General features: G+C 42.2%; 1 protein-coding gene across 2 annotated transcripts; it reads right to left on the bottom strand.

Moving 5' to 3' along the window:
• Positions 1–23,747: 23,747 nt before the first annotated feature.
• On the bottom strand, positions 23,748–63,327 carry LOC132573571 (solute carrier family 22 member 15-like). Of its 2 annotated transcripts, none has more exons than XM_060241117.1 (12): positions 63,134–63,327; positions 54,292–54,438; positions 44,302–44,434; positions 42,767–42,931; positions 39,609–39,738; positions 36,201–36,422; positions 35,010–35,150; positions 34,457–34,545; positions 32,010–32,118; positions 27,184–27,256; positions 26,584–26,747; positions 23,748–25,357 (listed from the first exon to the last, which is right to left on the bottom strand). In XM_060241117.1, the coding sequence occupies exons 1-12, from the start codon at positions 63,215–63,217 to the stop codon at positions 25,354–25,356; spliced, it is 1,461 nt and encodes a 486-aa protein (XP_060097100.1). In that variant the 5' UTR covers positions 63,218–63,327; the 3' UTR covers positions 23,748–25,353. The 2 variants fall into 2 exon arrangements, with proteins under 2 accessions (XP_060097100.1, XP_060097099.1); XM_060241116.1 differs by having other exon boundaries at positions 26,589–26,747.
• Between the last annotated feature and the right edge of the window lie 8,762 nt (positions 63,328–72,089).

Genomic DNA, 72,089 nt, shown 5'->3' with positions numbered 1-72,089 from the left:
ATATTCTAAACTGACAGAATTACAATAACATAGGCACAAGCCTCAAACAATGCAGTTCTATGCAAAATTAATCCAGTCTAAACCCACTGAAATCAATAAACCAGAGAATGGATTAACTGTGCATAAGACTGCAGTCTAAATGTAGTTCATTCACCCTTTCTTGTACACGCAATCCAATCTCTTGTATTGCCCAGTGTGTACAAGTCAAGTGATTTTGATTAAGAGATTATCTTCTGCAGTATTTTTGTATCTATTGAGTGACAATATTATGAAACGACCCAGTTCAATCGATAATTTAAGCCTTATATCAACAGTATCCACCATGACAGATAAAAAATCCTGGGAGGAAAAAGAAATACTGCAGAAGTGAGCAGTGGCTTGGAAAAGTCATTTAAATGACTGGTAACTTGTTAGTCTCTTCCTAATGGAAGATGTCAAACCTTAAAAACACAGGGGTGGGGACAGGGACGCTGGATGTTAGGCTAAAGAGAAAGTTCCATGCAGGAATAACAAAATCTTGCAGAATTACGGGTCATCAAGAAGCAGCAAAATTACAGCCATTCAGCGTGTGCCTTATCCCTCACTGTCATCTGCTGGTCGATAGGAAAACTACACCTTGCTAGACTTTTTTCATTTCAGAGCCCACCACAGCAGTTTTTTGATAGCAACTGTCCCCGAATGCTAAGCAAAGAACCTCATTTTGGGGGGGGGGGGGGGGGGGGGTTGGATCCAACTGCAAACAGCAGGATTACCAAACAATAAAACCGCTAGAGATCTTCTGACCAGCAGTTCCCCCTCCCAAAAAAGAACAATCCACTGAGCAGTTCACCCACAAGAGCCTCTTTGAAACAAATGTTTTCCAGTGAAACACAGGAAGACCTCCCAGTAGATTGCATCCTTTCTTTTTGCTCATAATTCCCACTGGGTTTCTGCATTATTAGGTTTGGAAACCAAGGCCCCACGAGACTGTTCCAGAATATGCAATTTGAGGCTAGCAGCCAAAAAACATCCTTACATGTGTATTACCATCAACACTCACTTAAGAGTGCAAATGCTCCATTTCCAGACTGTCTTACATCTTGCCTAAGGCCAATGACACCATTACCAGTTCCACAGTAAACAATATTCTCAATTCCCTGCCAATTTTTTTATCCCATTATATGGTAAGCCACATTTTCTGGTGTTTTTCCTTTCCTTATTTAAACAACCCATCTAAAGGCCTACTCGTCTGCTATTTTCTACCAGTTTATTGAATGTGATTACTTTGGCCTGGGCTAGAAAATTGGCAATGAATGGAAATTTGGAAACGGCCAGCAAGTGCTATTGTGCTTCTTCGTGACCCGTAATGACAACTTTGTACCCATCTTCACATTACAAAGTCCTCGTGTTCGTTGAGTGGCAGCAAGAGACTTTGACTCAGAGGTTCAGTGGGAGTTTTGTCTCTCTCGAACTCCTTCTGCAACTGGGGCATACAGGCAGAAACACTCGCAGTCTTCCCCTCTGCACAATTCTCCTCTTTAAACCATCCCAAGGAGCCTCTACTGGTTTAGTCGCAAAACTTACATGCAGCCACATAAATAACAAGATTCGCAAATGGTGCCACCGGCAGCTCCATGGCAGGCTTTAAGGAGGAAAAGAACAGTGCGAAGAAGAAGGCAAATGTCACTGCGGGGCACAAAAGTCCCAATCAACATACTGAAGAAGCACACATGAAGCTGCCTTATATTGAATGGCACTCTTGGTTCATCAAAGTCAATACTGTCTACACAGACTGGCAGCAGCCCTTCAGGGTTTCAGGCAGCGGTCTTTCACATCACCTATTACCTGATGCTTTTAACTGAAAACACTGAAGATTGAATCTAGGACCTTCTGCACTCTTCCACTGAGCCAAAGCCTCTCCCCCATCTGTTTCAATGTCTGATTCAGAGTCCTTGCATAGTCGCACAACGAACATGAGGACTTTGCGATGGGAAGATTGGCCCTGAGATACTACAAGCAGCACGGAAGAAAGAGAAGTCAAGAGTTCCATTCAGACATAACACAAGACGAAGTATATTTTTTAAAAAACTAGAGAGTTTGTAAAACCAGGATTTCACTCGCAGATGATTATCCAGTTATGGTTCGACAAATTCCAGTCTCAGCGTTTCTGCCATTTGAATCAAATCCTGAGATGCAGTTGCAATCTTCATTGCAACACCAGCCAAAAGGCCACATTGCTTCCACATCCAGAGGGGGTGTTTGCATGGCGGTCATGTCACGGATGTGATTGTGCATGAAATCAGCATTGCAACAGAGTCCAGGTGGCTCAGGGCAATCTGTTTTCTCCTTTCTGCAACTGAAAATGCATTGAAGCCCACTCCACCACTATGTTGCCATGTGATCATTATTCTATGCCCACATCTTGTTTTGAGCTTCACATATAGTGCAGTATAGGAATAGTGATAGTCCATTCTCTTTTCATCTTCTGCCTGCCAGAATGCCCATGCCCCCGAGACTACATTTCGCTGGCTTGCTGTCTTCTGCCATTTTTCATCCTTCGTTTCCCTTTCCATGAACTGCTGCATGGAAAAGATTCCCCAACTACTTCAGCTTTCTTGCTTCCCAAGGCCTCAGAACAGGAAGGGAAGGGGGTTGCATCATTTGGCTCCTTCCTCTTCCCCAGGCAACAGCTTACACAGCCTGGCGGTGTACCTGACATCCCTCCTTGGCCTCTTGCAAGAGCCCTTTTTAAAGAGGCTGTCTAGCCCCATCCATCACCACCACCTGCTGATCCCCAGCTCCCCAGCCACACCTGGTCCATTTGACACTGTCCTGACCCTGCTCATCCCATCCTCACAGCAGTAAAGGGAACAGAGGGAAGAGTGCTCTTCCTGCCTCCATCTTTGAGAGCCAGTTTGGTGTAGTGGTTAAGTGCGTGGGATCTTATCTGGGAGAACTGGGTTTGATTCCCCACTCCTCCACTTGCAGCTGCTGGAATGAATGGCCTTAGGTCAGCCATCGCTCTGGCAGAGGTTGTCCTTGAAAGGGCAGCTTCTGTGGAGCTCTCTCAGCCCCATCCACCTCACAGGGTGTCTGTTGTAGGGGAAGATTGTAAGCCACTCTGAGACTCTGATTCAGAAAGAAGGGCTGGGTAGAAATCTATGGTCTTCTTCTTCAGATGGGAAAGGGATCTCTGTAGATGGAGGGGACAGGGAGTACTCCTAACACCTAGAATACTCTTTAAAGGCCTGGAAGCTCTTCTCCACGGCTAGCCTGCAATCATGCAGTTCCCATTTGTGCCTGCACAGAAGCCATGACAATGAACCAATAGTGTCAATATTCATTTAACTACCCAGCTTTTTCAGGCTAACCCTTTTCTCAAACCAAAACCACATACGTGCAGAATTTCATCCACCCTCCTCCACATCCAACAGGCATCCCCTCCCCCCCCCCCCATTTCATTCCACAGTTGCTATCCTTATTTCACATTCTAGCACTGGAGCTTGACTTGCACCATATCAGTGGCACAGTCACTCAGAGAGAAAGCACACATGCCCACACCCTGCACCCACACCACTACCTCTCGCTTTGTGGAGGGGCTGAAGAGTTTCGGCCTTTGGAACCTGCCTGACTGGCAAGGAGGACATGAGGGAGAGCCCATGGGCCAGGGAAATGCCTTCCGTTCTCCCTGGTATGGAGCAAGCCAGTATTCCGCCCATCACCTTTAAGGCAAACTTGGAGAGGAGACTCCTAGAGAGGTACTTGCACTTTCAGAGTGGGTTTGATTTTGAGCAGGTCTTATCAGGCATCTCTGTAGTCTGGGGAAGCAGCACACCAGGGTTAAGTCAAGATTTCCCCCACATACACTATACATAACAGTACTTAGTGCCAGCATGGCATCATGGTTAAAGTGTCACACTAGAATCTGGGAGACTCGGGTTTGAATTCCCACTCTGCCATGGAAACTTGCTGGGTGACCTTGGGCCAGTCACACACACTCAGCCTAAATCTATCTCAAAGGGTTGTTTTGAGGATAAAAAAGAGAGAATGATGTAAGTTGCTCTGGGTCCTCATTGGGGAGAAATTGGTCCATAAATAAAGCAAGTAAGTAAATAAAGTATAAAGGTAAAGGTAGTCCCCTGTGCAAGCACCAGTCGTTTTCAGTCAGCTTCAGGTGCTGGTTTAAGAAAGCCAAATCAACCACACCTTCACTGTTCTCCTGAATCAAGTGAGGAAACACTTACTGAAGGAGGTAATAGTGATTTGAGAAAAAGATTACCAGCTCCAGTTGATCAGAGATCTTTCTTGATCAAATTGATTATTCAACACATTTATCGCGAATGTACAGATGGTTGCACACGCACACAACCTAATGCCTCTACTGTTTTCGTGGATAGAGTTACAAAAGCTGAAATGCAAATGTTATGGCTGTGTGCTCTTATAAACAACAGCAGTGACAGAATCCAGGCCATCGGAACATAACCCAGAAAAACAACCACAGCTAGAGTTTAAAAATGGTCTGCTTTACCTCTGATACACACACAGGGCAGGGAAAATCTATCACTAGCATACTGATACTGCCACCTGAAATAGTTGTGGATTTTTAGAGATTTCCTGCCACCTAGAGCATAGAAATGGACACTGCATGGAATACATTCGTTAAAACATGCTATTTGGGTAGGCATCCTCTCTCAAGGAAGAGCCCCGTGGCGCAGAGTGTTCAAGCTGCAGTACTGCAGTCCTAAGCTCTGCTCACAACCTGAGTTTGATCCGCAGCAGTAGCTGGGTTTTCAGGTAGCCCGCTTGAGGTTGATTCAGCCTTCCATCCTTCAGAGGTCGGTAAAATGAGTACCCAGCTTGCTGGGGGGGGGGGGAATGTAGATGACTGGGGAAGGCAATGGCAAACCACCCCATAAAAAGTCTGCCATAAAAACGTTGTGAGAGCAACATCACCTCAGAGTCGGAAACGACTGGTGCTTGCACGGGGACCTTTCCTTTCTTTCCTCTCTCAAGGCAAACTGTACTTGATGTTCTAACCTTCACAGGAAAGATGGATATTGGACAAGAGGATAGCAGAACAGAACAACTCAGCTTTCCTTTTTTCTCCTATCTCTGGTTTGACATTACAGTGAATGTTATGTAAAGATGAAGAAGATATTGGATTTATAACCCGCCCTCCACTCCGAGAGTCTCAGAGCGGCTCACAATCTCCTTTACCTTCCTCCCCACAACAGACACCCTGTGAGGTGGGTGGGGCTGAGAGGGCTCTCACAGCAGCTGCCCTTTCAAGGACAACCTCTGCCAGAGCCATGGCTGACCCAAGGCCATTCCAGCAGGTGCAAGTGGAAGAGTGGGGAATCAAACCCGGTTCTCCCAGATAAGAGTCCGCACACTTAACCACTACACCAAACTGGCTCTCCACACCAAACTGGCTTGTTTTACACTGTAAAGTGTAAAACGATATTGCCTTGCCTGTTTTACACCTATGAAGCCACCCTGTGCCATGTGGAAAAGTTGGCAGCCACTGTCAAGCAGAAAAAGGTATTTCTCAGCCCCTGAAACCCAACTTCCTTTTAACTGGAAACGCCACAGACAAGTGCAGTCTTGGTGATTCAGGGCCCTGGATAAATATCAGTAATATCCCCCACATGCCCTTTATTCCTGCCATCACACACCTCAGTCTTACCTGTGAGCTGTGGTAGAAGCATGCAAAGTGAGAATGGCTGCCATGCCAGAAAGGAGCATTCATGTATCCATGCTGCCTCCCTCCTGCACAGCTGCAGCCAAGTGTAGCTAGCTAGACTATGCGGGCAAATGCAGTTCTCTGCTGGCAATGCGGCAGGACTGGGACATCAATGGAGAAGGGATGCTGCATCCTACCCACCTTCTCAGTTGCCTAGTTGGGGCTGACTGACTCGGTAGGCAGGTGGGTGGGTGCTGCACAGAGGCAGGTGCCCCTCTCCCTCTGCCCACCTTGAACCAGTGACTGCACACCAGGAACAGGACCACTGCACAGCACCTGCAGAGATGAGTCTGGTGGAAACCAGAGACAGGGCTCTTTCAGTGGTGGCTCCTCATCTGTGGAATGCCCTGCCCTTTGAGGTTCACCTGGTGCCTGCCTACCTTACTTTCCCTAGGCACCAGCTCAAAACATTTGTTTCCCAAGCTTTTAAACTGAGGGATCCCATACTTTTTAACAGTTTTAAGGCCTACTGCTAGCCTGAGGTCTGTCTGAGGAGGGCGGGATATAAATCCAATATCTTCTTTACAAGAATTGTTGTAGGCTGTTCAATATTTCTGACTGCTTTTACAGTTAGTTTTATTGACTTGTTTTTATGCTTTGGCTTGTTTTTAAAAGGCTTCCTGCTCTTATTTTATTGATTTAGTTGTGAGGTGCCCTGAGAAAGTTCCTGGAGCGATGGCATATACATTTTCCAAATAAATAAAATAAACAAAAATCATGGGAAATCACACAAATCTCTGATTTCTGTGGGGAAATGCTTAAATACTGAAATCAGTGGAACTTTTAAGTCTAGGTTGGGCAGAATCATGCCACACCACATCATGGAGAAATGTACATTTAAAAGAAGCTGAACATTTCAGCCACAATGTAAAGGAGGACAAAGTTTTCTAAAACCATTCTGAAGAATTCTATCAATATTAATGAAGTACTTTTATTACACTGAGAATTGAGCAGTGAATGTGATTTTAGTTTTCCTCTGCTAAACAACAGTGACAAATTGCTATTTAAATTAGCGGCTGCTGAATCAAATAGCAGTTAGTCAAATATATTTAACACTTGTTTAGTTTTCAGAGAGTGGTTTACTGGTTTCCAAAGCTTACAATTATCTGATTGCAATGTACAAACGTGTATAGCTCAGAACGCTCAGCTATATTATCGAGTCTCATTTTATCCAGATGCTTCTTTCCGCTCAGCCTGTTTTGTAGACATATGAACATGTTAATACAGGGGTATTTTTGTAGAAAAAGCCCAGCAGGAACTCATTTGCATATTAGACCGCACCCCCTGATTCCAAGCCAGCCAGAACTGCTCTAAAAAAGCTCTGAGTTAATATAAAAGAGCCCTGCTAGGTTAGACCAACAACCCACCTAATACAGCTTCCTGTTTCCCAGTTTTGCACATCAAAAACACTCAGAAGGATTCAGAGGCTCATGGTGTTTCCTGCCTGCAAGTGACACTTACTATACCACTTATAAAATGGAGTGACTTCTTTGTATCTTTCTTCTAGGATGACATCTCAATAGTGGCTGGCCCAGATCTACCAAAGTGATTAATAACCTAAACACTAGAGACATCCCAAAAAGAACAATTCATGACCTTCCAATTAAGCATGTGTTTAAATTAGGGCTACCTACAAGTTACATGCCATGTCCCTTAGATTCTATGCTTCTGCACTGTGAGACCTCATACCAACAAGAACATAGCACTGACCAAATAAGCATGCCTGTGGAGGGACATTACATAGGAAGGCATAGCCAGTTGACTCATCTGGCCCAGGTCTGCAACCTGCTGCTTTGCACCGCAACACAGATCAATAGTGACCAGCTTCATAAATTATTAATCAACATGTAAATTATCCATAAGATTTACAGATAAGCAAATGGAACTTCTTATATTGGCTCTTTGTTGACCTCTTGCTCTGAATTTTGACATAGTTTGGTTCTTTAATTACAATACGCATGAACCCCAAAGGCCAGAAGTATCTTCTCTGACAAGCAGCAGTTCTTTGGGATCTCAGGGGGCAGAGAAAGTTCTTTCCCAGTGCTCCTGCCCTCAGATCTCTTTAACTGAAGATGTAAAAATTGAACTTGGGATCTTTTACATGCAAGGCATGGGTTATAATTATGGGCTCTCTCTTATGCCCTATGTAACATTTCCCCTAAACATTCTAACTTAACACAATGAAGTTCCCAAGCCACTGTATGGCGATGATATATCACTTGTAGTCGAAGTACCAGGTTACAGTTCCAACTAATCTATGACAATTCTTTGTAAACATTTTTGTACATTAGACCCCATGTTGATTCCTACAAACAGGCATGAGTGCATGTGTTTTACATCAGATTATCACTACATTTTTTATACAAAACAAATACAACATCCTGCCCTTTTCTCCCTGATTGTTCTTGATTAGTTTCTTAAAGATTTTTAATCAACGTTTTGGCACACTGCAATAGCTAATACACTTCTGGAATTTAAATTCCAGAATGCGGTCTCATTTAAATGCGGTCTCATTTGGAGTACTGTGTGCAGTTCTGGTCGCCGCACCTCAAAAAGGATATTATAGCATTGGAGAAAGTTCAGAAAAGGGCAACTAGAATGATTAAAGGGCTGGAACACCTTCCTTATGAAGAAAGGTTGAAACGCTTAGGGCTCTTTAGCTTGGAGAAACGTCGACTGAGGGGTGACATGATAGAGGTTTACAAGATAATGCATGGGATGGAGAAAGTAGAGAAAGAAGTACTTTTCTCCCTTTCTCACAATACAAGAACTCGTGGGCATTCGATGAAATTGCTGAGCAGACAGGTTAAAACGGATAAAAGGAAGTACTTCTTCACCCAAAGGGTGATTAACATGTGGAATTCACTGCCACAGGAGGTGGTGGCGGCCACAAGCATGGCCACCTTCAAGAGGGGGTTAGATAAAAATATGGAGCAGAGGTCCATCAGTGGCTATTAGCCACAGTGTGTATGTGTGTGTGTATGTTGGACTGGATGGGCCATTGGCCTGATCTAACATGGCTTCTCTTATGTTCTTATGTTCTTAAATGAAAGCCAAGATGATAACTAAGATTCTGAAAGAATAATTCAATTCTGGGTTAGAAGGAACCCCAATTTTTTTGTCATGTGATACCATTCTGGAAACACCTTAACTGAAAGGTTATTCATATTCACAGTACATTATTTAATTAAGGCAGAAGGAAAACAAAAAAACTGTGAAGGGTGGCTCATTTCCTAAAGTTGACTCTAAACAGATTTCAAGTGTCACTTTTCAATTTCAGTATACATGACACTGCTTTGTCTAATGAAGAATATGAAAAGGTACACTTTGCGTTTCTTATGAAAGAAAACAGGTTATTTGGAACACTCACTCAACATTCACTAAAATTGGGGTTTTAGTAATATAAAATAGGTGCCTTCCAGGGAGACATCTTATTTATAATCAGTCCTTGCCCCAGCATAAAATGGCATTTTATTTTGTGTTCTTGTATTAATGTCATATAGCCTCAGATTAAAAGCAAATAGAATTTATTTGTTGGATCCGATATTCTGCGGTAGCAACCTTTGTCGGAGACTCTCCTTGAACAGGGCCTCTCACAATCTGCATTCAGATGTTACAAACACATTCCATTTCCTTTATTAGCTTCTGTGACCAAAGGTCTTAAGCTAAACCAGAATGTATCAAATGTTACAAACCCCTTTGCGGTGCACATGCTGCTGCGCTCACAGAATCGCTTCTTCCTCCCCCCATACCCAAAACATTACCAAAGGGATCCTGGTTTTGGAAGCCTTGAACTGAGCTGCAGTCTGTTAAGATATCCAAATACAAATGGGATTAGCTTCCTACCACACAAACCAGGAGCCTGGATTTAGAGTTTTTAGGAAGAAAACAAATCCCCATTTGCCCTGGCACCTGCAGTTCAGACAGGGCAAACTGGATTTCAATTCAAGACTTCCAAAAGCAGGAACCCTGCCATTGCATTTCCTGTGCAGAGAGAGGAAGTAGGGAGATGTCAAACACAGTAGCAACCTCCATTAGCGCACATTATAAATACAACTAGGGATGGGCATGGAACTTGTGAAAATGGTGGTTCATTTCATTTCATGGTTCATTGGGTTGCCCAAATTGGTGGTTCATTTTGATTCTTTTTTTTTCAATTTCCTGAACAATTCATGGTTCATTGGTTTGTTAAGGCGTAGAACTGCCCCCGAGTGGGCAAGAGAACCCAAGCTTGCAACAAACTCTTCAGCAAACTCTCTTCTACCTGCTAAGTTTGGTGCAAATTGGATTTGGAGGGCCAAGCTACAGCCCCCCAAAGTAGGTGCCCAAAGTAAACTGCTCTCCAAGGAAGGGGGGGAGGAAGCTGAAGCTGAAGGGGGGGAGGAAGCCGCCCTGCAGTTTCTAATCAGTTTCATCCCCAGGAAGCTTGGAAACAGACTAGAAGCAACAGCTCCACTCTCCCCATCCCCGAGCTTCTGTTCAGTTTCCAGTGAAACTAACTAGAAGCCACAATGGAAACTGATCAGAAGTGCAGGGGCTGGGAAATCATGCCAGCACCAGGCTGTCTGGAAAAACAAAGCAAACATGAACCAAATTACACATGCCAAGAAAAAAAGGCTAGTTTGTGTTCGTGTTCAGTGGGATCAGACAAACCAGTTTAGAATTAATCATGAATCAGACATTTTTAGCATGGATCAGGATTCATAGTTCGGTTTATGCCCATCCCTAAACATAACTTTGTTGCAACATTCGAGATTCAGACAGTGCCTTAGAACTTGCCTAGAGAATTACCTGGATCTGTGATGTCAGGTCTCAGAGCCGCCTTCAGACATATGAGAGAACAGTCATGCTGAGTTCTGGCCCCTGTGCAGTCACAGAAAACCTCTGAATTGGTCAGCCCTGCCGTGTTCCAAGAAGACATAAGAGCTGCCTGCTGGGTCAGATCAATGCTCCATCTAGTCCAGCATCCCATTTCTGTGTCTTGACAGATACCTAAAATGCCCACTGCCTCTGACTTTGAAGGAGTGCTATTGATGGTGGGTCCATCTCCCACTAATTCCTCTAACAGCTTTTAGTACTCTATCAGCTAGAGCAATCCCTATATCCCACGGCAGAAAGATCTTCAAGTTAATTATGCACAGTGGTGGACTGGCCATTTAACTGACAGGAAAAGTTCCTAGTGGGCTACTGCCCTAGATGGCTGCTGGCCGCCAAGTACAAGTTGAGCCAAGCCCCGGCAGTTCTGGAGGAACCACTTGGCTCAGACCAGCCAACACCATTGGATAGGTCTGAGTTGAACATTCCCTGCAAAATTGTCTGGTGGCACCAGATACACCACTTAGCCTGACTGGTGCCTAGGCCATTTTAACTGTTCAACCCACCCTGATCATGCATTGTGTGAAGAAATACTTTCTTGTGCGCATCCTGAATTTGCTGGCCATCATCTCCAGTGGAACAGTTTTGAAAGAAGAGTTAATTCTACCCACCTTCAACACAGCACACAATTTTACGTATCATGTCCTCCATTAGTCATCTTGTTACTTAAAAATTGAAAATCCCCAAACCTTTTAACCTTTCAGAACCTAACAGTCTAATCTAAATGGAAAAACTTATCTTCCTCGGTGCATAGACCATTGATTTCACTATAAGCAATTGTAATTTATGGGAGAACCTGGAGAACTATTCTTTTACAGTCTGCTTCCTCTTGCCCTTTAATTGGGTAAATTATGTCATACATACAATTACTCCCTCTCATGCAAATTATATCTGTTCAGTAGAGTGCTGCTATAGCCTTATCAGATATTAAAACACAATAGTCAAATGAATCTACATCCATTTTTAAGTTCTACTTTAAGTGATAAATTAACTGGTAATTATCCTTTTCCCTGTCTAAACCTGCACTGGATTATCAGAGAGATCTAAAAATGCTAAATATGCAATATTCTTTTTTAGGGTAAGTAGTCTCTTTTTGCTATTCTAATTTTCTCCCCAGAGAAACATGTGAAATCTACAAGTCTCTTTATATCCATGAAATTATATCCTGTGCAGTATTTAATACCTAAAGTAGAGTTTTTGAAACTGTATGCCAGGGTACCCTGGAGTTCCACTGTAGTCTATCAGCACTTGAGAATATTAGGAACAGCAGACAGACCTCCCTGAAACACAGCTGCCTCTCCACTACTGATCTGCCTTTCATTATGCAGCCAGCAAACTATGGTGGCTGTACTTTGGGGCTGCATTGTTCAGTTCATTGAGGCACTTGCAACACCTGCCCAATGCTCCTCTAGAACATACCCCCAGAATCTATGCAATGTTCAAATTCTGTAGCAAATGGATCAGAAGCTTAGGTAGGTAAGTAGAATATCTGAAACTTAATGCTGTGCACACTAGAAGGCAGTATAATATCGGTGAACATAGAACCTGCAGTGTAGATCTGCTCAGCCTACTAACGCACTGCTGACATCAACCGGTAAGCAAAGCAGCCTGAGAATCACAGCTGAGAATTTTGGGGAGACATCTGAGACGTGACAGCTGGGAGAAAGAGAAGAGAGGGACAAGAGAAAGGCAGAGGCCAAAGGGAGAATTAGAGGAAAAAATAAATACAACAGAAGAGAAAATTGTACTTCTTTCCCATTACCAAGCTGGTAACAGAGGGGAAAAATGGATAACGGAATATTTTCAGCAGAGCAGCAGAAAGGACTACAAAGAGCACAGGAAGGAACCCCACTCTATGGACTTTGAGTTAAGGTCTGTAGCAGAGTGTCAGCCTGATCAGATGCAGCTGAACCTAGAAGTTGCACCAAGTGCAATGGGGCGTAGTCTGAAGCAAGCATGTATTAACACTGCACCCTGTGATTACCCATAATGATACATCTACATTTAAAGAACAGGAAGCCAAAACAGCCCCTGGAAGAGGCCTATTCCCAGGCCTAACCCCTTGCTAGAAGGAGCGGCGAGACAGAAGCACCTTGGCAAGAGCCAAGCAAGTTCATGAAGATGCTGTTACTAGTGAGAGGTAGGTGGTACAGTGCCCACTGGGCCACTGCCCACCAGTAGCATATTGGTAATATTAATTTTCACATTTTCGTTAGTTTGCACAGTTATTCTTTGTCCATTGGTTCTTTTATACCCCCTTCATGTTACCACTTACCAGTATCCTTTTGTTTCTCCTGATAGGTTAACAGAGATGCTAATAACTTTAATGTATGGTTGGGATCAACAGTATGATGCTCAGAGTTGCACATGGGCACCAGGTTATTTGTATCAATTCTTAGCACAGCTCCTCATTCCCCTTTTTAGAGCCTCATGTATTGAGAACATTTGGCAACATCACCAAACATGCACACAGTGCTTTCTGCATAGTCCAGGGTCTTTGGATCCTGGCCTCTCTATAGAGTACTCTGAGTGGCTTACAGAACCAATGAAATAAAAAGCAGAGGAGTCATGATTTTTTTCTCATGATGCAACCGAAGAGTCAAGGCTCAAAATGTTAAGCCTACTCCAACAAGAGGACCTATTAAGTCAGGGGTCCCCAACTTTTTGAAACTTGCAGGCATCTTTAGAATTTTGACACAATGGGTGGGGGCACAGCTACAAAATGGCTGCCCAAAGAGGCAGGGCCAATTGTAAAATGTCAGGGAGTGAGGTAATACCTAATTCGAATAGTAACATTTCAAGAAAAAGCTCTAGTTAAGAGGATGCCTTTTTAAATTAACATACTGTTTTAAAATATTTTCTTGTGTACATACAGCATACTGTCAGTCAGCCTATGACGATAATTGGGCTGTAGTGGCAGCTGCTGTCAAAGCAACATTTTAAAAAATCCGTACAGCCGATCAGTTCTCTAATGGCAAGCCAGAAGCCCTGCTGATCAATAACCAACCTGTATCCACCAACTTTCTAAAAGCACCTGACAAGCACCATGTCACCCATGGATTAAGAGCTGGACTTTCTTGGGGACTTACACATTCGTATATACAGTTACACCCTTCTAAGCCCACTGACTCCACTGGACTTAGAAGGATATTATTCTGCTTAGGTGTACTGTTGGGCTGTCATTATCTATCAGGATTGCTGCAGCAGCTCAGGAGAAAGGTAAATGGGGGGGGGGGGGCAATGGCATGCATTCTTACTAAAGCTGAATGACTGAGTGCACACAAACTTTGCAAGAAGGCAAAGCCTCCCCATGCCAAGTATTTCATGTTTTCAGAACACAAGCATCATCAAATGGCTTGTGATTATAGCTGTAAAACTGTCTCAAATAGTTGATCATTGCTGTCAAGCTACTCTCAAATTTAGAACGGAATTAAATTCCCTTAAGTAACCAGCAAACAATTTAGAGCTTTCAGGGAGGGGGGGGGGACAGCTTTATCAATTACAAAAGTAATTAGCTTCACTGCATTTTCTATGCTAGCATAAATCAATTTTCATGCTTTCTGGATTCATCTATTACAATATTACAATTTGCAAGTTCTGCAAACTTGATTAACTACAAAAATACTTGGCTTGATCCTGGCACTTTATTGTAAATAAAAGGGTAGCTCAGTCATTCAGGAAGCAATTTTAAAATGAGAAATACTTGATGATGTATATTCTATAAACTGCCAGAAGGTAATTGCTTATAGTCAGGTGTGTTTGTAAACTCAACATTATTTAATTACATTTAATTAGATTCTTTATAATTGAAACATTTGATAGTTGAATGTTGTCCTATTAAACTGATTAAGAACACCTGCAACATGCAATGAGTTCTAACATTGAACATACTTTTAACTATAAACCTGCCAATTACATTATTCCTTTCCTGACTGATTACTAATATTGGTTGTAGTCTAAGGAAAGTATATGCCCTTCATTCAAATAAAATAAATATTATTATTATTCCAGAAAGCAGAGAGACAAAGACCAACCTATCTACGAAAGGAGCAACGACAAAGGTAGAAGAGGAGAGTTTTCTCTTGTAACCACTTTGCTACTGGACACATTGAAATGCTGATGAAAGCCATCTTTCCCTGGAATGACTTTCAGTCCTCTCATCCCCTATAAACCTAAGACACAGATTCAATAGACACAAAATAGCAGCATCTAAGTTTGGTGAAAGAGTCAGTAGTTGCTGCTGTGACTAGTTTGCAGATTTCTCTAGAACCACTTATCCCACTCTCCCCACCCAAGGCTTTACAGGTGACTACGTAACAAGAAGTGCATTGTTTGCTTTGGATCCTCCAACCCCAGCAGCTTCTGGAGCCACAGGCATCAATCAGCATTCTTGATCTTAGAACTCCATCAGAGTGACAAGGTCACATTTAATTTTGTTCTATTCTTGCTCCTTAGGGTGTTAGTGCAAACAAAAAAGCACTTTCAGATTAAGTAACATACTCATTTTTGGCATCAGGGATTGAGCTGTATGTAGATTAGCATTCTCTGTCCACTGGTGGAAAAAGGCTTCCAGTTCTGAAACACTGAGGACTGATACTGCTATGGAAAGATTCTTCATAGGTTCTGACAACTGAACTCATGCGGGTCAAAGAATTTTCCTCAGAATCATCCACAAGTGACCTGCTGCAATGACAGCATCCCCCTCTCACAAATACTTGAGAAGCTGAAGATGCCCTCCCCCCAAAAAAAAAATCCTGTCCCTGAGGAAGGGGAGACCCCCTCCCCTTGCAACCAGTTTTCAAGAGGAATTTCAAGGTGCTGCATGGTAGGGAAGGGGAGAAAATCACACTCCACAACCAGAAGCATTATTCTGCAGAATCTGGATCCATGCTAGTAGATTGGATCAAAAAGGCCTTTTTTCTCAGCCAGAAGATCCTTGCCAATTTGCCCCCTCCAGCTGTAGCCTGATACCCTCAAAATGCTACCCCTGAGGGAGCAGCAGCAAAAATCACCCTCCCTCTTACTACCAGAAAATGACCTTTGGATTCAAACCCATTGGATTTTTCTCCCCAATATAGGCACTGTTTGCCTAGTACAAATATTTGTGCTCAAACACCTGTAAAGCCTTGAAAGCACAATTCAATATCCAAGTTCTTAACTATAAAACCCCTAAGTTGCCAGAGCTCTCACATGAAACTAGTACCTCTTCCATTTATTTATTTTTAATATTTGGAAATCCACCTTTCTCCCAAGTTAAGCAACAACAGCATTTTAAGACATCTAAAATCCATTAACAGACAATTTAGAACAATTAAAACTTTCACCTTATAAATAAAGAATGCTGAAAGATTAGCAAACACTTGCTTATAGAATTCAGCCTTACAGCCTCATCTAGAAGAAGCTTTCTTCTTATTCTCAGGGAGTATTAGGTGTCAATCACTTGGGGGTTGAGTAACTCCTAAGCCATGTTACGATACTGATGGTCAACCAAAAATTACCTGTTGAGGCACAGAGAACACCAAATACCGTAAATCTAAAGAGGTATTCTTAATCCATTCTCCTAGTTTAAAGCTTCCTCAAGATTTGGGAGAAGTCTGAAGCAGTGACATTATGTGTATTACCAATATATTCTTGTAACTGCCTAACAAGTATTACCTCTGTCTAGGAATTTGGCCAGAGGATGGCCATAAGCACTGATGGCTTTAAAGGGGGAATTATATAAATTCATGCAGAATAGTTCCGTTGGTAGCTATCAGCCATAGTAACTGAAAGGGAGTTCAATGTTCAGAGGCAATCAATCTCTGAATACAAGTTCTAGGAGGCAACATCAGGGAAAGGCCTTGGCTTCTATGCTCTGTTGTTAGCCCTCCAAAATAACTGGTTGGCCATTGTGTGACACAGGATGTTGGTCCATTGGCCTGATCCAGCAATGCTCTTCTTTAGTTCTTATGACTTGTCACTGAAATAGAGGGAATTTAAAATTGCTTTCCCAACAAAAAGTAACAAGGCTGGCTGTGAGCAATGTTCTTCAAGTGCCAGAAGACAAAGTGTACAAGAGCCTCTGGGAATCAGTCACTGGACTGGAGCACTGTGAACAGTTCTTTGAGGAATATTAACAGCCAGCCTTGAAGAGGAACAGCTGGACTGACATAGAGTGAGAGTTAGGGGCAGCGTTCCCTCTAAGCTGAGATAGTGAGCTAGCTCACAGATATTTGCTTCCGGCTCACATGTTTTTGTCTTAGCTCAAGAAAAATGGCCCCAGAAAAACAGGTTGCTTACCTGTAACTGATGATCTTTGAGTGGTCATCTGTGCATTTACACTGATGGGATATAATGCGCCTGCGCCAATCCCAATCAGTATTTCAAAGCCTAAGAAAAAAGGATTTTCGTGCCCATCCCACCAGGCGTGCGCGGCTCTTCACCGCGCATGCTCACTGAGGCAGGCACGAGGATCCCACCGGTTCCTTCTGACCACTGTAAGCTCATGAGAACCGGCAGCAGAGGGGAAGAAGGGCAGGTAGTGTGAATGCACAGATGATCACTCGAAGATCATCAGTTACAGGTAAGCAATCTGTTTATCTTCTTTGTGGTCTCTGTGCTTCACACTGATGGGAGACTAGCAAGCTAAAGGACCTACCTGGAGGTGGGTGCTGGAAACAGTGCTCAGGAAATCGCTGCTTGCAGCACTGCCACGCCCACTGCAGCACTCTGGTGCCTCCTAATGTCCAGAGCGTAGTGACACACAAAGGTGTGAGGTGTAGCCCATGTGGCTGATTGGCAGACTTCCTGTAAAGGCACTCCTTGAAGAAACACTGTAGATGCCACCACTGCCCAGGTGGAGTGCGCTCACACAGGTCCTGGTAGAGGCTTTTTAGCTAGCAAGTAGCAAGTCCGTATGGCCTCAACAATCCACTTTGATAAGCGCTGGGAGGAAATTCCCTGCCCAAGCGAGCCAGAGGCATAAGAAACAAAAAGCAAGGTGGATCTTCTGGATCCCTTGGTACGATGGAGGTAAAAGGAGAGCGCCCACCAGACGTCTAAGGCATGCAGGTGACACTCCTCAGCAGTTGTAGGATTAGGGAAAAAGATGGGCAGATTGATGTCTGCAGATAGGTGGAAGGTTGACACCACCTTAGGAAGGAAGTTCAAGTCGGGAGTCAGGCGGACCCCGCTGTCTGAGAACGAGATACGAGGTGGGTCACAGCGAAGAGCCCTAAGCTCCCCCACTCTCCTGGAAAAGGTGATTGCAATTAGGAAAGCAGTCTTCCAAGCCAGGAGATGGGCCGAAGAGTTCACCATAGGCTTAAAGGGAGGCAGAGTGAGGTGATAAAGCACCAGCGGGAGGTCCCAGGGGGTAGCCAGACATCTATGCATGGTACAAGGTGGGCAAGGCCCTTCAGAAACTTCTTGGCCGATGGATGAGCAAAAACTGAGACACCATCGACGAAGTCATGGGTGGCCAAGATAGCTACCAAATAAACTCATAGTGAAGAAAGAGCGAGACCCCTGTCTAGTAGCACAAGGAGGAAGCTAAATATTGGCAGCAAGGGTGTGTCTCGGAGAGAGGCCAGTAGTGTGGCCTTGTGGTTCAGGAAGGCTTTCCACTTGCCCTCATAGGAGCGTTGAGTTGTAGGACGTTTACTATTTAGGAGAACGTGGTCAATACGCTCCCGGATAGACATCATGGCAGCTGCCACACCGCGAGTTTCAGGTGTGGGATGTTGTGATAAGAATATACGAGAAGCCATGCTCGATCAGGCCAATAGTCCATCCAGTCTAACACCCTGTGTCACACAACAGCCAATATATGTGTGTGTGTGTATACATGCACACATATAGATACATACACACACTCAAACACACATACACACACACACACACACACTTTGGCTAATAGCCACTGATGGATCTCTACTCCATATTTTTATAAAATCTCCTCTTAAAGCTGGCTATGCTTGTGAATTCCACATGTTAATGATACAGGAGGCGACCCCCATGAGCCACCAATAGATCCGGTTCCGGTGGAAACTGACAGAAGATATGGGCAGACAACCAAAGGAGGACCAGAAAAAAGGGTTGCCGCGGCCACCAGGGGATGATCAAGATCCCTGCGGGTTTCTGTGCTCGAGCCTTGGTGATTACCCTGGTCATCAAGGGCAGAGGGGGAAAGAGAAACAGATGCTGCCCTTCCCATGGATAAAGGCCGTCCCCTAGGGATAGAGGATCGTGACCCCCTCCCCCGGAGCAGAAGTTTGGACACTTCACGTTGTGCCTGGTCACAAAGACGTCTTCTTCCGGGCGACCCCACTCATAGAATAGGGGGCTGAGGTACTTCCAGTTGAGCTCCCACTCGTGGAAGGCAGAGTCCCCCCTGCTCAAGGCGTCTGCTGTGGTATTCTGGACACCTGGGAGATGTGTCATCACCAGGTGCATGTCCCATTGGAGGCAGTCTTCTGAAATGCCGCTGGCCAGCTGGCCAAGAGTTTGGGAGACCATCCTCCCTGCTTGTTCATGTAGAATAGAGCGGTGGTGTTGTCTGTCAGAAAGGCACCACACAGCCGTGAAGGAGACGGTGGAAGGAGTGCAGGGCGTACCGTACCCCCAGGAGCTCCAGATAGTTGATATGATGACTTCAGAGGTGGGGCTCCCAAGGGCCACCAACATACAGGCCACTGAGATGTGCCTCCCAGCCCCATAAAGAAGCGTTTATCACCACCACAGATGGTGCTGGCAGTGTAAATGGAGCGCCCCAGAGTAGGTTGAGGTTCTGTTCCCACCATGTCAGGGAGAGCAGAACATGAGCTGGTAACATCAGACGACGAGATTGCAGATGATGCATTGGCCGGAACACTCTCACAAACCACAACTGCAGTGGTCGCATACAGAGGCGGGCACGGAGGAGCACAGCTGTAGTGGCTGCCATCAGTCCCATAAGTCTCTGTATCTGGAGCGCTGAAGCCTCACCCTGACTTCACATCTCGGTGATGAGGGCGACCAGCACATCCGCCCGTTCCTGAGGGAGAAAAGTGCAGCCGAGGTGAGTGTCCAGGATGGTTCCTATGATCCATACTCTCATGGATGGGATGAGGTGAAATTTCAGCAGATTGACCTGGAGCCCCAGGTCTTTGAGAAGGAGTTGAATGGTATTGAGATGTGACTGGAGGGTGTCCACCAGCCAATCATCTATATAAGGGAATATTATGATACCCCTGAAGTCGGAGATAAGTGGCGATGACTATCATAGTCTTCGTAAAGACCCGGGGGAGCAGTTGAGATCCTGAAGGGGAGTGAGGTGTATTGGAAACGCCGGTTCCCAATAGCAAACTGCAGGTATTGCTGGAAGTGGGGGTGTACTGCAATATGGAAATACACGTCCTTCAAATCCAGAGTGGCCATCCAGGCATCTCTGTCCAGCAGTGGAAGGATGTACTGAAAGGATGTCATACTGAACTTTTTGTAGATAATGTATTTGTTGAGGGCCCGAAGGTCCAGGATGGGTTGGAGGCCCCCATCCCGCTTGGGGACAGTAAAATACCAAGAGTTGAACCCCACAGAGGAGGTAGGAGGAATCGGTTCTATAGCCTGTTTAGATATGAAGTTTGTGACCTGCAGGAGGACCTCCGAGGGAGGCGTCGTTATCAGACCCGATGGTGGGAGTCGCTGAATGAATTCAATCCAATAGCTGTGCTCTATGATGGACAGAACCCAGCTGTCGGTGGTGACGTTTCTCCATGCAGGTAAGTACGGGGACAGGCGGGTGGGAGAGTGTGGTGCTGGGAGAGAGTCAAAGGCCCTGTTTGAGCATCTTGCCCCCCTTAGGTCTGTGTTGTTGATGTTGTTGTGGAGAAAACTTCTGTTTGTTCCCGTATGACGGTCTGGAGTGGCTTGACTGGGAGAGCTGGGTCCATGTCTGTTCAGGAGGTGATTTGGTGAACGGTTTCTTGAACCATGATTTCGACCAGGTCTTAGACTTAGGGCGAGCAGAAGTAGAAACCCCCAGGTTCTCGGAAGTCTTGATGCTCTTGTCCAAATCCTGGAGAATCGTGTCTGTAGTCAAGCTGAACAGCCCATCTCCCTCAAAGGGAAGGTCCTCAATCCATGTCCTGGTGTCCTGGGGCAGGGCCATGATGCGGAGCCATGCATGGTGACAGATGGTAACTGCCATAGTCAGCATCTTGGCAAAGACATCTACAGAATGTTTGGCTGCGTTGACCTGGTGCTTCGCAACGAGCACACCCTCCTTCTGGAGTCGTTTCAGCTCTGAAGCCTTGTCCTCAGGGAGGGAAGGTAAGATGACTGCTAATTTTTCCCATATTGATACCTGGCCATGCAAGCCTCATAGTTTGCTGTCTTGATCCCCAGGGCACATGCGGAGTATACCTTTCGGCCGAAAGAGTCGAGTTTCTTCCCCTCATTATCAGGAGGAGTGGAATGCGTGCACTTACTCTTGGACGAGGATGAGACCTTGACTGAGTTAGGCCTGGGGTGGTTGAAAAGAAATGAAGCCTGCATTACATATGATCCGTGCCTCTGGTGGAGACCGGAGTGGACGCTGGTTTCAGCCACGATACTTTGGCTGCCTGGAGGAGTACCAAGGTCATGGGAAAGGCTACTGTTGTGGATGCATCTCACTGGATGATGTCGAAGACCGTGTCGGTAACGAGGGGCTTCGGCTATGAAATCAGTAGCGATAAGGAATGGGCCATATGCTTGACGAAATCGCCATAGGCCCGAAGGTCTTCAGATGGAGAGACCAGCGACTCCTCTATGGATTGCTGCGATGGGGACAGTTCAGCATCGGAGTCCCAGCGGCTAGGGTGGTCTGAGTCTGAATCAGGGTCGGAGTGACAGGAAACCAAGTCGTGTTTGGCTGTATGGGTAGTTCTGGAGTCCTCAGTGTCGAGGGTCAGAGTGGAGTCGTTGGTGTGGAGACACGCTTAGGCTGCGGGGTGAGTAGCTGCTCCGCTGGATGCTTTGCGGGGGATCTTGAGGCCGATGTGGATCCCTATGGCACGGATGGCAAGATGCGACTGAAGACATAGGGTACGCTCCATATAGGTACTGCCATTGTCTCTGGTCCCAGTGCATCGGTGACAGTGGTAGAAGAGGGGCTCGATCTTCCAGCGCCTTCGAAAGGGGAGCCTCTTCATGGTCGCTGCAGAAGCAGGGGGGGGGTAGGCACCCACTCCTGCTGATCAGGCTTCGGCGAGGGACTCGGTTCGGTACCAGAAGACGTAGAGCGAGATGTCTGCTGGGTGAGATCGATCTCAAAGTCCGACAGTTCCTCCTGGGTACACGCTGCGGGCGAGCCTGCCGAATAGGGGAGGCGAGAAGCTGCAGCGGGGGGATCTTGCCCAGAGCCACCAGCCCAGCCAGGGTGGTGGATTGGCTCGTTCCCTCTCAAGGGCTCTTGGGAGTCTAGTGTTTCTTGTCCTTGTCCCTCTTATGCTCCTTTACCTCCCTGCATTTCTTTGCAGCAGTGGAGGGTTCCGAAGTTGGTGCCAGGGTCGAGCGTTTCTGCACTGACCTGTCAGCGTCGGAAGGAGCCGTTCCGGAAGGAGTCAGTGTGGACAAGGTCATCGTTGACGCGCATCCCAAGTTAACTTGGGACTGCATACCGGGGTAAGTGCTGCTTCCATAAGCGCTGTTTGAAGTCATGCAGTGCGGTTTTTCCTTGTTTGTCAAGAAAGCACAATTTGAACAGGTCTCTGGACGGTGTCCCTCTCCAAGGCAAAGGAGGCAAAGATCATGGTCAGTGGGCATGCGCAGTGGAGAGCCAAGCATGCCTTGTGGGACGGGCGCAAAAATCCTTTTTTCTTAGGCTTTGAAGTACCGATTGGGATCGGCACAGGCGCACTATATCCCATCAGTGTGAAGCACACAGACCATGAAGAAGATCAACTAATTTATGCAGTAGCTCACAACTTTAATGCCAGTAGCTCACAAAGTAGAATATTTGTTCACAAGACTCCACAGTTTAGAGGAAGTATTGGTTAGGGGTAGGCTGAACGCAGCCAAAAAGAGCAAACTGCTAAAGGCATTTCCCATAAATCCTTTGCTATAAAGGACTGTGCGGAGCAAGACACCCTTCCTATGAACAGCAGTCTTCAAAGAATAGTGAATAAGTTACTCACTTCAAAGACATGAAATCCTGTGCAAAATTACGAGTCTAAGTCTACTGACAATGCATTGCACTGCACCTGAGGATCTTATAAGGCAACACGGCAATTCCAGAATTCCCTCAAAGCACATTATTGCCTTATTTGCCTGTGTTACTATTTGCAGCAACACTTTGTGGAGAGCCAGTTTGGTGTAGTGGTTAAGTGTGCGGACTCTTATCTGGGAGAACCAGGTTTGATTCCCCACTCCTCCACTTGCACCTGCTAGCATGGCCTTGGGTCAGCCATAGCTCTGGCAGAGGTTGTCCTTGAAAGGGCAGCTGCTGTGAGAGCCCTTTCCAGCCCCACCCACCTCACAGGGTGTCTGTTGTGGGGGAGGAAGGTAAAGGAGATTATGAGCCACTCTGAGACTCTTCGGAGTGGAGAGCGGGATATAAATCCAATATCATCATCTTCTTCTTCTTGTTCAGCAAGTCTCATAGTATTTGAAACAGGTCAATCTCAGGAGGACCAGAAATGTCTATAAACAGCTAATTAAGACATTTGCCAGATTGTGTCTTAAGCATCTTGGTTGCTCACCCTATGTAGACTACTGTTAGTAATTCCCTTCCTCAGTGTCCCATCCAGATGTCCTCTCAGTGCCCCCTATGGTCTGACAGTGTAAAATGGCCCCCAAGGTATAAAAATGTTTTGCTATCTTCTTGAGCCTTAGTAATCCCAAGAAACTACATCACAGGCAAGTAAGTAAAGCTGGAAGAATGCAACTTTCTTATGTTATAGAAGAGCTTGGCCAAATTCTTCTGGTCAGATTCAAGGATCTTTCAGTTTGCAAGACAAGACAATGCAAAGCAAGATAGTTCCCTAGTCCACCTCTGTTGTCCAGTTATGCCCTTTCATTCTGATTTCCAGATATGACATTTGATCCTTCCTGAGAAAAACACACATGCAGTAAGTTATCTTGACAAACTACCAGCATTTAGTATAAGCTTAGGAGGATCATTTCAAAAGACAAACCACAAAACTACTACCCATTTAAATGGAAACTGTTGTTTATTAGCCATTTTCTACACCATGGGGAACAAAAAGCAGGCCAAATAGCCTCTATAAAGATACATTACATATCCAATATAAGAACCATTTCATGATACGGCAGTGTGTGTTTTGAGATAATTACCTTTGCATCTCACTCTTGCTTAAACAACCAGAGCAACTTTATGTTGCATTTTTATTACAAAAATATAGATTTATAAAGCTTTCCATAATAATTTTTATTATAATACAAGAATGTAAAACTCCACATAAAAATTGGTCTTCGTCTTTTTTTCACCTATTTTGACATGAACAATAAAAAAAAATAACAGAGTACCAGAGGACACTTAGGAACAGTTAACTGTGCTCTAAAGCTCAGGGGGAGAAATGGAATGCACGAAAGGGGAAATAATACTCTGGCTCACTGCCCAGTTTATTACTAAGTGTAGAGCCAGAATCATCAATTAATAATATATATTTAAGTGACAATCAGCTAAAAATCTTAGCTTTTTTAGCTACAGTTTTTAAAAGTTGACCTTGAAATGACAAACTGTAAACGTAGAGCTGTGTCAGCTGAATCTCTGCCAGACATCAACATGATTTGACAGGCTGGTAGCAGACTGCCTGAATGCTACACATTGTGGGATGCTGGCCTACATAAAAGCAGCTTGTCAAAATACTATTTATAACTTTCAGGGTTCTCCCTATAAATAAAAGCCCAGAAGGGGGGAGAGAGAAATCCCATTAGCATGGTGAATTGGTGATGTCATGCTGTGCAAAACACTCTTCTCTCAGCCCAGACTCTGCCATGATTCAAAAACAAAATCAGTTTCACATGAAACTTACAGCAAAACCTGTGTCAAATAAAACCCACAATTGCTTCTTGAGCACTTACCATTTTTCCCACAGCACAGGCTATATATGCAAACAAACAATGTTGTTTGTTTCCACACTTCAGGTAAATAATATTGCAGCAAGGGTTAATAGAAATAGTAGCAAAAGGCATCTTTGGTCATTATAAATAGCAGAACATTCATTACAAAGCATAGATTGGAAAATACTGGCATTGCACAGAGTTTGTAAAATTTAAGAGCTGAAACATCTCCAGATATTCCAGGCTATTCTGCAGTCTTCCAATAAGAAGGTACTTTACAAAGCAGAGTGCTATCTTTCCAGCTAATGTCCTGAGACTACATAAATAATCCTAAACAGAGACGCATGAATAAACCTTCATACTTCATGCTTAACTGTATGTTTAGGATTACAATAAAGAAACCTAAACCAAAATGTTGGCATTTAATTAATCTAAAATTCTTTCTTTTAATTTTTAAGTTGTGCAGCTATTGTCTTTTAAATACCAGTGTGGTATTTCAAAGATTTAACCACAATTTTTCTTTACAAGTTTCCTTAACTTATTTCTGTCTTCACTGTTAATGTTCACATTAAAATAAATAACTGGACGTACTATAAATCCCACAATACTTTAAGCATTGCCGTGTGATCCTCTTGATGGCGCCACACCTCAACAAAGGAAGCACCACTCCAGAAGACACTTGGTTTTTCAACCGCAACGTTTTTTGAAACATTAACTGTTTTCTTCTAACAGATTTACCTGTTAAAACAGATGAAAACATGAATAGTTAGAATGCTCAACACGGTGATTTTTTTTAAATGACCGGTTTCCATAAGATTATGTAAAACAGATTTTACAAACAAGAACTATATTACAAGCTTCAACTTCTCTTTCCAATTGAGCCTATTTCAAGTAAATGCTACTCAGTTTTTGCCACAACACCATCAGCTGTGTACATGCAACATTATTACTATTTCTTTTTTTTCACTTTTACACCAAACATAACTTTTAAAAATGGATGACAGCATACTCTGCATCAACAAATGATTATTTTCACAAAATGTCCACCACATTCAATTCTTTGTGAGAAAACATTTTATTTAATTTAAAACACTTATATGCTGCCTTTCCACCCAAGTAGGATCTCCAAGGCAAGGAACATCAAGACATTTAAACATTTAAAACATACAAATATATATAACAAACAAGAAACACAATAGACATAGAAACACACACAGCCACAGAAGGAGAGCTAACAAAAGCTTACTGGGTATATGCCAAATAAAACAACACAGTCTTTATTGAAAAATGTAATTTGACATTGAATTTTGAAACATTCTGGGGAAAATGTTAAAACATCCCGTTAAACACCTGTAATCATTTCCAAATGCCAATGCAACAATATGATCATCCAAATTAAAATTTATCTTGTTTAAAAATGATCACAGTGAATCTCTTTTTGACAATCAGTAAATGTACAAAACAGGAAGTGAAACCCTAAACAGGTCTACTCAGAATCCTACTCTATTTAGTGGGGCTTACTCCCAGGAAAGTGTCCTCAGGATAGCAGTATAAGCTTCTTTACAATTCCTTACATTTTTACTTGCTATGCATCTGCTATTAGAAAATCTTCCAGATGGCTTTTCCAATGAAGTGCAGTAAGAAATATATGAAGCCAAGAGTTTGGCCTGATATCAAATATTAAGCAACCTCCCAGTAATATAACTAAGCTAAAGCATGCAAGCTAGAAAGTTGAGTGTGCCAGACACATCACTTCTCAAAATGTCGAATGCCATCTGTTTTTATCAGCATACAGAAGTCTTTGTTCCTGGATTCAGAGAGAAACAACAACTGCATTTGAGGGGGGGAAGGGGGGCTATGAAAGAAAAGATTTCTAATGAATGAGAAATCTTGCCCCCCCCATTCTGGTAAGTACATCAATTAGATCTAAAAATTAGAAACAAAACAAAACAAATCATTTTTACTCTGCCTTTTTGTTTTTAAGCGTTTGGTAGGCAGGAGCCTGCAAGTCTTCAATGGTCTCTGCAATAGGTCTGTTAAGAGTTTCTGGAAGCAGAAGGGTCAGGAAACCGGCTGACAAGCCAGAGATGCCAAAGATCATAAATGGTACCGATGGACCAAGAGATTTCTAGAATAAATAAACAATTAATCCACCATCAACTGATGCTGTATGGAATGCAATACAAATAATTTAAGAACACAGATCTATTACCCGCTACTTTAATTTCAAGGACTCCTAACCCCACCTCTTCTCCTACACAATGCCCCCGTCCGCTGATTTGATTGCAGGAATAGGGATGAGAAATATTTAACAGAACACAGTAAAAGCATGAATGTATTAAAAAACTGAAAGAAAGGGGAAGAACAGATGAACTGAAAGTTGGTATTATGTAGTGGCTAAGACTTTCATCTGTGACACAGGAAGAGCCCACTTCAGTTCTAGACTCTCTCTTGAACTGGTGATATGGCCACTGTCTTTCAAGGCACATGTCTTATTTACAATGCAGGAACAATAATCTTGACATACCCTAGCCTCATGGCAGAAAAAAAAAACATGCACTTACTGTAGAGGGAACAAATGGAGCCAAAATACCACCCAATCTGCAAGTCATTGAACAGACGCCTAAGCCAGCATTTCTGTTTAAAAGAAAACATGGTATAAAGTTCACCTTCAAAAATGGATGGGCATCAGTAGCCAGGCACCAACCACTGCACACACCAACCAAAAGCCTCCACCTGCCTTCTCCATTGAAGCAGCTGCAAGGATGGGACCCTTCCAGACCTGCCTGCCCCACCTTTCTGCTGTGCTTTCTTTTCTCCTCCCTTCCCTCATGGCAAGAGGATGCCATGGACTGGGGTGAGCTGCTTGTTCCTCCTGAGCAAATGAGTAGCAATGGCAACCTGAAGTTCCTACTAACAGGGATAGGAGGTAGTTGCTACTTCCACAAGCTCAGGAAAGTAACTGAGCAAGCTGCAAGTGGCAAAGCAGCAGGGGGGGAAACCTCCAGCTGCTCACTGCCGCCACTAAGTGCTCACTCATTTCACCCTCTTTTGTTACCCCAGAAGCCCTTGAGATATTACTAAAATCCCTCCTACCCTGATTAGAATGGCACCTAGTGTTGGAAGCAGAAAACAATGCTTTGGGGATCTTTCAAGCCCTGGTGGTGAAGGAAAGGGTAACAGGAAGGCCAAGAAGATTCCCTCTACTGCTTCCTCTCTAGAGGGGAAGAATGTGGTGCATGTGCTGTATGGGGGGGTTAGCTGGGGATGGGTTACTGGAAGACATCTGGTTCCCCCAAACCTGTACCTGTCCAGTGTCCAGCAATATTCTATCAAAAGTGTACCTAATAAAAATAAGCTATCTTAGCAGGACTAAAGGACTGGAAAAGGAGCTGAGGCAAATTGGGACAGAGACAACAAAAATGCTGCAGTGAGCAAAAAGGCAAAGATTCCAAGTTTCTCATATTGATTTGAACCAATCTGCATTACTGCATCTGCAGGCCACAAGACATCAAATACTGTTGTTAAAATAATGGCAAAGGAAACTGCAATAGCAGTAAAAAAAAAAAATTGCATTACTAAAGAACAGCAACACAAAGACCTGCTCTTATCATCATTACTCAATCTGCACCACACTATATCAAGGTGGATAAAACAGATTGCCCAATTGAAATTAATACAGTTTAATTTTGCGGTAATGATAATTTCACTTGGTATGATGGTACTTTTCATTTTAAAAAACTGGGACTATACTACTAGTTCTCAAAACAATCTCATCTTTGTTCAGTATCCACAGAGAAGCAATTCCCACCACTTACTCTCAAACACTATGGAATAAAGTTTCATTCCAGTACTGGCTGTCGAACCATTTGTAAACCACTGTTATCAACTATATTATATAAAGCAGGGGTCCCAAACCCCCAGGCTTTGGACCAGTACCGGTCTGTGGCCTGTTATCAACTGGGTCATGGAGCAAGGCAGAGGCACCACACCACCCAAGACCCGGGCAGACCAAAGAGGCAGCATGGCCTCACTCCAAAGCAGGGGAGGCAGCCTCAGAGTGAGGCAGAGCAGCCCCGGGCAGGCAGAATGGGCAGCGCCTACCCCTCCCATGGGGGGACAGGGATAGGGCATGGACAGGGGAGGGCAGCCTGGGGCAGCCAAAGCCCAACCCACCCACCCCCACCCCCACCAGACCATGGAAAAATTATCTTCCACAAAACAGGTCCCTGGTGCAAAAAGGTTGGGAGCCACTGATATAAGGGACAAAGGAAATATATTAAAAGATAATAAGACCTCTTCTGTTTCATTCCATGAAACAACAACTAATACCTTATTGACTGATACCACATTTGTCAATTATTTGCTTTTCTTTAATTTACAGCAGATAACTAAGAGGAAGGATTCTATTTCAGTGCTGCAGGTATACATGGACTTATGCCATACTTTTGCACAATGCACATAATCCATGGAAGCACATCACAGCGCTCAAAGTTTCTGCTGCTAACCGCACAATGTCCCCCCTCTTGCCAGGCTGGTAAAGGCTGCCGTCTCCTAGGCCAGGCCCAAGGCATTGCAGTCATCATAGCTGCAGCTAGACTCAGCTGAAAGGCATCAATTTCCCTCAAGGAAGAGGAACAACCTCGACCTCTCGGGCTTGGTCTGAGGCGGTGCTATCAGCCTTGTAACTGCAGCATCTTGGTCAGTTCTCATGGGAGCGCTGGCTGTCTTATGCCTTCTCCCATGAGACATCTGGAGGTCCCACTGGGTCTTGGACCCAGCTGAGAGTACTGTTTTCCCCCACAGAGAGCAGTAGCTCCAGCATCTTGGATGTCTGACATCTGACTACAGCTGGCCAAGACACCGCAGTTGCAAGTGTGACTGCATCATCTCTGATTTAGCTGAGAGGCTGCCCTGCCCATCCTGCTGGGAGAAATGAGCCTGAGATAACTATTGCAAACACAGCATCAGCTGGCTGCAAGTGGGAAACTTTGACCCATCCAGTGTGTAGACAAGCCCTGAGGGAAAGAAAGAGACAAGGACCCTGCTGTCTGTCCCAGCAGTAGAGGACAGGCAGCCACCCAGGAGACATTGATCCTTTCCTGGTCACAGGGGCATGTACCATCCACCCCACTCTGCAATCCCACCAGGCTTTTGAATTCTTGCCCTGGTTCATAAGCTGCCCTGTACTGCACACAGCCCCTGCAGATCTTCACTGAAGCTGTGCCCCTCCTTGACACCAGGGACTCCTGGGAGCCCTGGGACTCAGACTCAATCCCTTAAAGAAGCCACCTCTCTCTTTCCCTTTAAACTGCCAACCAAAGATGACTGAGGCTCTTTGAGGTTTCCTCTAGTAAAGGGGTAAATGATATCTTACTAATTGTTTTCTGGGGCCCCAGAAAGTAGGACCAGAACCAGTGGGTTGAAATTAAATCAGAAGAGTTTCCGACTCAACATTAGGAAGAACTTCCTGATAGTTAGAGCGGTTCCTCAGTGGAACAGGCTTCCTCGGGAGGTGGTGGGCTCTCCTTCCTTGGAGGTTTTTAAACAGAGGCTAGATGGCCATCTGACAACAATGCTGATCCTGTGAATTTAGGGGGAGGTATCTGTGAATTTCCTGCATTGTGCAGGGGGTTGGGCTAGGTGACCCTGGAGGTCCCTTCCAACTATTATTCTATGACAATAAAGTAGCATTCAATTCATTTAAATGTAGGGTTGAATCCACTGGTTATTTCTTCTGATGGAAGGTATTTCTATCAAAAGAATGGCATTCACTCTCCTCAGTCCAGTTACAGCCTAAAATACTGCCCAAAGCACTCCTCCTCGAGGATAGAGACCCCAATAAACAGCATTAAGGGGTGAACTGGCAGCAATAAGTCATGAGTTGACAGTACATTTGGAACACAAGCTATGTTTACATTCTACACTATGGCTGGTACAATATCTGAATTAAGCAACACCAACAGAGCGCAAACTGGATGAAGACAACTAGGTGATTTTTAAGCATTACCACTAGGTGGTAGCAAAACATTATTTTCAAATTACTCCAGATTCCATCTTCACTGAAATAAAGCCTTTTAAAGATGTATTCCTAAAAAGTTTTGAAGCAAGCAATGTCATTTCAATTGGTCATATGAGTGGAAAAGTCATAATACAGAGGGGATGCCATCAGCACCCTTTTACTTGAAATAACAATATATAATTTTGTTTCTGATATCTTGAAATCTGGTTGTCTAGTCTACATTTGTTTTTTCATTAAGAGTCATAATACAGAGGGGATGCCATCAGCACCCTTATACTTGAAAAAAGCAGTATATGATTTTGTTTCTGATATCCTGATATTTGGATCTCTAGTCTGCATCTGTTTTTCCACTAAGAGATGGAAACTGTGCCTGAACATGTCACATGTAGAAAAGCATTAAGAATTCCAAAAAGAGGTTGCAAGCAACCACCCAAAATACAATTTGTACTGTGTTAGCTAAAATGGCTTTCAATACTGAAAGTGAGATGGAGACATTTCCTTGTGTATCATTCACCTGTACTGCCAGTTTATATCCCACCTTTCCCCCAAGGATCTCCAAGGAAGCTTATGTACTAAATTAAAAGAGTATAAGACTAAAAGAGGCACTGTAAAACAGTGCCAACATTAACAGGTAAAAGACATTAAAAAAATCTGTAATTACATTTTACCCATAGTAGAATAGTAGGATGGGCTGTGAGTCTGTTTGGGGAGAGTGTTCTATAACCAGGGCACCTTGTCAGAGAAAGTACAGCCTTGAGGCAAGGTGTGGGTCTCAGTTGTCAATCTATGTCCATGGTAGCTTTACAGAGGAGTAGGTCACCCTTCAGAAACCTCTAGTTCAAGGCCAGTTTAGAGTTTTATAGTTCCAGAACTGCACTTTAAATTGAGCCTAGGAAGATGGGGAAATTTTTTTAAAGCCAGTGAAAGTCTTGCAATACCAACAAAATGTCAGCAGTATAGCAGGCCCAAACAATAATTTGCATGAGTCTCAAACCAACTGCAATTTCTGAATGCCTTTTAAAGGCAGCCCAAATATAAGACTTTACAGTAATCTATCAAGGCATAGGTAACTGGCATGATTCTATTCCACAAAAGAACAGTAGCACAGTTAGGTGCTGCTTTATCTGGCTCATTGGTAACAGTAATCCACAGAGTTGCATAAGAGTTGTTTTACTACCAGCCAATAGCTTTATTTGTGCTCAACAAAGCCAATGAATCCCTAAATGGCCAATCTGGGAGCAAAAAGGTTAAGTCTAGCCACACTGTTGCAATTTAAACAGCTGTATTGTGCTGTATTGCTGTCACTATTAGAGAATCTTATGTGATCTGAAAATAAGAATTCAAACAAAAAGTTCAGTTTTCATTTACCTCACTACTGTGGGATAGAGTTCCGAAGTATAAATATATATGATGTTGAAGGCAGCACTTACAGTAAATTTTCCATATAAGGCTAGGAGACTGGGACTGAAGAAAAAATCTAGAAGAGAACACAAAAGTTAAAAAAAAAGATCACTTGCCAAAACGTAAGCATGACTCATCTCATTAGTGAGCAAAGTCCTCCTAAGCTAATGCCTGAGAACCATTAATTGCTAACGTAAATTCGTTTTAAAGTTTCCAAGAATCATTAAAATATTAATTGTCCAAGCAGTCGATAATAACCCTATTTTGTGATTCTTCCCTAGCAAGAAATATTTTTAAAACTTACAGTATGCAGTGCTGAAAAGGCTGCAGAGCATTTAATGGGTATGATTATACAGGAGGCAGAAATGTAGGTTCTGTTCTGTCTCTGTTCCATGAACTCTGGATTTGACCAAACTAAGTTTACTTTTTTAAAAAATGCACAGTTTGAAATTTATTCTTGCCTAGGATGTCCTACTAAAGAGAAGTTTGGTGCTTATCTGGATTTGCCTTACATGTATTTTCCATAAATAGAGCTATTTATAAATATCCACAATACAGTGTTGCTGTCTGCTTTGAACTGCCTTCCTGTAAGTAACGACAATTTTTAATATAGCACTACAAAATGTGATCTTGCAGTGATACAGTGAACATAAACTTTTCCACATGGTAAACTGTTCCAAGTAAACAACGGCCTCCATGAAATGCACTTATTGTGGCCACCATGCGGTGGTCAGTCAAGTTCAGCCACCCTCATTTCCAGTTAATTGTTCCCACACAAGAACATTTTGGAAGAATTTTCAAGCAATGGAACAAAAAAAAAAGGACCACAGAAACTATTAATTTTTTCTCCCTTTCCCAACCCTGGCACTCTTTTTAACTCTATTTAAAAAAAAAAATTCAATAAATGGGGCAATCAATGAATTACGCAACAGATTTCAGAGAATTCCAGTCAGAGGTAACTTCTAGTGAGAGCCAGGGCTTTTTTTCTTTTGAGCAGGAATGCACAGGAATACAGTTCCAGCTGGCTTGGGATCAGGGGTGTGGCCTAATATGCAAATGAGCTCCTGCTGAGCTTTTTCTACCAAAAAAGCTCTGTGTGAAACAACTATGGTGTCAAGGGATGTGGCCTAATATGCAAATAAGTTTCTGCTGGGTCCTGGTGAGAACACAAATACATGTCTAGGCATCCAGGATCACATCTGCACTCTTTAGAGATTAGAAGATAGCACTGAATCTGGTTGGCTCACCACTGCCACTCCTTGACTTTGTTCCCTGTCTTGGAGTGGGGGTGGTGTGTGTACTAACAAGCAGATAGGGTGGGCCACTGGCCATATCCTCAGCTACAGCAGGGCCATCCAGAGTGCTGCAGCCAGCATTTCTACCAGCTGCCAGAGGGTTGCCTCTGCCCCCAGCTCACAATGCACAAGGATCAGCAAGGAAAGTGCTCATGCCTTACAAGCCTCCCACAAGGGGTGATCCCACTGTGAGAGGCTGATGAGCCCTACTGAGCAGGCACACATCTGGGATCCTCTCTCACATATGAAGGCCCCAGATGTGGGGTCATGGAGGAAGGTCTGCAGCTCTCCCGTCTGGGCAGAGGGGAAGAGGGGCAAGGATAAGACTAGCCAAGGGACCTAAAACAAAGAACTGGAGAATACATCAGTCCAGGATTCCAACACCACAATTCATACCACTCATAATGAATTAATAGCAAGCAAATACCAGGTATAGATTTTTAGGAAAACTACAGAATAATGCTCCATGTTACCAGGGATTTAGGGGATACTGTTGAATTACTGATATCAACTCTAATATTTTTCCTGATTAATCAAAAGCTGTGAGTGAGGACACGGTATTGATTTGGTTTGCTCTTACACAAAGAAAGTTCCACTGAAATAAAGGAAATGGATTTCCAAGTGAAAACATACTTTGCAAATACACATTGACTCACTTCAGATATATGTGAAACCACTCTAACTATGGTAGTGAACTCAACATTTGCCATGGTACCTCTCTGATGAAGTGTGCATGCCCATGAAAGCTTATACCTAGAATTAAACTTGGTTGGTCTTAAAGGTGCCACTGCACTCAAACATTGTTCTGCTGCTTCAGACCAACATGGCTACCTATCTGAATCTCTATCAGGAATCCTTTCACAAGCTAACCACATTAAATTTAAACTATGGGTCAGACACCATGTGAAACCAAAAAGGTTTCACATGATGTCTGAACAGAGCCTATGTGCACAGTTCCAAATGGAAGCTTTTAGTTTACTTAAGACAATCTTGCAATGATGTTCCTTTTTGCCACTAAAATACAACATGCATTTGGTATTTTGTGTTCTGGTAAGATCAGCTGCGTGTACATTGATACAAGTTACATTTACTTGAGTGTGGGGAGAAGCACATACTTACCACCAGTATTCTCTGGTAAGAACATGGTAAACATACAAGCAAAGCCTGCAAATATCAAAAAAGCAGTTGTACTTTTTCGTCTTCCTGACCTACAAAAGAACAATAACACAAGTTCAGTCCAGAACTCCACAAGGATTCATATGTTTAAAAAAATTATTGGAAATATTCTTGTGGTTGACAATGAGGAAAATTAATGAAAAGAAGCAGGTAAGCAAGTCCTGTGGTCCCAGTTTTTTCCAAGTCTCAAAAACTGAGGCCAGTCCTAGACAGAATATTAATCTTTGATGAGACCACCAATGTATGACGCCAGGATGACTTCAGTAGGCCAAAAGAGGACAGTTCATTTACTGCCCAAACCCTGTGAGTCTAAGTTATATTAACAAGGTCACCCAAGATCCATTCATCTCAGCACACCAAGGCAATTTTGGGGCCTCTGACATCCATGACAATCACATTCTTAGGTAACTTAATAAAACAAAATTTCATGCAAAATTCTTCAACACAATGTTATAGCTCTAACAACACATTATACCCACAGCAGCTGGTTGCTCACCAAGGTTTCTCAATGAAGAACATACAGAGTGGAAATGCTGGAACTTCTACAAGACCATACAGAGCCACATTTAGATACAGATTCCCTCCTAATTCACCAGCATTCAGTGTTAAACCATAATATACAAGGCTGCACACATACCTAAAGATATGAATGAAAGTTCAATCAGAGGATGATGATTGCTATAAGCCTCATTTAAGCAATGTTTACTTATTTAGCGTAGCACTATATAAAGAATATATGACAGAAGAACATAATATCATGAAAAATGGGTCAAAAAGAACTTTAGCAGAGACCTTACTAGTTATCAGACTTGAAAGGGGGGGGGGGGACTTCCAAACATACATACCCTTCTTTGTGGTGCCATTTCTACAATAAGTGTACTTCATCAACAATTGTGCCATAAATAATGGACTGGAACACCCAACATGGATTTTGTTGAAACCGTCAAAACCCCAAGCTTTACCAGCTTTCATTTCAATTAGATACAGCTAATTTAGAATCAAATCATGAATACACACAGCTCTACCCTCCAATAACACCCCCATGAGCTGAAGAAGGAACAGTCTTGCCCTGTTTATAAAAGATAAAAAATAAGGCAAGGCCAATGGTGCAAAATCAAGTGAAAGTATACTTTATTATTAAATTAAATGTCTAAAAATTCCTTAAGAATTTCATCAACAGACTTCATCAGAGGAATCTGTTCATCTTGCAGTAGTTCTTCAAAAAGAGCAAAAATCAGCAAAACAAGCAACACTCAGACAAAAGCCATAATCTCTGGTAGATTATTGTGTTCTGGCTGTCATTCATGCATTCCAAATCTGCCCCTTTACGTACATATCTAGGGAACATGCTAGCAACCAAAATTTCTAATTAGAAATTATAGTAGAGCATGTATACTGCATTTCCCACATATTTCAACTATTTAACAAGAATGCCACCAAACCTTCGGTGGTGTGTCATAGGGTTAAGGGAAGCTTCACTTTTCAGCCCCACAGATTGAAGGGAGGGGGGCTGATGTAATGAAAATTGAGACAATGATCTCTCGTTCTAAAGTATTTATTTCTGTTTGATGTACCAGTACCTTAAAAATGTTCCAACAGATTCAGAATAAAATTTCTACCCATTTGTATTTCCCTTTCTCCTGTGAAATTAATTCATGTGCTCTCTGAATCTCTCCCTGAAAATTACCAGATGTACATCAAGATGATAGTGCGCCACCAAAGCACTGGATGTTGGACTAGATTTAGGACATCAGATGCTGAGTCATCCTTTTTCACTGCTCCCATGCACTGTTTCAGCTTCACAGACACTCTTTCTTTTCCATTACCAAGGGCTATGTATTGCAGAACTTTCTCTGCTTCTGCAGTTCTGCCTTGAGAGTACAGCCATCTTGGTGATTCTGGAAGCATGCTGAAAGAAAAATGTTAGAACAGAAACATTGCACTTTGAAATGTGTGGGGGGGGATTGTCTGCAAACTAATACAAATGTCAGATTATGTAATAAGTCATAGGACTGGATCCAGATTCAATTTTCCATCAGTAGAAAGGAACTTTCTCACCTTCCCCTTCCAATTGCAGACCACTGATCTCTGTGAAATGCTGCTCCTGGGGGACAGGTGACATCAAAGATCTGTGTGAAAGAGGTCTGCAGCTGATCCCAATGGGCAATCAGTGGAAACATCCAATTTTGTCTGGATCTAACTCTATGATATTAAACTCTTTTCAAAGTTGGGCAAATGTTGTCTAACACAGAGAGAATGTAAGAATATACAGAAATTTGTAGAGCTTTGCAATCCGAAATTCTACTAAATGTTAAAACATCCTACAAAACCACTAAAACACTACTACCCAGCACCCTGACCTGGATAACCCAGTCTAGCCCTACCTCATTCGATCTCAGAAGCTAAGAAGAGACAGCCCTAGTTAGTATTTGGATGGGAAATCACTAAAGAAAATCCAAGGTCACAATGCAAAGGTCGGCAACAGAAAACTACCTCTGAATGTCTCTTGCCTTAAAAACCCTAGGGGATCGCCAAAAGTCAGCTGCAATTTCATGGCACTTTACACACAAGCACACACCCCAAAATTCTTTTTAAAATCCTGGCACTATGTATCACCATCCTCAGTCATAATATGGAAGAACCAAAGGCTACAACCAGGAAGGCTTCCAGCTTCCAAAATCAACAAAGGCAGAATACTCCTTCTTTTGCACCTACTCCTTATGGTTACTTTACGTTTCACAGTTTTAATTTCTTCTATTTATTCTCAAGAAAATAGAAAAATACATACATTTTCTTTCATTTCATTCTAATTAATTTTACTGCCAGAACCCTTGCCTCCCGTGCATTCAGAAAGATGGATCATGTCCAAGCTCATTTTTCTTCTTTTTGCATTCTCTCACTATATACTATCAGCCTAGCAGAATGTAGAAGGCTAACTAGAGCACATCAGACTTCCAAATGGCAAATGAGATATCCCCATCACACAATTCATTTTAAATTACTATTAGCTGGTGTGAAAGACAGACTAAACAATCTGTTTCATTCAATGTGACAAGAGAAAGACAAACCTACTGGAACTGACACATCATAATTGCTTGTTACATTAAAGCCATAACCAATTTAACAATTACAGTGCTATTATATTGTGTAATAGTCACATAACAATGTGCAAGAGAGAGGACATCTTTCACTTGCTTTGTTTTTAATTAATTTTTCCCTGTAGACTTCTTCTCTAAAATCCATTTATCTGTCATATGCCACGAGTATAGAAACTCGTAGAAACTACGTATTTTACATGCAGCTTGCAAGAATCATTATCTTCCTTATTATAAACATGCTCCTTCTTATGTGCCTGTATTTTGTTTTAATGGTTTTTCATGTGTGTGTAAAACTGTTTTAATATTTTTATTGTTTTCCACCATGGGGACTCTACTGGGTAGAAAGGGAGCTGAAAAACATTTTTTTTTAAAAAAAATAAATATTATACTCTTATGTCCAGTCACAGACATAGTGTTTATGAGAAACTGGGCACAGGCCACAACCCACCCATCTCTACTTCTCCCTTTTTGGCACTGATCACAGTGGGGTAGATCTGGATGATGCCCAGAAATGCAAACTAGGCCCCCTCCCCCCTACTTTGCCCTCCACCACAATGTACTTGGGATTTGGGGGGTCTCTAAAAACAGCGAGGGGGAATTGGCAAAATTCCTCACTTTTGCACCGATACAAGTATCTTCCCCAGAAGTGGAAAGCACCTAACCCAATATGTACCTTTACATTAGCATTGAGGCCAGCATTAAGCAGTTAGCTTTCTACTGCAATCTGAAGCAGGTTTGACTTTGTATCAGCCAGACTAGCCTTTCCAGTTCAGATGCCATCATCACCAGTCATTCTGCAACTTGACAAAAACACAGGCAGGGGACCTGTCATGATCTGTGCTGTGAGACAGAGGCTTAGTGGGCCTAGGGAGCCTGTGAGCCCTGTGTCTCAGCAGGGAGAGACAGCCTACAATCCTCAGAATGCTTGGCGCTGGTTTTAGCCAATCGGCGTCCAAGTAGGCTCTGAGGAGAATTGCTTAAAAGCTCTCCCAAGAGACAAACACTGTTCTTTCCTCCTGAGAGGTCAAGCAGGCAGGATGACTGCTGTTTAGGAGGAAGACCCCCACTCTGAGGGAGAGCGTGAGCAGACCAAGGCCTGGCAGCCTAACAGATGAGGGATAGTTAAGTCTAGTCATGTTAGGGACTTTATTTTCCTTCACCCACATTACTATACAGTTTTAAAGCACCTTATCTGTTCACTTGCTCTTTATTGATTTTCCTGTTTAAAATAAACCTTTTTATTGTTCTTTGTTCCTCTGCCTGGCCTACATGCCTATCTTCTTGGCCAAAGCAAGGGAGAACTGAAGGGCTTGGAAGGGAACTCTTGGCCTTCCCAAGGAACCCTAATTCCAGAGTGGTGACAGCATCAGGTGGCACCCCCATTTGGATCATGACAGGACCTTTCCATCAGCCTACCTGGCCCAACCACTATCCATCGCTCCACTGGCAATTAGATACTCTGCAGAAGAAAATGTGAGATAAAGCAAAGCCCCTCTCAATGGGCAGGTTTCACTCATCTGTAACCTACTTTCATGGTTTACAGTTTTGGGTTTTTTTGTTTGAAAAGAGAAAAGGCGGGGGGGGGGGGGAGGTGTTAAATAAATAAAATGTATCTTCCTGGATGTAGTACATCAATACAGCTTGAGTAGCCCTGTCCTGGATAGCCCGGGCAAGCCCAATATCATTAGAAATTGGAAGCTAAGCAGGGCTGACTCTGATTAATACTTAGAAGGGAGACTTCCTTGAAATACCAAGTTGGGAGAATGGGGCAGGCTTTATTCAGCCATCTCTCTGAATATCTGCCAGGCCCCCACAGCAGGGGTCAGTCACCAGAGGTCAACATGACTTCCAAGTGCAGACACACACACACACACACAAATACAAAAAAGTAGCCTTAATATATCAAGCAAAATACCTGCCAAGCTTTTATTCTGTCCTCCACTGATAGATACAATTTTTTTGAAGTTAGTTTACATTTACATAAAACAGATACTTACAAAGAGAGAAGGAAAAAAAAAAGTCCTGGAGAATTTGACACGAAGGCGAGGAAGCGCCACTCCCTTATGCAATAACCCAATAAAGCATAAACTGCTATGCCAACTGCAAATGTCACATTTGTTAACGAGCCTGAAAAGAGAACAAAGAAATAAGCTACTGCATTAAATACTGATACCATTTCTCCAGGACTGCAAACTCTGTCAACAGCATCTATGTTTTAGAGGACCACAATTCTAAAAAACCCTTACTCATGAAAAATCCAAATTGCTTCGGTAACCATGTATGTTCTGGTCTATAAACCTCCTGAAGTTTAAAAGACATGAAACATTTCTATGGACTTCTGTGAAAAACGAAACTATTTAAAATGAGACTGTGCTCCTGGCATCTTAACCCTTTCTCTACATTCCTTAATCTTAGGACAGCTTACATAGCTCAAAAATCTGATCTTAGAAAATGTATTAGATTCCAATTATTTTTAAGCTTAGGTAGATAAAGTAAGAAGTGGAGGACACGCAATACTCAAACTAAACAAAGAGGGGCAAAGAAATGTTGCAGTTGATGCATCTCTGAATATTCTGATAAATATTCTAGGAGACAGAAGCTGCAGAACTAAAGCAGAAAGCCCCTTCCCCAAAAAAACTTATTAGCACTTCAATCCAAATCACATTGAACTGAAAAACTAAATCCCACTGATTCAAGTAAACATATTCTATGCCAATATTCCTAGGATCATGACCTTATAAAGATGTGGCTTGAACAGAAATTTCTGAACAAACATTCTCAGTCAAGGCAATTATAGAAGAATCCATGCTTAAAGAACGAAATGCTTGCTGTCTCCTGTATACAGTATAATTAATAATATATACCATGAGAGGAGTTCACAAAACTGCAGCTGAAAAACTGCAGCTTATGGACCCTTTGACATGGTTGCCATGTCTACCAATACATCATCAATGCTATTGTGAAACAGTAGCTCCCTCTCCCTGCCAAGTCCTAATCAACCATCTCAGCCTGCTTGATGGCTGAGAGATACTAAACAACACAGCACCTGAAATAGCAGGCAGCAGGGAGTGAAGCACCTCTTCAGCCTCTCAAGGGCCAGCTCTGCTGGAAGGGAATGATAGGTGAGCCAAGAGAGACCAACAGGAAGGAGGAAAAAAACAGATAGGGAAAATAGACAGGAAACAGCAACAGACAAAATGGGAAGAAAGCAACTGAAGAGAAGAAAAATCAATAAGAGAATGAGAAGGCGTGTCTCATTATCGTTTCTGCACGGTAATAAGAACATACATGGGGAAGCGGGGAGAAGAGGTCAATAAACAACTGGAAAAATAAAGGGATAATCAAAAAAAGCACAAGATCATATTTTGCAGACAATACATCTACAGGGGTATAATTGAACCCCACATACATTGAGAAAACAAATAGTCACACCATCCTGAGAGTGATCGCTGGTGTTCCCATAGCCTGATGGCACAGCTGAGTGCATGATCCAATTCCACCAAAAGGCTATCAAAGTTCTTAGGCTATCAAAGTTCTGTCTGCGGAGCCTGACCTTGAGAACTCATTCTCATATACAAGCTACCCTCTCATACTACAATTATAGTGATGGAATAACATGCATCCCTGACAGATGGTTGGTCTTTCCAGCATTCATTTGGGGGACAAAAATTTTGATCACAAACCTTTGGGCAGGGCCATTGTTTTAAATAACACTATATAGTGCCCAGCTATCATTAAAAATTACCTAATAATGACATCTAGGAGCCAGCAATAAAATGTTGCTGCGGCTTTCTCCTGCCTTTAAGAAGTGTGATTTTGTTCAGCTCCAGTTAAACAGGAACTGGAATGTTAGAGCACTATACAACACTCCTATTCAGGCATGAGGGATGAGCTGGTGGGGGATCATAATGGGTGGCTGTAAAAAAAAAAAAAAAAGGATGTCTGTTCTCTTTCCCACCATCCAGAAACCTCCCCCATGTCCACAATACAGTGATAAAGCACTCAAAGTGAGGAGGCCAGCTCCTTGAAACATTTTGGCCAGGCATTTCATCACACTTACACACATGGCATACTGTTTAGAAAAGTTCCAGGCAGTCAGCAAGCCTGGACGTGAGCCATTTATCATTGAAGTGGAGGGATTTTCTTGAAGTTAGGGCCATTTCCTCCCACCCACCCCAATGAAATCTGCCCTTATCCAAGTCAGGCTATAGATTCCTCCACCTTTCTTTGTGGTCCAGAGGGGGATTTTTTTTGTCTTGGGATTTTCAAGAGATTCAGCCCAATACAGAGAGTTTCCTCATTCTTCTGGACAATGGAGAAATGTCGAGTTTGCTTTTTTTTCTTTTAGTTTCATAGAGGTTTGGAAATCAGGGAAGTGCCTCAATGCTTTTCAGATTTATTTGAGGATACAAAGACCTTTGGAGGATTTGGGAAATGAGTGGGGACCACTCACCATTAGGATGTAGACAAAAGGCCTTCACCTATAAGGGCATCAGGGAAACAGAGGGAAACATTTACATACATTAATAATCTTTTCTTTTTGGGGAGGGGGAGCTGGCCCTGTGTTTGGGGCAGAGAATACAGAACAAAATAGGTACTGTGAATGTTTGTGTTTTTTCCTAGATATGTGGAAAATTTTCCCTGGTTTAAGGAGTACTGTTCAATCATCTGCAAGCCTGACAAACAACCTCATTCACTGATTGGGGTGGGGGGGAGAGGCACTAAGAAAGATGGCTTCTCCTTCAAACTTAGAAAATAATTGCATGTATATGCAGAATATCAAGAATAAAAAACCCACCACCATGATATAAGATTCTGTTGTAGAAAAAATAAAGCTTAGAGTCCTGCCATTTCAAAGTTTTTGAGCACTGAAACTAGGAATGATTTTCAGAAGAGAAAAATGTAATAAACACCCATTAAAGGCAACTGACTACAAAGTATTCATAAACCTTCAAACACAGTTCCTAAGTTTTTGCTGTTATTATTTGGTTAGCACAATGAGCTAATAAGGTTCTACTTCAGTAAGTTTCCCTTCTGAAATAGACTCTGGACTAAGACTATTCAAGTTTTAACATCCACTGAACATAAATCCAATTTTCCAGAATTTTGAGAAATAGATTTATTTTAGAGATTGAATCAAGTGCTAATAGCTTACCTGTCAATGCCCAGAATGATTTTCCTACATATTCTTGTGTCAAAACAAAAGACACTAAAGACATACCACCATTTGTAATCCCAACAAAAAAGCGTGACATTGCAAAAATTTCATAGCTGGGTGCAAATGCTGAGATATACCCAAAAATAACGTCGAAGAAGAGACCTGCAAAAAACACATACAGTGGGTAAAATCTAATGCATTAGTCCTCAATAATGAACAATTATAAGGAAGGAAAAACATACTACCTTATCGCACCTTGGGTGAAATCTTAGCTGCACTGAAGCAAATGATCATACAGCATTCTTAATGTCTTAAAACTTACTAACTAGACAAAACAGTCCTCAGACACAGCTAAAATCATTCTAGTAAAAAACCTAGTAAAGACTACAACACAATGCTGCTAGTGTTAATTTAGCCTAAAATAGGTGATAGTGAATACTAAAAATGTTGACCTAAGTAAAGTAGGGCAATCATATTAACTGACAAAGGACTATTCATACTAGCTGACAATGGACAAACATGCAAATAAATGAGTCTATGCAGGAAAATTCCACAAAATATTACCTGACATATACACAGACTTCCTGCCCAGTAGTCCCAACATTTATATCTAGCTAGCTTTTTGGTAGAAAAAGCCCAGCAGGAACTAATTTGCATATTAGGCCATACCCTGTGATACCAAGACAGCTGGAATTGTGTTCCTGTCTGTTCCTGCTCAAAAAAGTCCTGTGTTGTCTGCGTGTGTGTATATGTGTGTGTGTTCCGAGACTACACATAATTAAGATTAACTGTCTGAAAATTAGATATATAATAGGATATATACGGCAACTTATCCCAGAGGTGGTTCTATTAGAATTGCTAAGGATGCACTGATGTCCTTACTGATTTTGTGCTATAATCTAATATATTACAAATAATAACAGCAATGTGTGTATCTGTAAAGTGAAAACCTTACTAAAATCTTAAGTGATTATTTTTGGTTTTAGCAAGGAATATTTTAACTATTATTTGTAAGCCTACTTCAACCAAGAGAAAAAGCAAGCTAAAAATGTTTTAATAAATATATTTAATACATTTAATAAATAATAATAAATTTAATAATAAATAGATTTAATAAACAAACAGAAACCTGTTAACTAGACCAATCATTTAGATAACATACACAATTCTGTAAAGATTAAATCAGATTTTTATAAGATTATCACTTGAACCAATATAACCTCAGCAACATCGAATTATCAGTTGCAAAATATTAACATAGTACTGTAATACAAACTTTCATTGATTATTTACAATATCCATACCAGGTCTAAATTTTGCAATTTTTCTTTTGTAACGTCGTGATTCTTGTGGAGTCGTACTGGAATGATACAGTTTATATCCATAAAATTCGTGAACACTGATCAAGTGATTTTAATGTTAAAAAGCCTAATGAAATATATTTTTGTAAAACAAAGACTATTCATACTAATTGACAAAGGACAAACATGCAAATAAATGAGCCTGTGCAGAAAAATTCCAGAGAATCTTACCTGTCATATACACAGGCTTCCTGCCCAGTTTATCTGAGAATGGGCCAAACATTATATTTCCAATGAGTAATCCAGCAAAATACAGGGAAGATGCCAGGCTCACCTTATAGGCTTCATGTTTGATTAAATACCACTGTTGAAAATAAAAGAATGAATAGTTTATCAATTTAAATACAATAACAAGCCAATAAATTCCAAGAGTCAAACTAGATATGAAAAATTAAAAGTCTGAGAATGACAACTTCCCATAGAACAGAAGACTGGGAAAGCAGATTGTTTAAAATAGCAATGAGTGGTGCTTAACTTCTCCCCACCCAAACCTTTTCTCCAAAAAACTTGCTTACACTCAGCCATTTTTCACTCAGTGAGGCTCTAAAAATGGATATGCCACTAGAGGAAAAAAATTTCTAAAAGATCACAACATGCTATCAATTTACTTTGGAACGTGACTATAAGAACATAAGAGAAGCCATGTTGGAACAGGCCAATGGCCCATCCAGTCCAACACTCTGTGTCACACAGTGGCCAAAAAAATTATACACACACACACACACACATATATATATATATATATATACACACACACACACACACACACACACACTGTGGTTAATAGCCACTGATGGACCTCTGCTCCATATTTTTATCTAACCCCCTCTTGAAGCTGGCTATGCTTGTAGCTGCCACCACCTCCTGTGGCAGTGAATTCCACATGTTAATCACCCTTTGGGTGAAGAAGTACTTCCTTTTATCTGTTTTAACGTGACTGCTCATCAATTTCATCGAATGCCCACGAGTTCTTGTATTGTGAGAAAGGGAGAAAAGTACTTCTTTCTCTGCTTGCTCCATCCCATGCATTATCTTGTAAACCTCTATCACCCCGCAGTCGACGTTCCTCCAAGCTAAAGAGCCCCAAGCGTTTCAACCTTTCTTCATAGGGAAAGTGTTCCAACCCTTTAATCATTCTAGTTGCCCTTTTCTGCACTTTTTCCAATGCTAGAATATCCTTTTTGAGGTGCAGAGACCAGAATTGCACACAGTATTCTAAATGAGACCGCACCATCGATTTATACAGGGGCATTATGATACTGGCTGATTTGTTTTCAATTCCCTTCCTAATAATTCCCAGCATGGTGTTGGCCTTTTTTATTGCAATCGCACACTGTCTTGACATTTTCAGTGAGTTATCTACCACGACCCCAAGATCTCTCTCTTGGTCAGTCTCTGCAAGTTCACACCCCATCAACTTGTATTTGTAGCTGGGATTCTTGGCCCCAATATGCATTACTTTGCACTTGGCCACACTGAACCGCATCTGCCACGTTGACGCCCACTCACCCAGTCTCAACAGATCCCTTTGGAGTGCCTCATAATCCTCTCTGGTTCTCACCACCCTGAACAATTTAGTGTCATCCGCAAACTTGGACACTTCACTGCTCACTCCCAACTCCAAATCATTTATGAACAAGTTAAAGAGCATGGGACCCAGTACTGAGCCCTGCAGCACCCCACTGCTTACCGTCCTCCACTGCGAAGACTGCCCATTTATATTCACTCTCTGCTTCCTATTAATTAGCCAGTTTTTGATCCACAAGAGGACCTGTCCTTTTACTCCATGACTCTCGAGCTTTCTAAGGAGCCTTTGATGAGGAACTTTATCAAAAGCTTTCTGGAAGTCAAGGTAAACAACATCTATCGGGTCTCCTTTGTCCACATGTTTGTTCACCCCCTCAAAGAAATGTAACAGGTTAGTGAGGCAAGTCTTCCCTTACAGAACCCATGCTGAGTCTTCCTCAATAACTCGTGCTCATCAATGTGCCTACTCATTCTGTCCTTGATAATGGTTTCTACCAACTTTCCCGGTATTGAAGTCAGACTGACTGGCCTGTAATTTCCTGGATCTCCTCTGGAACCCTTTTTTAAAGATGGGGGTGACATTTGCTACCTTCCAGTCCTCAGGAACGGAGGCAGATATCAATGAAAGATTACATATTTTTGTCAGAAGATCCACAAGTTCAACTCTGAATTCTTTCAGAACTCTTGGATGTATGCCATCCGGACCTGGTGACTTATTAGTTTTTAATCCATTTATCAGTTGTAGGACCTCCTCTCTTGTCACCTCAATCTGACTCAGGTCTTTCAACACCCCTTCCAAAATTAGTGGTTCTGGAGCGGGCAAACACTTCTCGTCTTCCACAGTGAAGACAGAGGCAAAAAATGCATTCAGCTTCTCAGCCATTTCCCTATCCTCCTTCAGTAATCCTTTTACCCCATGGTCATCCAAGGGCCCCACTGCCTCCCTGGCTAGTTTCCTACTTCTAATATATTTGAAGAAATTTTTATTGTTGGTCTTTATGTTTTTTGCAATATGCTCCTCATAGTCCCTTTTTGCCTGCCTGATCACAGTCTTGCATTTGATTTGCCACAGCCTGTGTTCTTTTTTATTAATCTCACTTGGAATAGCTTTCCACCACTTAAAGGAGTCCTTCTTACTTTTTACAGCTTCCATTACTTTGTTTGTTAACCATGCAGGCCTTTTCTTATGCCTGCTTGTGCCTTTCCTAACTTGTGGTATGTATTTTATCTGAGCTTCTAGAATTATAGTTTTAAATAGTCTCCAAGCTTCCCCAAGGGTTTTGACCGTATTTACCTTTCCTTTCAGTTTCCTCCTCACATGCCTCCTCATCTCAGTGAATTTACCCCTTTTAAAGTTAAACGTGGTTGTGGCGGTCTTTTTGGGCAACTCCCTATTTACACAAACGGTGAAATCAATAACATTATGGTCACTGCTCCCAAGCGGCGCAATCACTTTTACATCTCTCAACAAGTCTTGGGCATTACTTAGGACCAAATCCAGGATCGCCCCACCCCTGGTAGGTTCTGAGACCATCTGCTCCATAGCACAGTCATTGAGAGCATCAAGAAACTCAATCTCTTTCTCTCGACCAGAACACATATTGACCCAATCAATCTGCGGGTAGTTAAAATCACCTATTACGACACAGTTTCTACATTTAGCCGCTATCTTTAAGCCTTCCATCATATTATAATCGTCCTCTCTCTGAATCGTCCTCTCTCTTTATATTACTGAAAATAATATAAATCTGCTTAGTCATAACTTCATTAAAATAAACCAGATCTAAAAGTGCTTATCAAATTAAAACATCCCACCTTTCAGATACAACTGTACCGAATTTTCTTAGCTATAAATTTGCTTAGGATACCTCTATAAATCTCTCCTGGCCACCTCTTGCTGGAACCATTTCAGTTTTGCTGTGCCCTCCTTAATTGTGTATTGACCCAGATGGTACACATACTGCAAAAAGCTTAGGTGTGATTAAAAAGATGGCTGTTCTAGAATCTCACAAAAAGGGCTGCAAAAGGTCTTCTGCTACCCGCCCTGTTAGAAAATTTATCAAGAAGAAAGCACATTTATCTCAGACCATCACAGATGAGCTCTCTGGTCTGGAATACATTTTGGAGTTTTGCGTAGGTAACAACAGCAGACAGACATTGGTTACTATGGTAACTAGCAAAATGTCAAGCTGAATTCATAATGACTACATGTTTAAACAGCTGGACCTCATATTTCAATCTAATTCTAGGAAGCTACAGATTTGGAGCCTCTGATGAAGTCCTTGATATGTGGGTTAATCATCGGTACAAAAAACCTAAAACAAACAATGTTACACACTGGAGTGCAAATCCAAGGAGGGGGGTGGGGGAGATGAACTACATGAACCACACTTGGGAAAATGTAAGTATAGATGCATAACATGCAGAATCTTAAGAATATATCAGTCCCCAAGGTTTTTTCTTTCTGTAATTCCATTTCTCACACATGTGGTTCCTGTTTCTTTCCTTATGAGATCTGCCACTCTTTACCTACACAAAAATCATTTTACAGATGTGGGAAATTCAAATACAGTTCTTTAGATGAAAGCCCCTTTCATTGCTGAAAATATTCAGAAGGGGCAAGATTATTTGGATGTTTACTCTGCCAGAGCAATATAAGAAGCAACCTTCAAAAACTGCAAAATGAAATAGTACAAACTTTGACAAGGTTTGTGGTATTGACAATTCAATGATGAGATGAAAGAATTAACAGTGTGGAAGAAAACCAACTCACACTATTTTTCTATCTTTTGCAAGATCATTGCACCTCCATGACTTATTGCAAGTTTGCAAGGACATAACAAAGTTTTAACAAGATGAGTAAGTGCTGAATAATGAATTTGTAACCCTCAACATCATGTGCAGATCATTACACTATTTTCTAGCATGGATTTTAACCAAGCAGAGAGGTGCAATGTTCCGGATAATCATAAGCACTTCCACACATACAGTTGCAAGAGCAAACATTTTATTGTACTATAAATCAATAACTTCTTTTTCCCTCATCACCCACATTCTCCATAATATAAAAAACAGTACCTGACAAAAGCAGCTTTGACTCTCAAAAGCTTATACCCCAAAAGTGTTGTTGGTTTCTAAGGTCCTGCTTGACTTGAATCTAGTGCTTCTAGTGCATACCACCACGGTCGCCCTTTGAAACTACAAAGTACAGTATAATCTGACTTGCATTTGGTGTACAATGGTGACAGAGCAGGGTACTGGTAAGGAAGGGAGAATAAGAGCCTAAGTAAACTTGTATCTACTTAGAGTTCAACAGATATACTAAGAACACAAAATGTGAAACTACTAGAAGTTGTACTCTCTCTCTTTGGAAATTAACTTGGATGAGTTCAAGGGTTTGATACTGACCTTCAAGGCCTTGAGCTGTCTAGGACCAATGTATTTGCAGGACCACCTCCTCTGGTATATCCCCCAGGAGAGTGTTACGCTACTCGGATAACTATCTGCTTGTGATCCCCAGCCCTAGAGATCAGTGTTCCCTCTAAGCTGAGTTAGTGTGAACTAGCTCACAGTTTTTTAGCCTCCGGCTCACACATTTTTTCTCAAAAGGATGGCCCCAGAGCAAATTAATGTATGTAGTAGCCAAATCACTCACTCATAACTTTAATGCCAGTAGCTCACGAAGTAGAATTCTTGCTCACAAGACTCCACAGCTTAGAGGGAGCATCGTTAGAGACATCCGGCTGTTCTTGGTCCAGGCCTTTTCAATCCTGGCCCCAACCTGGTGGAATGCTCTGCCAATAACATCAGGACCATGTGGGACCTATGCAATTCATCAGGGCCTGCAAGGCAGCCAGTGGATCAGGGAGGGAGGGAGAAAGCATTTACACATGACTTCTCTCTGTCCCTTCCCTCCCTGAGTTGCCCCACCACAGTCGGATGGCTCTGGGAGAGAAGAGAGAGAGCTAAAAGGCATGTTTAAATGCCTTCCCTTCCCTCTCCTCTAGCTGCCCTGCCATGGTGGGGAGACTGAGTGAAGTAAGGCATAGAGAGAAGACATGTTTACATGCCATGCCTTCCCTCCCAGAGCCACCCCCTGCAGCAGGGTAGCTGGGGAAGCAAAGGAGATACATTTTAACATGCTTCTTCTTTCTTTCTGAGCTTTCCCAGCCAAGATGAAGGGAAGAGAAGTTGGCTTTAAATGCCTTTCCTCTCCAAGCACCAGGCCATATCCATGGGTCAATTTCACTCCCCTCTGCCTGTCAGCTGTTAAGTTTAAATAGCCTAAACCTAGCAGCTCACTGGCGGGGAGTGAAACTGATGAGTGGAAGAGCAGGAAGCTTGGGGACGGAAGGCATTTAAACATGCCTTCGTGCCCTCCCCTGGGTATAACAGACCCAAATATATTCAAAAATACTGAATATTTCCCAAAACCCAATACTATACCAATATTGGTACTTGGGAAATTCTGCATTTACCAATATTTTACAGGTCTGATATACTCAAATCCAAAAAACCCATTTTTTTTTCTTGCAACCCCCCCCCCCCCCCCAACATCAGAACTAAGTAAAGGTGAAACAGAAATATAAAAACCACAGAATTTTCTGAAAACCTTCCAGAGTGTGCAAGACTTATTCTGAACAGGCTACATGAAAGACACCATCTTTCTTTTTCTGTCAACAAATCTATTTCATGATGTCTTGTTGCTTCTAAGCCAATGATAGTCTTAAACCCAAACAGCCAAACTAAAGTTGACAGCTGAAGAGCCACTGCCATTTTTCTTATAAAGCATAAATAGTAGCTACTGGAGACTCTGGCTTAATAAAGGCAATACTGTGAGTAGATTTTTTAAAAAGGTAACACTTTAGAGCAGGGGTCCTCAAACTATGGCCCGCGGGCCAGATGCGGCCCGCTGACGACGTTTATGCGGCCCGCCGGGTTATGGCAAAATCAGACCAGAAGTGACGTTCGAGTTAAACTCGCGTTAGCAACGCACACTTCCGGCACTGGGCTGAGGCGGCGGAGACAGAGTGTGAGGTGATACCGAGGTGAGGTGAGTTCCCAGGCCGGGGTGTGTGGTGTGGGGAAGGGAGAGAGATGCAGAAGATGGAGAACTGATGGCCCGCGGCCTTGTACAGTAACAGCAGCCCGGCCCTCCAACAGTCTGAGGGACAGTGAACTGGCCCCCTATTTAAAAAGTTTGAGGACCCCTGCTTTAGAGCAATTATGTCCGCGCTTGCGTGCACAAACGTGCATGTATCCAGCTTTCCTGGTGCTCATTTATTGATGCAGAAGGAGAAACTTGTGAGTGTGTGTGAAGTGCCATCAAGCCACAGCTAACTCACGGTTTTCTAAGTAAGTCATTAAGCAGAAGTTGTTTGCTACTGCCTTCCTCTGAAAAGTGTTCTGCGGTGGTCTCCCATTCAAGTACTGACCCTGCTTAGCTTCAGTGTTAAAGGTAACACCGTAGAGCAATTGTGTGTGTGCTTGCATGCAGAAGCATGCATGTGTCCAGCTTCCCTGGTGCTCATTTATTGATGCAGAAGGAAAAATTTGTGTGTGTGTGAAGTGCTATCAAGCCACAGTTCACTCACAGTTTTCAAGGCAAGTCATTAAGCAGAAGTGGTTTACTACTGCCTTCCTCTGCAAAGTGTTCCTTGGTGGTCTCCCACCCAAGTACTGACCCTGCTTAGCTTCCAAGATCTGACAAAATCAGGCTATACTACATCATTCCACATCCCTAAACTCTACAGTACCTTTATGTTTTCCCATCCAAAGAAACAGCAGCTTGGAAGGGAGGGGGGTTACATCAAGCAAATTATAGGGGGAGGTTGCAGGGAAAGGGATCAAAACTGAAGTTAGGGCCCTGAAGAATTATTTACATTTTTTTTTTTAAAAAGGGAGATCCTGCCACAAATCCCTTAGTGAAACTTATTGCATAAAAAACTTCAGCTGCCCATTTCTACACATTAAGAGGTGGGACCTTTTTCTCTGGGATTTCCGGCAGCCCTTAGCACTGACTTGTTTTAATGATACCTTTTAATGAGTTAAAGGATTTCTGAATTCCATTTATTGTTGTTACCTGCCTTGGGTCCTGACTAGGCTGAGAGAAAGGCAAATCATATAAATATTCTAAAATGAATACATAGATTTTGATGCAAGTTGCCCTAATCATTGATTTTCCTTCCAGTAAAAATGCAACAACTATATTCAAATAAATAAATCCATCCTTAACAAATTAAAGCTACATTCAGGTAACTGCATTTGCATAAATTCTTCCTACTCTTTCCTCCCCTCCCAAGCTGTTTTCCCTGCCCACATTCAGACTGTAAGCGATCTGACTTCTTGATTATTGTGCTTTAAAGCACCAGGCACTTAAATAGAACTTAGTGATAAATTAGTTCAACAGGCAGAGATCCAATGAATCTTGAATATAACTCGAATAAAAGAACAGACCTTTTCCACCCAGCCCTTTATGCTGCAGTCCCTACACAGCCTCCCCCCCACTCAGCTGATCCAGAAGGTTGGGGGATTCTTGAGATTGACATGAGAAACTATAGTGGGAGGAGGTGTTTCATAGAAATCACAGACAGACTGGCACTCTGGACAAGCAGATGTATCTTCTGTCTGAATTCAAGCACTTCTAAATTCAAACCAATGTTTACTAAATTATTTCTATGAGAAAATAATATTCAGCAGAAGCACTGGTTCTGGAGTACTTCCTTGAATCATCACAGGTCCCTTTTACTATAACAGACAGAAGGAACAAAACTATTCAACAAGTCTAAAGCACAATTTCTCATTCGTTCTGCATTCATCTCAATACCATGTATAAAGCTTTTCTTAAACTTAACTTTATGCTACAATGGGGAGAAAGTATTTCTTTTAGCTTCTATTACAGAAGCATTAATTTGCCACACTGAAAAAACACAGGAAAGACCATAACTGCTCTCCAATGTTCAATAACAACTCCTTTTAGAATTGTTCAATCAAGCAGCAGCCGTATAAGTATTTAGTTCATGTTTCCCCCCTCCCCTTTGTTATGTTATCTGAATGTTTCAATCCAAGAAGAAGAAACATTATGTTAACTGCAGAGATATGTTTGTCATCTATTTGATGAGTAGAATGAATAATCCAAACAAACTGAAATACCACTCTGAAAAAGACTGTGTGAGAATGAAGTAACTCCTGCTGCCAATGATCTTTCAACATTTGTTCAACACATGGAGTGGAGTGGAGAGGAGCAAGACTACACTTGAGCCTACCAGGGACAGACACATGGACCAGACCATGGACCACATATAGTTAATGGTTTATGAGCCCGGTCTGTGCACCCACCGGACCAGACCTCCATGGACCATCCCAGAAGGCTCAGGGGTCTGTGACTTGCAAAAGCCACGCAACATGCGAGTGAAGGCCAGTGACTTCACTCACTCCTTGGCGGGTGAAGTCGCCTCTCGGCCTTCACTAGAACACTGCCTGCCTTTGCAGCACACAAGTGAAGGCCAAGCGGTGAGTTCATCCACTTTCAGGTGGGTGAACTTGCCACTCAGCCTTCACTCACATACCACCAATGTGTGGTGCACAAATTGAAGGCCAAGCAGTGAGTTCACGCACTTCCAGGTGGGTGAACTCTCCACTAGGCCTTCACTCATATGCCACCCAGCTTTGCAATTTTAAATGGCTTTTACAAAGAGGCTAAGCAGTGTGTAACTTTGAAAAGCACATTTAAATTTTAATGGCCTTTGTAAAGCGGTGTGACACACGAGTGAAGGCCAGAAGTGGGTGAACTCACTGCTCAGCCTTCACTCATTTGCCACTTGGGTTTTTCAAAGAGGCCAAGCGGCAACTTCACCCACTTCGAGTTCACCCAGAAGTGGGTGGATTTGTCACTTGGCATAACAGTCCAAACAGACTGATCCAGTCCATGAAACATGGTAGTTTGTGGTCCAAGAGTCTGTGAATCCCACAGACCAAACAGACCACCATTTTTCTGGACCATGCTCCCTACACAAAGCTTCTACACACTGGTTTCTTGATCACACAAGTAGAACCCTATGCATGTAAAGTTGTGTATGTGAAGATTCTTCTAGCTTCTTCCAAGTGTTGGAAGAGATCTTGCAGACAGGGTATTCTAATACATGGGAAAGCAGAAGGGAAGCTCTCTCCTGACTGCCCAAATACAGCTGGTAGTTTTTAATACCCCTTTTTCTATTTGCTCTGGGATTAAAAACTACCAGCTGTATTTGACTGCACTGCACTCATAAAAACAGGCGTGTCAAATATGAGAACGATTTAAATACGCAATATGATGCTTAACTATTTAAGAGGAAAAACTATAATCGAAATTTTAAGAAAAGAAGCAATGTTTAAACTGTGATGCATCTTTTTGGACTAGAGGTAAGAGTACCAGGTCAAACGATTTCTTTGCTAGCAAATTCCATATACTAATTTAATGAACCACAAAACATGTGCAAATCCAATGAAAACATACTTTTCTCCCAAGATTTCAAGAGGCAATGGCCTACATCAAAGCCACAGGGTAAGAAAAAAACATAAAATGTTTTTACTTTATATAAAAACATAAAATGTTTTACTTTATATTAAAAAATAGTAACCCTAATGTGTACTTACCTCAGTTGCTATAGACGTGAAGTTATTAGCAAATCTGACATGCTTTGCAAGAGCTTCTGTACTTGTTGGAATCTCTTCCTGATCAATGTGATATTCTGGCACGGCTCCCACTATTAAAATAAGCATAGACTGGAAGGCCACAAACACCTTAAAAGTAAAAGAAAAAGTCTATTAAGGGGGATCAAATATTTTACATAAGCAGGATTTGAGGGGAAAAAAGCCACAACATTCTGTCATGCTTTAGCATAACAAAGAAACATAAAATAGGATAGGGTTAGGCAGAAGGAAGCTTGAGTCGCAGGGAGTCACAGCGGTTTTCCTGATGATGTCTCATAAGTCACCATTTTACTTTCTTCCATATGTTAATCGTTTCCATTCACTCCTATGGGGCAAAATAAAGCACTGTACTCTAGGACTCCGTTTCTGTCATGGTGACACCATTGACAGGTTCTCAAAGATAGTAACCCTAAAAGACTGCAATGTGTCACTGTGTATAACACAAATGAGCTACCATCCCCAGGGATACATGGACAAAAACACAATGCCAGATGATTTATTCATTTGCAAACATTAAACAGGCATCCTTATCACACATACACACCCCAACAGAGACACCTGTTCTATTAAAATGCAGTGGCAGTGGAAAATAAACAGATTAGGGCTGAAATCCTAAATGCACTAACAAGGGAGCAAGCCACACTGAAGCTAGTGAAACACAGTTAAAAATCATAACCAGTTAGGAAATATTTTGTAATTCAAAAACTATGGGTAACATGAAATGCCTGTTCCAAGCTTTCTCAATGATCCTTTATTTCCTATATTAGATTGTTGCTGAATCAAAGTTCACCACTTGAAAAATCATCTCACTTTGCTGTTATAGCAGCTGAATTAAATTTTATAAGAAACCTTTCAAATAAAGATTTCAGTTATGGAAACAATAGAGCCTTCCACAGCATTCCGTAGCCCTAACTAGAGATGTGAAAGCTGTGCAGAGGGAAGGAAGAGCACCCCTGTTAGCTCCTTTTTCCAATGAAAGAATCTGATATTTGGAGGAACAATAAATATTTAAGTATATTAAATAATAATTCCTATATATACTGTAAACGCATAATTATTAACCATGTTTTAATGTTACTGTTCATAATTAATACGTTCTAATGTGTACACAACTACTGAATAGTCCAGAATTTTAAGCAATATGAAATTTAATTTGATATACAAGTATTTCTATTTTCAGCTTGATTTTTTCTCTACCTCTTGGATTGCAGAAACTAAGATACATGTGCTAAGGCTGCAAAGGCTGCAGCAGTTTGCAGTTCTCTTGGAGAATGAGTATATTTGATTGTAGCAAACTACAATTCATAAATATGCAAAATTACGCCACTTTAGAAGCACGTTTTTTATCTTTTTTAAAGCAGTAAACAAAGTTACTTTCCCCAAATATTTTCCCCAAGATTTCAATTTCCCACCCCCAAGGCTTTTAAATTTTTGAGAAATTTTACATTTTCACCATACCCTGACACCTTAAGAACGTATCTCAACTCCCAAAATAATTTTTACAACTTCAGCAACAAAGATAATTAAAATGATCTAAGAAACAACCTAGTCAGAATATAAATATAAAATAGAGATAATATACAGAATAGAAATCTGTAAAATATATATTTCTCCTACTTTATATAAAAATAGAAATATGAATTCTAAAGATGCATCAGGTAAACTCAATATGTGAAGTATTAACATTTTGCCAATGGGTAAAAAGTATTTCAACAGTATATATTTAACTTTTAAAATAAATAAAGCAACACACAGCTCAAACGAAAGGTCGGGTTGATCTCAGATGAAATGGCAAAAATATAATGTCCAATTAACCATTCAAAGAACTTCCACTTTTCTTCATAATGCATTTTTCTGTATTTAGCCACAGTTTTATTCCACTGCACACATACTGAAGTCACCTGAGTATCATTTTTTCAAGATCAAGACCTCAATATTTTAAGTTAAATGCTTAAGGTGTTATCTTTAAACACCATTTTCAAAGCTTTAAACACCATTATTACTTTCCCTGCATCAAGATACAATTCTCTTTTTATCTGCTCCTTTTGCAGTAGGGCATCTATCACATGAAAGACTTTACCATTATTTTTAATCAAACAGGTCCAACCTATTAAAACTGAGCCAGAAGATCTGCATATTAAGGAAGAATTTGTTAATAAGATTAATGCTGTTTGGCTTGGACCTGATATTTCTGCGAGGGAAGATTAAGGATGAAAACACAGCCTCAGACAACAATGATGCAACTTGCTTCTCTGTTCAACTCATAAATACAGCACAGAAGTCACTTCCTCATAATATCATCTCATACTACTTTACTAGCCTCTAGTTGGAGAACACCCTGACCTAGATGGCTCAGGCTACCCAGATCTCATCAGAACTCAGAAGTTAAGCAGGGTCAGAACTGGTTAGTAATTTGATGAGAGGCCACCAAGAATGTCCACACTTGCTCTGCAAAGGCAGTGGCAAACCATCTCTGAACATCTCTTGCTTTGAAAACACTACAAGGTTGCTGTAAGTCGGCTGTGACTTGATAGCGTTTTACACACACACACAGTTGGTGAAACCACATGGGCATAATAATTTATATGCTCCTTGGGTGTGATGCCATTATTTGACAATTCCCAACAACTGAATGCGGTGAGTGAAAAGAGATCACCAACCGTAAGTCAAGAAAGCATTTAGCAAGATTTTCCTCAGTGACTGGATTCAGAGATCACAAGAAACACATTTGCTTAAAAAGCAGGTTGTTGCACAGACCCTGGTCAGTCTCCCAAACACACATCAAAAACCTTCATGCAGAACCCCTAAATGCTATCCTGAGATCCCCTGAATTGGCTCGCTGTTAGTAAAGTTTTAGTACTGGTGCAACCACTCACTATTGCTCAGTGGTACTAAGTGGGAGAGGTACAACTGCAGGGCCTAGAAAAAACTTGGCTATAGATTGTCAGAGACTCTCTCACCCTGTATTTCTGTCTAGCTGCTTCACTGCATTCCCTAAAAAATTTTAAAACTGCAGAAAAACAGATTTTACGGACTTTGGCCCCTCTCCATTTCTTGACATTTTATCCAATTTTCTAATCGTGTCTTCTCTGAGAAACACATGACCATGGCTGGAATTCTCTCTTCTTCATTTACTCTCTTCTTCATAGGGTTCCTAACAGGCCAAGAGAAAAATGTTCTAGGGCAGGCGTGTCAAACATGCAGCCCAGGGGCCAAATCAGGCCCCTGGAGGGCTCCTATCAGGCCCACAAGCAACTCACTGTCATCTTCTTCCTTCTCCCTCTCTTGCTTCCTTCTGCATCACCGCTTGCTTTTTCAGGCATGCTCAATCACACAGAATTGTGTGATAAATAAATGTAACAGTGGGGGAAGGAGAGCTAGCTTTGCCAAGCTCTCTTGGTTGCTCAGTAGAGCTATTGAGCCAAGCCTCTCTTCCTTCTGTTGGTTAAGGCTCAGCAAACTAGTGAGGTGGATTAGGCTGAGTGTGTGTGTTTGTGTCCTTTATAAAATTTATAACTCCCTGACCTGGCATTACATTTTATGACACAGATGGCCTGGCCCAAAAAGGTCAAGCTCCGGCCCTCATAGCAAATGAGTTTGACACCCCTGCTAGGGGCTTAATGTGAGGAAATGAGCAGCTGATGCTTTTCACTGCATAAAAGTAAAGAACATCACTGGTTAAAAAAATATATCCCACTGAACCTCTATTAAAGGGCCTGGACAGGGGGTTTTTTCCCTCCATGCAGCTAACAACCCTACTTCTTAAGATACAAAGAGGAGATAAAAACAGAGTTCTCTTTATAAGGAGATAGATAGGTGAGCTGTGAACAGCTTTTGACTGAAATAATATTTCAAATGGAACTATGTATATGGTGTATGCTGACAAACTGGATAAAAGGATGCAATTTAGTAAGATCTTATGACCTACTGCCTTTTAAATTTCTGCTTGGAAAAGGCTGGAGAAGCAAGGCCCACTTGGTAAGTCTTCAACAAAATGGGGAGAAGGGGGTAGAATGACAGAAAGCATGCCCTGAGAAAGCACCATTAAGAGCTGAATTCATCTTGGGCACTTACATTTTTCTGTAGCACTGTTCAATGCTGTGTGTTTGTGTGTATCTGCAGAAATCTGAGGGGAGTAGTGCTACTGAACAAACTGGGATTTCTAAATTTGAGTATAGTGAGAAACTACAGCTTTCATATCATTGCATATGATAATGGCACTCGTCTGCTCTGTTCCATGGATGAATGTTATGTGCTCTAGAAAATTGCAGGCATTTTCCACTCCATTTTCCTACAAAGAAATCTACATTGTACAAATTAACTCAATCATTATATACAAAGTTTTGGTGCTCCTGCTATTTGAGCTCAAGGAGACTATAACTCAATCATTATATACAAAGTTTTGGTGCTCCTGCTATTTGAGCTAAAGGAGAATATAAAGGTTGTGATTACAGAGAACATTCAAAGGCATTACACCCAACATTTAGTCTATCCATGGCTGGGACAACAACAAAAACTGAGATTCTAAACACAGTAACAACATATCCCATAAAAGACTCAAAGACCAGGACAGTAATCTTCTCCATTGACAGAGGAGGGTTCTATTTTGTTAGGTGTGTGACTGTCCACTTTTCACTGTCATCCAGAACATTAGTTTCCACCTTGCAATCATAATATAAAAAATGAAGAAAAGAAAAAGATTTAAAGGAGTTAGTCATGCACAGAGCTGCTGCTTCTTTTTAAAAATACATTTTAGACATCATTACTCTGAATTTTCCAAACCCATAAAAATCATACTTCACTTCAGAAAACACATTCCAATTTCACCCTTTAGCGGAAAAATTAAACATTACACATAAAGCCCAAGCCCCTTGACACATCACTAGATTGTTCTTGGTTACACTCTTAAAGCCACTATGATGTCATAACTAGAGTCTGGTAGTCAGCTACTAGTTTTGCCACAGGTTGGTTTGAGATTGGAGCCTACACTCACTCCCAAAACAATCTGCTGCCAAATCCAGGGACTACAAATGCCATGCCCACTCTTTTGTACCCTAATTACTAACTGATGTGGCCAGATATTCCTCAAGGCAGGGGTTCAAATTCATTTGTTATGAGGGCCGGATTTGACATAAATGAAACCTTCTTGGGCCGAGCCATGTGTGTCATAAAACGGAATGCCAGGTAGCAAAGATATAAACTTTAAAAGGATAGACAACTAAAGATTTTTTAAAAAACTTAAAACATACATAAAATTGCAATATTTTGTTTAACGGTCCCTGATAACTGACACCTCTTGCTTTGAATTATTGCATCAAAATCTGGAGACAATGTCTGTGATGTCGCAATCTTGAATAGGCTGTTCAGGTGTGTATCTGTAACTTGTAAGCTTAATTTTGATTTATTGACATTCATTACAGAAATCTCATGGTGGAATCAGCTCCCTATAGAGGTTTGGGCCCTCTGTAAGACGGAGCTGTTCCGCCATGCCTTCGGCTGAGGTGGGCAGGCGTCCTTATCTTGCTACACCATCTAACTGGCCTCCCAACACTGACTACCATCTGGACAGGAGGAAAAATCGGGCTGATATAGTTGACATCTTTTGGACATCAAGCTGTGAATTTAAGTGTCCACGCTGCCTTAAGTTAAATCCGAGCTATCAGCTTAACTGTTTTAACTTCTTAATATGTCCTAATGGTTTGATTGTTTTACTGTCTATTTATTGATAGTTGTAGTGTAATTGTTGGTTTTAATTGTTTGACATGTTGGAATCCGTCCTGAGCCCATTATGGGAAAGGGTGGAATATAAATTCACAGAAATAAATAAATAAATAAATAAATAAAAATTGTTTGAGCCTAAGACCCAGGGGAAAACAGGAAACAGCTGGGCATTGTGAGCTTTTGTACATAAGTTGATTAATGTGCTGCTCAGCCAAGGGAGAAAAAAGAGGTTTTGCTCTGTAACTCCTGTACGATTGAGCCAGCCTGGCTAAGCAAGCTGCGATGCAGAAAGAAGCAAGAGAGAGAAGAGGAAACAGATGACAGTGAGTTGCTCGAGGTCCTGATAGCAGCCCTCCGGGGGCCTGATCCAGCCCTCAGGCCGCGTGTTTGACACCCCTGCCTCCCTCAGGGTTTTAGAGCTGTCCTAAGAACTTCCAGGGACTGATGTCCAGGGTACAGCAGAATCTAAACCAGCTTATCAAATGGGAAATATGTTCATCAAGTCTTCTTGCTTCTTAAATTGGGTTACAATATAGATGACTGTGGCTGCTTCTGTACCATTTCATAGTTGCGTTTGATCCATTCACTCATTTTATTACAGAGGATCTGAGTCTACTTATCACTTCATCTATCACTCCAATGTTCCCTTACTACTGCTGGTTCATTGTGTACAGAAATAAATGGCTGGCTGGGACATTCAAACAAAACACAATTGTGCATAATGTAACTGATCTCTATCTTCTCAAAGCTTGTATGTTAGTCAAGCTAATTTAATTTTTAAAACAACTCCTCTGTAGCGTGTGTACCACCTCCACAAAACGACAAAAAGAGATTGAGGAAAATTTTCACTTTTATACCTCAAAAGTATATATGTAGACCCCTGTGCATGCACTGACACAGGAAACTCTATTTTACAGGAATAACTTCCCAGCTCAGTATCACTAGCTGTAAGTTATAGTTTCCAGCATCCAGGTCCAACAGTGAATTAATATAGATGACTGCTTATCTCATGACAAGGTGATTGGTTGATTGCCTGTATTTAAAAAGTGGCACATCTTTTTTCTACCTTGTGTTTCAATTAATGCTCAGTTTACATGAAAATCTATGCAGATCATTGATTAAATTACCTTAAATGCACACAATCAAGAAAGGTTCATTAACCAGCCCTGAAGACAAGATGAGCCATCATGTATGTCACCTTCAGCTAACTTGGAGGGGAAAATGCAATATACAACTGAGAAAAGACTGCCCACAGGCAGGGTAGCCAACAGGCCTGGAGAAAAATGTTCCATCCCTTTAAGACAGGAAACTGTGGCCCAGGAACCACATGTGGCTCTTTCACATATATTGTGTGGCTTTCAAAGCCCCCACCACCCCAAGGGTTGGCTTGGAGAAGGCCTCTTTAAATCACTTCTCCAAACCAAGCCAGCTGGTGGCTTGCAGAATGCATTTCAAGTTAAAGTTGCTTTCTTCCCACCTCTCCCTCTCTACCATCTATTTGCCTTCCTTCCTGTCTTCTGACACTCAAACACATGACATTTATGCTATGTGGCCACCCCAGCTTTAAGACATTGTTTATAGCGGAAACAAGCAGGTGAAGCTTTTCAGGGAATGGGGAGAAATAACATCCTGTTATGCCTCTGTTAAAGAGACATGGCACTTTTCTCCAGGCCTGCTAGCATCCCTATGCTCAAGAAATTATTGGAAGGCAAACAAATAATGTAGCAGCGATGGTAAAGCTTAAACAAGTAGCTAAGCTGCTTGAATGGAAAGCTTTCGAGGAACCCTACATAAGCGACCATGAGTACCTTGAAGGAAAAGGGAGGGATTCAAAGTAAAAACAAAACAAAACCCAGATATTATATATATTTGAATTAAAAACTGTTTTCCATCACATAACCCCAGCAGCAGCTTACAACATTTTTTAAAAATACAAATTTCTTCTCCGCACCACCACCCCTCACCACTTCCAACATAATCATCCTAAAGGTAGGATTCAGAATTGCAGTTGCTTAGATGGTAGATGTTTCTTTCTCCCCAGGTGAAAAGGTCCTTTAACATCTCAGAAGCCATGAAAGGAGAAACCAGATGCTGCTATGCTTCATACGTAATTCATATGACCAGTTCAGAGCAGCAGTTGGTTGGCTGGTGCATGTTCCAGCCAGCTGTGTTAATATCCTGGGCACCAAGCGGGGAGGGGGGGCCGTTATAGATATTCAGGGGGGCGTTATATTCAGAGAATTTGCCTTCATTTATGGCTCCTTGTGCCTAGCAGGCAAAATTCCACAGGTGCAGAATCCTGAAGCCCTGTAGGGGGGCATTTATTCTTACCTATATATTGTTCACTTTCAGCAGTGACAGCCAAGGTCCACTTAGCTCCTACAGTCTTTCAAAGATCTCCCTCAATCATTCTATCCTCACAACGGCCCTCAAGGTTCTGCTTGAGAGTGCGCAACGGACTCAAGGTCACCAAGGCAGGATAAAGATTTGACCCCTCCGGTCCAATGCTCCCTCTGGGCTCACGCTAACTCAGCTTAGAGGGAACACTGCTGTTGTCCAATGTTCCCTCTAAGATGCAGTCTTGTGAGCAAAAATTCTACTTTGTGAGCTACTGGCATTAAAGCTGTGAGGTACTACATAAATGAGTGTGCTGTGGGTTCATCGTTCCTGAGCTAAGACAAAAATATATGAACTGGAGACTAAGGCTAAATCCCCCAGACCTCATGACACGTCACACTGGCCTTCCTTAAACATTTCCCCTTCACAACAACCCCGTGAGGTAAGTGAGGCTGACAGCGCGTGACTGACCCAAACAGCCCGAGGGTGTCTCCCGCCCACCGCTCCCAACCACTAGCAGGCAAGCAACGCGGCGCCCTGCCTGTTGCCCTGGCAACCCCCACCCACCCCTCTCTCGCTTTCCCCTCCCTTCGCGGCGCGCGAGCTTCGCCTAGCAACCGACGGGAGAAGCGAATAGGAAGTCGGGGGGGGGGGGAGGAAGGGGGGAGTCCGGGCGGCCCTCGGAGTGGGGAAAGGGGAGGGGCTCGGTGGTCCTCCCAACGCCCACCTGCAGCAGCACCAGGAAAGCGGTGAGGCGTCTCTGCCTAGGGCCGAACTCCCCCACCAAGCCGAAAGCCTCGTCCAGCTCCATGGCGCCGCTCGGCCTCCCCACAGCATCCCCGCCGCTCCCCCGACCACGAACGGCGAGGCCTCAGACCGTTGGGCTCACTCGCTCGGCGTTGTTGTCGTCATCACAATGCTGAGGTGGCGGCGGGAGGAGGAGGAGGAGGGGGGAAAGAGGCAGAGGCCGAGAGAAGCCGACACGCCCCCTGGCGGCCGCTGTCCGAACTCTCGCAAGACGTCGGGGGAGGGCTCAAGAGGGGGCGCTGCTCCACCCCGCCCCTTTCCCGAGGAAGCCAGCCTGAGCGCGCAAAGGCTTCTGGGACAGAAGGTCTGCGTAGAAGAGATCTGGTCGGAGGTCGGGTTATAGGTTGAGCTGAGCAAGCCGGCTCAGGAGTAAAACTCGAAATACATGCATAACATAGATCTTGGTGATGTGTTCGCGATGGATTGTAGACTTCCAAAAAATGAGGACTTTTGACTCACTAATGAATTACTGAGAGTGAAGAACAGCCAAGAAAGTTTTAAATTGCTTCACTGACGCCGGGTTTTTTAACTGTGGTTGTAGCGCACACGTGCGAGTAAAACCCCTGGGATGATTTCCTGCCGATGTGCGCGAGCTCCAGTGACATGTTTGTAAATGCTCTGCGCGTTTATGGCACTGCCCTGCTCGGGTCAGTCGCAGTTCATCGGGAGTCACTGGGCGGTGTAGTAATTGCAGCCTTCGGGTTTAGTGGGAAGTAATTATTTGCGTCCTGATAAAAGGCGCGGAACTGAGTTGGCATCTGCTGATCCTTTGCACGTTTTTGTAGAACTTCATTATAAATTTGCATGAGATCGAGTTACCTGGCCGCAGTCCTGGGTGCCTATTCAGCACTCTCCCATTTACTCAGAAGTAAGTCCTACTTATTTGAGTGGAATACCTTTGTATTTCTCTTTTAGAATAGTGTAGCAGAATAATTTATTTTTTATATTGACAAACTTAAATAAGGGATATTAGTTTTCTGTCTCATTGCATATGCTAAACCCATCTTCCACTATATTCTAATATTTTTTTCTATTGGTAAACTAGAATATTTATAATCAGCCTTGGATTCAGTGGGAGCTCACAGGAGCTTTCTGAGAGTTCCACCTCCTTGAACATGAACATATGAAGCTGCCTTATACTGAATCAGACACTTGGTCCATCAAAGTCAGTATTGTCTTCTCAGACTGGCAGCGGCTCTCCAGGCTCTCAAGCTGAGGTTTTTCACACCTATTTGCCTGGACCCTTTTTTGGAGATGCCAGGGATTGAACCTGGGACCTTCTGCTTCCCAAGCAGATGCTCTACCACTGAGCCACCGTCCCTTGTCCATTGAATAGTATGTGCAGCTGCATAACAATCCCTGAATGAGCTCCACCGCCTATTTTTCTACAGAATGACCCATTTATAATGTATGCTACATGTTAAAAAAGAAATTAGATGGACAGGAACACCTCTGAGAAAAACATGGTCTCAATTTAACCCAAGCTCGAGGAGCAATAGAGCAATTAACACTGCATTTATTGCCTTGTGACATTCTCACCATCATTATCCAATTCTGACATGTTACTGCCTTTGTTGTTCTTTGAAAGACCAAATGTTCTTTCAGTTTATTAATTTCAATGCTGTGCCATTGGATTCTGACTTTGTACTACTTTGCATTGTTAACCACTGCACACCAGCTATATGTAGCACTGCTCACTGTACCCGATTTCATTGTCTGATGAAGTATGCATGCACATGAAAGCTTACATTCTTAATAAAACGTTGTTCTTAAAGGTGCTGTTGTTCAGTTTTGTTCTATTGCTTCAGACCAACATGGCTGCCCGCCTGGATCTATTTATTTGAGTGGAAGTTATTCAGATAACTGCCTGGAATTGTGATGGGCATCACTAGATTCAGGTAGGAAGCCATGTTGGTATGAAGCAATAGAACAAAGGTCTGAATCCAGTGGCACCTTTAAGACCAGCAAAGTTTAATTCTGGGTATAAACTTTTGTGTGCACGCCCACTGCCATTGAAAAACAACTGGACTTCCTTCTCACTGTGTACAAATGATGTCACATGAATGGGTTTTCCATTGCCTTTTTTCTTTTTGAAATGAAAAGCCTGCTTCTAATACTACTGTGTGACTTCATTTAGAATACTGTGTGCAGTTCTGGTCACTGTATCTCCAAAAAAAAAAAATTGCAGAGCTGGAAAAAATATGTGGGGCAACTAAGGCAATTAGGAGGTTACCATTCTAGACAAAAAAAGATGGCTAAGGGGAGACATAATAGAGGCTAATACAATTAATCACAAGGTGGAGAAAAGGCTCTTCCCCCACCCAATTAAATTGCCGGAAAATAGGTTCAGCAGAGACAAAATGAGAGACTTCTTTACTCAACAAGTAATTAAACTGTGGGATTCACTACCAGGGAAGGTAAGTAGTGATGGCGATGGACATAGATAGCTTTAAAGGACAGGCTGATGGAGGAGAGGTCTATCAGTGGCTGCTAGCCATGGTGACTGAAGGGAGCCTCCATATCCAGAGGCAGCAGACCTCTAAGCGCCAGTGCTGGGAGACAGCAGCAAGAGAGAGCCTCTGCCTTGTTTTTGTTTGGCCCTCCAAGGCAACTGGTTGGCTGCTGTGTGAAACAGGATAATGTACTAGGGATGACCCATTGGTCTGATCCAGCAGACTCTTAGGTTTTCGTCCAGGACTTTTTTTGTAGCAGGAACTCCTTTGCATATTAGGCTACCCCTCCCTTTGATGTAGCCAATCCTCCAAGAGCTTACAAGGCTTTTCTTACAGAGTCTACTGTAATATGTAGCGTAATATGCAAAGGAGTTCCTGCTACAGAAAAAGCCCTTCAGCCCATGTGGGGCAACTGCCTCATTTCCTTCTAACCTCATCCCAATTTCTGCTGTTTGTCACTGGGATTCTCCTCCCCTGCTTTTTTTTCTAAACTAGAGAAGCAGCTGAATGCAGGGCATTGCACCCTGACAGTTATGCTTCTTAGCTGAAAGCAAAATGCAAGGGTGGAGGAGGTATGATGTCTCTAACTGTCAAGGAATGCTTATATATACACATACTTCTTTTTTCCAAAGCCAAAGGCAGTTAGTAGTACTAGCGAATATTTTAAAGAGTTGTGATGTGTGAATAGGGAGGTGCAAGAAAGGGGAGCAAGCATAATCTTCAGGAAAAGGCAAGTCTCTGTTCTGCATCCTTTTCAACTTCCCTTGCAGTGATTGTGAAGTATAAGCTTTACACTTCCATGCTTTGGGACTTAAATCTAAACCAAGTCAACAGGAGGGACCATGACTCAGTAGTAGAGCATACAATTTTACATGGAAGGCTTAATTCTCACCTTAATTAAAAGACAGCCACTTTGGTGAAAGGACCTGATATCTGGGACCTGTACCTAACACCTGAGAGAACAACTATTTATCCGAATGGACAGTACTAACTAGATAGGCCCAGTAGTCAGTATAAGGCAGCATCGTAGGTTCATATGTGTCTTTTCAGTATAGTCTCCTAAAATCTGTTTATTTGAACAGAATGCATGTTTCCAGCAGCAGAGGGAGTGTTTCCAAGATGTGAAAACAGGTTTGCTTTTTGGCTTATATTTCTTCTTTTTGGTTTGTCTTCTACCATACTCCAATCTGTGTATATAAACCACATTTCAATTTGCAAATTAGGTGGGTCACATGCAGACTGCCAAATAAGAGCTGTTCATGTGCAGGAGAGAGAATGATAATTTCAAAAGTAAAGGCTTCTCAAAGTCAACATGAGGCAGTCATAATCACAATTTTCGTGAGGGAATACAGTCATTGGTATAGAGCTCAGGACAACATTTGTGATTCTCATTTTATCCTCATGAGTCACAACAATCCTATAAGGTAGGTTAGACTGATTGACAGTGACTGGCCAACAGTCACTCAATGAGCTTCATGGCTGGAGTGGGGATTTGAACCCAGCTCTCCTTGGTTTTAGAGAACATTAATTCATAGGGTTGCTGTAAGTCGGAAGGGACTTGACAGCAGTTAACATACACACTCCCTGGTTTTAGTCTCTCACCACTATATCATGCTGGAACATTAGGATTAGTAGCCTAAATGTGGGATCCAAAGTTCTCTGGAAATTATAACTAATCTCCATACTACAGAGATTGGCTCCACTGAAGGAAATGGTAGCTCTGTTGGGTGGCATGTATAGAACTCCTAGAAGGATGGATGATGGAGGACTTCCATTTGTCCTACAATATATCATAGAGACTAAATTGATTGATAGTCTCTTGTAAATTGAGGATTGAGAGATGTGAATGCTATTGGTTGTTGCTCTCTGAAGAGTATTCAGATTGGATTTTTCACCTTAACTGAGGAGCCCTCAGATTCTGAAGGATGTTTTAGACTGAATAAGATCATTTCCTCCCATCAGTATTCAGATTTCCCACTCATAATTTGCAGGAAGGTGAGAACTTGGGGGAGCTGATCTTTGACCTGGTTCTGACATAACATCCAACTGAACTCCCTCCCCTAATTCTGCCCTCCCCTGGGACCACCCCCAAGTTTCCCAGAATTTTCCAAGCTGGGATTAGCAGCCCAGTTTCACTAGCTCTGAAATTAATAACATTTCTGTGTGACCTACTTGGCTACTAAGTGTGCTTAGCATGGTAGGCCAAAGCAATTACGGTAACTTCATAAACAGCTGCTTTCATATTAAATCCTGTACTGTGTGTGCTGCCTCTCTCTTGCACATGTGGAGCCTGTAGGAGAGGAACAGGAAGCTTCCTAAGGTCATCCACTGAGTCACAGATAAACCCTTGCAATAGAATTGGGACTGAAGGGGGGAGTATGCTTGCTCATCACCCCCCTTTGGTCCCCAACCCAGCCCAAGGGGCCATTAGAGGAAATTCTGAGGAGGACCAGAGGGACCCTCCTCCACAAGATTCCCTTCATTCATAGGGCTGGCTGATGAAATTGCAGAGAAGGAAATCACTTTTCACTCCGCCTTCTCCATCAATGAGTTTCATGTGGGCCTCCTCATATCCTCACCATGTTTTGCTTCCCATTTGATGCTACAATTATAAATTCTTCCACAAGGAACAGTCTCTGTAATTTGTAAGAGTCCATCATGTACATTGGCTTTAAAAATGTGCAGTGTATTTAAAGCTTTAATAAAACTATCATTTGAACCCCTGAGGCATTGCTATCTCAATGGCATTTCTGTTCATGGTCTTAAAAACTAATAGCAAATCTTAACAGGAGCATTGTGGCCTTAAAGCCTTTTTAAAAATTTATTCCAGTCCAAGCTTTCTTGGGCTAGAACAAACTTCCTCAAATGTTGTGTGTCCTCACTAGGCGGATGTTATCTGAACCATCAGTCAGCACAGCTGATATGCCTACTGAGAAGTTTTAAAATATGTATACTTTAAAATTTTACAATTTTTTTTCCATTCTCAAATTTTAAACCTGTGTTCAGGAACTAACCGACTTATCAAGATCAAAATGGAAAATAATGAGCTCTCTCAGAAGTCACAATATATTCCAAATATCTTTAACACTGGAATGTGCTTTGAAGATTATTGTTTGATCCCTTCCCAATAATCCTCAGTGGATCACTGTTGTATATTTTGTTCTTATTTCTACACATGAGTCCTGATCATGAATCAGGATTGTGCATTAAATTAGATGAAAGACCTGATCTGAAAGAAGAGGTTGAGCGTGCCCATCAGACTGAATACTGCTGGAATATAATTAGGCTAAGTAAAGATAATTTGTTCAGCTTTCCCTGCTCCAGAAATACTTTTTAATGGAAAAAAGTAAGCCCATAATCATTTACAAACAAAAAAGGCAATCCATGCATTATAATCTAATTTTTCTTCAGGCAAACATACTTTTTTCATACCTAGTTTAGGCACGATTGCAGAGAGGGGAAGGAAAATAGCTTGTGTAGACAATACCTGCAGGCAAATCACTAAACTGTGACAAATGTCTGGCTTGTACTAACAAAAGTCAGGAAACGGCTGGATAGTACTAAAGCTGTTTTTAATTTAGCCTAACGTGTCTCTGTCTCAAGGCACATATGGTCAGAAAACTATCTTTCCGTATCATCTGGCTTGCCTGATAAGAGGCTAAGCTACAGTAAACCAGCTGGTGGTGCTTATGTATTAGGAGGGGGTTTCTGAAAATTCCTGCATATATTTTTCTTTAATATGACCTTATGGCTACAAACACTGGGAATTTTGCATAGATGAAGTTTATATAAACTCTGACATAAATCCAAGTTCTCATATTCTTTGGACAATTTCCTTGCAATTCAGTTTTGATAAAGAGTTTAGACATCACATAGAAGTTGTTTGTTTGGATTTCTAGTGGATTGTTTCCCATTTTGGAGCATCTAACTTTTCATTTGTCATCCTGTCGTAGAAAAGGGCATTATAGCATTAAGAAAATGTCGCAAATAAGATGCGACACCAGACAGTGGTTTGGCATTGCATGAATGTCCCTCAGGTTTCCACATAAACCTTATGATCAGCAAACTATGGCTTGCAGTTCCCCACCAAACTTGAATTGCGAATCATGATCAACCAAGAAATACCAGCAGCAGTAAGGGGGAGACGGTGTGCATACAGTCAAGCCATCATTGATTTGGTGCCATATCTAAAACATCTCATTGACTTCATCCTCTTTAGGGAGTTAAAGGACCAGCGAACACGAGAAAAAAGTGGGCCTTTGCCCCCCCCCCATGAAGTTTTATTCATTTTCTAACAAAAAACACAAAATCAAACCAGTTCACAATTAAAAATGAATTAAAGTTCAGTAATTACAGTTTCAGATGGCATCTGTTTCAAGATCTGGTCCCTGGTTGAACAATAAATAGAGACAGATGATAATAAACAGCCCTGATTGGTCCATTATGTAGCAGGGAGGCCATATTGATGGTCAGTGATGCCCAATGCCTCAACTAAAGGCCTGGCAGAACAGTGAATAAAATAATAAAATATACATCCAGCTGACTCTGTTCCAGTGGTAGTCTTCCTTTTGTTTAGTAAAAATTTGTGTTTTCACTCTTCCTGCCTCTCTGATGGTTAAAAACTACGATAGGGTACAGCAGCTTGCAGATCTCTATTACTGGGAATAGTCACAGTTTTGCTTGTAAAATACTAAAGTACTCCTGCTTCTAAATTCCATAAATATGTCAAACAGTAATTTTCATATGCTAAATAATAAATGATGCATTTTATGTAATTAAAATTATTAAATAAATTTAGGGTTGTTAAGCATATGCTTCATACACACTCCAGCCTGTGTGGTTTTTTGTTTTTTTTTACTCCCCACTACAGCTTCAGTGGTTGCATCTTTAACAGCAGAATCCTAAACTTCATTGAACAGAACAGTAGGATTCCAAGTAGATTAGCCTAGGACTGTTCCTTAATTCCCTTGCATGCCATGGCAGGGCTTTGGATTCAGCTGGATTCAGGTAGCCGGCTCAAGGTTGACTCAGCCTTCCATCCTTCCGATGTCAGTAAAATGAGTATCCAGCTTGCTGGGGGGAAAGTGTAGATGACCGGGGAAGGCAATGGCAAACCACCCCGTTAAAAAGTCTGCTGTGAAAACATCATGATGCAATGTCCCCCCTGAGTCAGAAACTACTGGTGCTTCCACAGGGGACTTCCTTTTTACTTGAAGAAAATATCCTGCAACCAGGAAGAGATTTTAAAAAATAATACGGTTGCTGGTCTGAAAAAAGGGTGTGAAATAGTTCTGTAACTCGTTGCACATCTCTAAGCCCCTTTAACAAGTACTTTTAGAATTTAGGCCTATCCGAGTTTTCCTGTTGCATTCCCAGTATGCTTGTTGCTGCCACCATGGCAAACCTTGCAGAAGCAAACAGCAATGAAAATCATATGTATGGAGTAAACTGAACATTGCAGCCAACTGAAAACAAGCGAGTTCTGTCTATGGTACCTATGGGTAGGGCTGCCAGCATGCTTGGAGAAAAATGTCCTGTCCCTTTTACAGAGGAATAATGGAAAAGAATAGCTGCAGCCTTTTATACCACTGAGCCTCTATTAAAGGGACTAGACACTTTTTTCCATGCTACTGGCATCCCTGCATGTGGAAGCTATTTACACACCCACATAGTGGTTTGGATTCCATGTGGTTCAGCATTACAGCAGCAACCACACCACAAACAGCAATATGAGAAATAGATCTTGGCTGGATGTATCTTTTATAGCTATTTTCGGCACAATTCAGTTTTGAAACTGAAGGTTCTCTGGTAGGGCTCAACATGTAACCTTTATGTTGACCATGCACAGCATAATACTCCAATCTCCAGCTCTCATACGTGATTATCTATGTGCAACTTAACATGCCAACTCCTACGTGGAAATACTTAGAACCATCTTTGGTGGAGGAGGCTGAAGTGGTATCAAGGGAAAGGGCTGAGTCTGGAATCTTTAATTTTGTTAGGAAGTGTATTGTTCAATTTCAGTTACATAGTCAACATCTATGTACAGCTTTAAATGACACCTAAGCCCTCAGTACAGAGTGCAGAAGAACTCTTAAGTCAAACAAATTGGAGCTATAAAGAAATTGAATTTTAATGGAAGCTCAGTTCATAATATTTCCCCTGTTTTTCTTGGTTCTTATAAAACAGGATCTGAGAGTTATGTTTCCATTAGGGAGTCCCTGCTTTGAAAAACAACAGCTTGGCTAGAGTGTTCTGGATTGATGTCCTTTCATGACCGCTTTGATTGGAAGTTCTCATGTATCTCACTCTATGTGAGTCTTCAAGAAAAAAAAATCAACATGTACACCACCCCCACCATCAATATACACACAGAGAATGAGAACTACACAGCTATTTCTCTTGGCATTCACTAAGAGAAGG

This window comes from Heteronotia binoei, chromosome 6, assembly GCF_032191835.1.
Source record: "Heteronotia binoei isolate CCM8104 ecotype False Entrance Well chromosome 6, APGP_CSIRO_Hbin_v1, whole genome shotgun sequence".
In the NCBI taxonomy this organism is placed as follows: domain Eukaryota; kingdom Metazoa; phylum Chordata; class Lepidosauria; order Squamata; family Gekkonidae; genus Heteronotia; species Heteronotia binoei.
The sequence above is the reverse complement of the archived record's forward strand: the minus strand, read 5'-3'. Positions and strand labels throughout refer to the sequence as shown.

Coding starts and splice junctions, on each gene's coding strand:
- LOC132573571 (XM_060241116.1), bottom strand. CDS start 63,217: ATGGAGCTGGACGAGGCTTTCGGCTTGGTGGGGGAGTTCGGCCCTAGG. Junction 35,151..36,200: donor ATCATCTTGATGTACATCTG/GTAATTTTCAGG, acceptor TCATATCTTTAG/GTATGTGTGCAGCCTTGTAT. Junction 34,546..35,009: donor TTCTTCATTGAGAAACCTTG/GTGAGCAACCAG, acceptor GTTCTTTTGTAG/GTCAGGAAGACGAAAAAGTA.